The 72089-nt window shown below is 45.5% G+C and overlaps 1 long non-coding RNA gene across 1 annotated transcript; it reads right to left on the bottom strand.

The window, feature by feature from the left end:
• Positions 1 to 29517: 29517 nt before the first annotated feature.
• On the bottom strand, positions 29518 to 57236 carry LOC132689676 (uncharacterized). Its single transcript, XR_013552984.2, has 3 exons — positions 56967 to 57236; positions 53338 to 53427; positions 29518 to 29645 (listed from the first exon to the last, which is right to left on the bottom strand). It is a non-coding gene; the product is annotated as an uncharacterized LOC132689676 (long non-coding RNA).
• Between the last annotated feature and the right edge of the window lie 14853 nt (positions 57237 to 72089).

The following is a 72089-nucleotide window of genomic DNA, read 5'->3' as shown; positions in this document are numbered from 1 at the left end:
AAGAAGAGTTAACACCTAAGCTTTCCCAAAAAATAGAAATGGAGGACAAGCTACCAAACTCATTCTCTGAGGCCAGCATTACCTTGATTCCAAAACCAGACAAAGACCCCACTTAAAAGAACTACAGACCAATTTCCCTGATTAACATGGATGCAAAAATTATCAACAAGATACTAGCCAAGCAGATCCAACAATACATTAAAAGAATTATTCACAACGACAAAGTGGGATTTATGCCTGGGATGCAAGGCTGGTTCAATATCTGCAAATCAACCTATATGATACATAACATTAATAAAAGAAAGAAAAAGAACCACTTGATCCTCTCAATAGATGCAGAGAATGAATCTGACAAAATACAGCATCCTCTCTTGATAAAAACCCTCAAGAAAGGAGGCATAGAAGGATCATACCTCAAGATCATAAAAGCTAGATACAAAAGACCCACTTCTAATATCACACTCAATGCGGAAAAACTGAGACCTTTCCCCTTAAGGTCAGGAACCTGACAAGGATGTCCATGCTCACCACTCTTATTCAGCGTAGTGTTGGAAATCCTAGCCTCAGCAATCAGACAACACAAAGAAATAAAAGGCAGCCAAATCGACGAGGAGGAAGTCAAAATTTCAGTCTTTGCAGTTGATAAGATATTCTTTGTGGAAAATCCAAAAGATTCCACCAAAAACACTGCTAGAACTGATCCATGAATTCAGCAAAGTCGCAGAATATAAAATCAATGCACAGAAATCAGTTGCATTCCTATACACCAATAAAGAAGCAGCAGAAAGAGAATCAAGAAATTGATTCCGTTTACAATTGCACCAAAAACCATAAAATATCTAGGGATAAACCTAACCACAGGGGTGAAAAATCCATACACTGAAAACTATAGAAAGCTTATGAAAGAAATTGGAGAAGACACCAAAAAATGGAAAAATATTCCATGCTCATGGATTGGAAGAACAAATATTGTTAAAGTGTTGACACTACCCAAAGAAATCTACATATTCAATGTGATCCCTATCAAAATAACTCCAGCATTCTTCATAGAGCTACAACAAAATCCCTAAAATTTATATGGAACCAGAAAAGACCCCAAATAGCTGAAGCAATCCTGACAAAGAAAGGAGAATGGAGGTACCACAAGTCCGGACCTAAGGATGTATCACAAAGCTGTAATCATCAACACAGTATGGTACTGGCACAAAAGCAGATACATAGATCAACGGAAACAAATAGAGAACCCAGAAACGGACACACAAACGTATGGCCAACTAGTCTTTGACAAAGCAGGAAAGAAGATCCAATGGAAAAAAGTCTCTCCAGCAAATGGTGCTGGGAAAACTGGAGAGTGACATGCAAAGGATGAAACTGGACCACTTCCTTACACCATACACAAAAGCAAACTCAGAACGGATGGAAGACCTAAACGTAACGCAGGAAGCCATCACAATCCTAGAGGAGAAAGCTGGCAAAAACCTCTTTGACCTTGGCCACAGCAACTACTAACTTGACATGTCTCTGGAGGCAAGGGAAATAAAAGCAAAAATGAACTATTGGGACCTCAACAAGATAAAGAGCTTAACCGACTGAGCCACCCAGATGCCCCTCCACTGAACAATTTTAACGGCTTTTCCTAAGCCTGAAGGTTGAAAGAAAGTTCAGTCTTATACCAAAAAAGCCTCATGAATCTGTTCACGATTATCACCTTTGACTCTAAATTGTCTTTAATTAACTCTGCTCCTCCTTTAGATCTATGTTTGTTAATGTGCTAGTCTGGGACTTTTCCCTTTTAGTTAAAAGGACCAAGAATGGAATGGGAAACTATGTCCACTCTAGGTTTAATTAACGTGGAAAATCACTTTGCTCAGAGCCTAGATGAGTCATCTAGTGGAAAGACTGTTAAATTTTCAATGCTCAACTCCAGCAAATAAAGGCCACCTGAAACTAGAAGTCTAGTTCCTGCTGTGACCGCAAGAACTAGGACATTGAAAAAAGATGGTTATAAATTTAAGAGCTTCAAGGCCCTGAAGCCCTCTTTCCAACCTTTTCAATGTCCTCCCAATTCCCAAAGATGGGATTCCAAGGAACCACGGAGCCCTTCCCAAGCCTCCGTCTTAATCTCTTTGGAGAAACTACTCTCCCGATTGGGAATGAATGTATCTCTGTCTTTACTGAAGCTGCAACTAACCCGAGTGCTATAAAGCAGCCTTAGCCTCGGGGTACAAAAACAGCTCAATTAGGGGGGATCTATTAGATTTCAACACGTTCCTACCTCTGATCCTATTCCCTTTGATCAAGGCCCTTTGAGAGATATACACCCTATTCTCCTTAGTTCTTCGACCCGTATTGATTACCTGGACTGAGATTTCTTAGAAAAATACCATGCTGGAATTTCTTTTGCCCAAAAGGGAAAATAATTCTAGAATTTGACAACAGTAACCAAAATAGCAAAAAGGGATAACAGGATCCTTTGGCACCTTTTCTGTGCCGTGTCTGTGCCGTGCCAGCTGAGTCTGGAGGTACTGATCATTTATTCCTATTGGATCAGCTCCCATCCTCGTTATGGGCAAAATCTTCAACTGATCTTGGCAGAATCCACCGTGTACCCCCGTCGAGATTCAAATCGATCCTGCAAAACTTCTCCCTAGAATTAATCAATATCCTATAATTTAAGAAGGCCTTCAATGCATCAACACCATAATAGAATGTTACAAGGCTCATGGCCTCATAATCCCCTGCAGTAGTCCATATAACACCTCTATCATACCTGTGAGAAAACCCAAATGCTGAGGATATTATTTTGTCCAAGACCTCCGAGAAATAAATAGCACTGTAATCCCTCGACATCCCCTTCTTCCCAAACTTCACACTCTACCTACATGGACTCCCATTGAAAGCAAAGTTTTCAATGCACTTGACCTATGTGGTGTAGTTTTTAGCATTCCAGTTTATAAGGATAGCCGGTATCTTTTTGCCTTCACTTGCAGGGAATGAATGACAGTACATCTGGACTGCAACCTCCCTGGGTTTCACAGAGTGCTTCATGTTTCCCACAAACCTTAAAGGCTGATTTGGATGATGGAAAGTGTTCTGCAGGCTCTACTTTGTTACAATGTGTAGATGATTTGTTTCTCTGCTTCCCTACTCATGCCTCTTCACAGAAGACAGCACCCCCCTGGGAAAACTTTTTGTTTTACAACTTAAGCCTACAAAGTCTCCAAAGAAAAACTGCAGTTTGCTCAAACTCAGGTTAGGTATTTAGCTCACCTGTTCTCAGAACAAGGCCCACATCTGGACCCAGGCAGACTGAAGGCATCCACAATCTCTCACAACCTAAAACTAAGAGCCAATTACAAGGCTTTCTTGGATGGCTGTCTACTCTCAAAACTGAATTCTAAACTTCTCTCTTAAGGCTCAACACCTAAATGCTCTACTGAAAAAATGAGAATGCTAATCCTACTATTCGGAAAGAGGGGGATGACACAGCCTCGTAAACGTTATACCTTTAATTTATGTTCTGTGGGCCATTATGTATATAAGACAGCCTGGTCCTTACCCACGACCGCTTTGCATGTCCTACCCTATGGACCATCCTTCATCACCAGTCATGAGCTATGACCCCACCCCCCCACCTCCTCCATTTGGTAAGATGACCTGAAGTGGATGAGGGACTTGTAAAGCATATTCATCTTTTTCGGGAAAGACTTGGTGGGAATGTCGTAGAGATGGTTGTGAGGGCTTGGCAATTCAATTGCAAACCTGTCTGAGGACAGTGTAACATATCTCAAGCTTCTCAGGATGTATGTACAATGTGCTGTGTCATTTCCATGTAATGAGGTCAGCTATAGGTTTCTCTTGTCAAAAAGAAAGAGGATTTTTACACAAAGGCAGATGTATCGTGAGTAGTTGTGCACACTTTACAGACACAATGTTTTGAGTTCTGTGAGGATGAAATGCACCCCTAAGTGCAGGTGCCTCAGGTGTCCTGTGTGAAATGGGGCACATGCATTATATGACACAGACCTTGTGTTCACCACAATGGAAGCACCAGTGAAGGAATGGGGGAAACTTGAATCACACAGGAATAGAAGGGAAGTTGAGGACAGTAAGCAGAGTTTGAGGAGGTGAAGAGGAGAGTGTCCTGGGGTCAGTGAGATGCAGTTGCAGGCCATTCCTGACCACAGCCTGAGCAGGGAGCATGAGTTCCACAGGGAGCTGCTATGTGGGATCACTCTCAGTGCACAGTGCAGGGTTCATCTCTGAAGTGTCATTTTTGTCAAAGTGCACCTAGGTGATCATCTAAAAAGGTTGTTGTCTCCCTGCATTGTCTGAAGGTTCTGGATATTTATGGGTGAGAAAGTGCCCTGGATATATAGGAAATTTAGCTTGGTCTCAAGGAAATCCTTGTCTGCCTAAGTTCACATCCCTCAGTGAGACTAAAAGTGAAGACAGGATCTAGATCAGCTGAGAGCCTGCATTAGCCTTCAGCCTCAGTCAACCTACAATTCAGGGCTGGCCAGATGCCACCCCTGCTGGACCCCTGACATCACCCTAACTACAGCTTTGCATCTATCTCCTTAAACTTTTCTCACAATATCCCGAGGATTTACCTGTGTTTCTGCTGTCTCAGCCAGAATACCAATTCTCAGTGGGACCTACACAGAGCCTGAGCTGTGTTATCTGTGAAACAGAGGTAATATTTGTTTCTAAGGGCATAATAAAAAGAAGACATTGAACACAGAATGCATCTGCAAAATGTCTGTGAAATGTCCACTCACCCTTCTCACAGTTTCAATTAAGATATCTCCACACAAATGATCATCAAAAACAGATGGTCACAGTCATACTCCTAGGCTTTTTGGACTTGGGTGGTCGCGTTTTGTGCACTATCCGACTGAAAGAGTGCCGGCACCACTAGGATGAAGCTCGTAAGATTTTGAAATTGAGTCATGAAACCGTAACCATTGAATTAAAGAATGGAACACAGGTCCATGGAACAATCACAGATGTAGATGTCAGCCTGAATACACATCTTAAAGCAGTGAAAATTACTTTGAAGGATAGAGAACCAGTGTAACTGGAAACACTGAGTATTCGAGGAAATAACATTCGATATTTTATACTGCCAGACAGCTTACCTCTGGATACACTACTTGTGGATGTTGAACTGAAGGTGAAATCTAAGAAAAGGGAGGCTGTTGCAGGAAGAGGCCGAGGCCGAGGAAGAGGAAGAGGACGTGGTCGGGGTAGAGGAAGAGGGGGTCCTAGGTGATAATGTCTCTCAAGATTACTATTTCAAAGTGATACGTGATTTGGAATATTTTTTGTACAGGCTTTGTTTGTTTATGTCAGTTTTTAATAAACATGAATGTAGGACACAGTTGTCTACTGACTGTCAAATTTTAATAGTTCATATAGATTCATGATATTTACATAGTAGGAGCTAAGCATTTCTACTAGGCAATCACAGACTGATTTCGTTTTAGATCAGACTTAATTTTTGAACTAAAGTTTTTGTATGAATGTATGTAGAATATGTACCTATTTCACATGCACTGAATATGCATTTTATTGTTTTACTTTGACTCCATTCTGTAGAACCTGCCTACAAGTGAAATAATAAGTTCATTTTGGTACTTCAGGGAAAAAAAACAGATGGTCACGGAAGTTCATTAAACTAAGACTGTTAACACCTCAGCCAAGGGATTGGGAATCGCCATTTTAAACAATAAGACAAAGACATGCTTTTTCTATTAAAATTCAGGCCCTACCAGGCAAAGAAAGAAAACGATAATTATGAGAATGTGTATATCAGAGTTCTACATCTGAGATCTGAAGACAATCATATTCCATTACATATAGACTCGCAGATGCATCCACACACTAAAGTGTTCATCTGAGGCCACAGATTAACTATCGAAGAGGGAATGCAGGTAGGAAAACATAACACCATAGGGAAATAACCCCAAGTCTCATAAATCTCACTGCCTTACATGACAACTATTTTGAAATTTGAAGAGGACTGTGTGAGCTGACAGAGTATGGTGATTATATATCTTAAAAATGTGTCAGATCTGCCTGCATGCTTTCTCTGCCCACATGGTGCTCTCCACTTTGTTTTTCTTAGTATCCCCTAGTACTACTTTCACTGTTCTCTCTCTGTTTCAGTGTTTGCTTCTAGGAGGACCTACTCTCACTCCCCATCGAATACACACAGTACGGTTCCTATACACACAGGTAACAAACCAGCAGAAATTGAGGTGATGGAGGATAGTAGCAAGATCACCCTTTGTGCAGAGGAGCCCGAGAGAGTTTTCTGGGGTGATGGTAATTTCCTATATCTAGATGCATGGGGTCCTTGTGCTCATTTATTTTAGAAATACTCACTGACTCCTGGTGCTTCGGGTCAGATAGACAGGTTCCTGACCCTAGAATATGGCTGATTTGTAATGGTGGGTAAGGATCAGGGACCAGCAGTGACTGTGGGAGATGAGTGAGGAGGCTACACATAGAGATCCTTACCCAGGATGCCATGTCTCCACAGACAGCAACCTTGTGCAGGAGGGCTCTGAGGATCATATATTTCTTGATCAGTCCTGTGAACTCCATAATCCTACTCCAGATTTCTCACTGGGGGATGGACAGGGCAGAGGCCAGCAGCTGGATGACACCCTGATTATGGCTGGAGTGGAGCAGTGGTCCTGGGAGATTGAGTCAGAGAAAGGGAAAGGCAGAAGGTAGTGAAGAGGAGTTTGAGAGATAAAGGGAAGAGGAGAGAAGGCAGTGTTTTCTACTGACTTCACTTACATTTCTGTGTGAACAAAAGGAGATTCTTGTCTTCAAGGGAAGGGAAGAGCGCTGGCAAAAAGACAGAGTGACATTCTCAGCTCAAGTGCTCAGGATATCTGGCTTGCTCTTGAATACCTAACACAGGAAGCCTTCACTTTGTCATAAGTGGAACTGCAGCTCATACCATTTAGTGAAAATTAAAGTGATGATGAAGGCCTCATCATTAAAGTGGTGCAACAAAAGTATGTGAACATACAGAGAGATACAATAGAAGCAAAAGTCCAAAGGTAGACCGACTGCAATACTTATGGGAATATAGACTATTGGAAAAGGAGGTACCCCAATGCAGGCTTTGAGACACCTGGGCAATATCTGAAAAAAAAAAAAAAAAGTAGTCCTTACTTCAAAAGCAACATTAGCGTTAGACACAAAGGGATTGTGATGGAAGGTTTAGGGAGAAACCATATGATTTCATGGTGCTGTACCCATGGTCCTGTACCCTCATGTCTCACCAAATTATACCCTTTAACTTGAGGCTATTTGTTATATGTAAATTATCCTTCATTAAAGAGAGTTTCAAAACATAAAATACTAGAAGCACATGTTGGAAAGTTCCTTTCAAATCCTGAAGTGCATGGGTGATATGAATCTGCCCGCCCATGTCTCAAAAATACAAAATAATAAGATATTTAAAAACTTAATAATAGCAGAGTAAGAGGACCCTGAGCTCACCCTGTGCCATGTGTTCAACTACATAACATCCACATCCAAGTCCATGAACCAGAGAGCGATCCAAAGACTGGCAGAACAAATTCCACACCTAAATAGAGAGAAGCTGCATCAGAAAGGTAGGAAGGCCAGAAAGGTGGAGGCTGGCTGCCTGCAGAGAGGGCAGAGAAAGTGAGCCCTCACACCCAGGAGCTCACACAGAGAAGACTAATCTCCATAACATTTGGCATTAAAACCCAGAGCAGCTGAATTTCCTTGAGTTTAGATCCAGGAGCTTTGGAGGTGAGCTGACCCAGCACTGGGTGATCCAGGAGGATGAGTGCTAGCCAGGTCCCTGCCTGTGTAGAGAGGCAATGTAAACGTGGCAGTTTACACAATGCCGAGGCAACAGGAGACAGATGTATTCATGCTGATTCCTGAGTGTGTTGGAGGACTTCAACAGTGATGGAGCTCACAGGCACCATTCTTCTCCCCCAGCCTCCCAGAATAAGCATAGAAGCACCCACCAGAGGCTAAGGCTGCACAGACACTTGCTACCTAACTCGTTAGCAGTGCGCCAGTCCCAGGGGTTCACTGGGGGACTCACCACACCAAGCCTCCTGATCTCAGGGCAAACATTCTTAAAACCACAATGGCACCCTGTCCGACAAGCATGCATAGCTGCCACAGTACGCTGTGCACATCTGCACCTCACCCAGCTGTGCACATCCAGGCACCCTCATCTGTCTCACCCAGACACATGTCTCCAGGCACAGACATGCTCTGTGCATATCCTCAAGCCCCTAGCTTCCACCGCTGGTCCACAGCCCCCAGCCACCAAAGGATATTGGGAAATCTGGCATAGGACTAGTAGCCTTGTGCAATTTTGCTAACACTCCTGCCCTGCTCCCAAGTTACCCAGTGGGCATACACCCCCACCGCTGGCCTGCCTGGGTCCCACTAATACCACTGAGAGCAAGCACAACCCCAAACAGGCATACAATCAGTGCAGACACCTGCACTGAAAGGAAAAGTAACCCAGACACAACAGCAGGGAGTGAGCAATACCCATATGATATCCTCCTGAAGGTCCAGGTCCTATAAATGGAGACGTGCACAAGTGAGGACTCCAGGACCTCTTCTTCATACAGTCATTAATTTCAAGATCAGAAGGCACTGCTGACTTTCTTAACACAGAGAAATAGAGTCAGAGAGAAGACATACTGGACACACTGAGATGTTTATCCACAATGAAAGACCTAGTCAAAGCCACAGCCAGAGATTTAAGCCAAAGAGATACAAGTAATATACCTGATACAGAATTTAAAGCAATGATCATAAGGATACTCATTGGAGTTGCGAAATGAGTAGAAGAGTGAGACCCCTGACACAGAGATAAGATATAACACAGTAGACACTGAGGACACAATAAAGGAGAAACATGCTTACTGGAACGAACAGAGGGATGGAAGAAGCAGAGGAACAAACCAGTGACCTCGAAGACTGAGTAATGGAAATTAATCACACTGAACCAAAGAGAGAGAACAGAATTCTGCAACGTGAGATGAGACTAAGGGAACTCAGTGACTACAGCAAACATAATAATATTCATATTGGAGGAGTCCCAGAAGGAAGAGAGAATGGGGCAGAAAATTTATTTGAGGAAATAATAGGTGAAAACTTCCCTAATTGGGGGAGGTAAACAAACATCCACATCCCAGAGACTAGAGAACTCCCATCAAAATCAACAAAATGAGGCCAACACCTAGACATATTGTAAGCAAACTTGCAAATTACAATGACAATAAAGAAAAATTCTTAAGAGGAGCAAGACAAAAGAGACCTTAACTTAGAAGGCAAGACCCATAAGGCTAGCTACAGATTTGTGAACAGAAACTTGGCAAGCCAGAAGCTAGTGACATCACATATTCAAAGTGCTGAATGGAAAAATCAGGAGCCAACAATATTCTATCCAGCAAGGCTATCCTTCAGAATGGAAGGAGACGCAGACTTTCCCAAACAAAGACTAAAGGAGTTTGTACCACTAAACCAGTCCTGCAAGAAATATTAAGAGGGACTCTTTGAGTGGAAAGGAGAGATCAAAAGTGACAGTATAAAGGTAAAAGACACAAATCAAGTAAAACATGAATATTTCTGTAAAAAAATCAGTTAAGGAACTCAGAGAAATGGATTTGAAATATAATAACATCTACCAAAAGCCTAGGGAGGAGAAAATAATGGGTTCAAAGGTAAATGACCATCAACTTAATACAAACTGCTAAATGCAGAAGAGGTTATATAAGCACCTAACAGTAACCATATACTAAAACCAGTCATAAATATGCTAAGAGTAAAGATAAAGAAATCAAATATATCACCAAAGAAAATAAGCAAAACATGAAAGACAGACAAGAAAGGATCGGAGAAAATCATTAGAAACCACAAGAAAGCAGGTAATAAAATGGCAATACATAGATACATATCAACCATTTCTTTGAAGGTAAATGGAATGAATGCTCCAATCTAGAGACGTAGGGTGTAAGAATGGATGAAAAAACAAAAGCTGGAGTAGCAATACTTGTATCAGAAAAAATACACTTAAAAAAAAGTACATAACAAGAGACAGAGGAGGACACTATATAACAGTAAAGGGTACAATCCAAAAAGAAGATATAACAACCGTAAATATATCCCACAATTAAATGGGATTTATTCCCAAGGTGCAAGGGTGGTTCAATATTCGCAAACAATCAGTGCGATACAATACATCAACAGGAGAAGGGATAAGAACCATACGATCTGGGTACCTGGGTGGCTCAATCTTTTAACAGTCCGACATCAGCTCAGGTCATGACCTCATGATTTGTGAGTTCAAGTCCCGCATCGGACTCCGTGCTGAAAGCTCAGAGCCAAGAGCCTCCATCGAATTCTGTGTCTCCCACTCTCTTTCTGCCCCTCCCCTCCTCACGCTCTGTCTCTCTCAAAATTAATAAATGTTTAAAGAAAAGAACAATACGGTCATTTCAATACATGCAGAAAAAAGTATTTGACACACTACAACATCCATTCATGATTACAACCCCCTAATATAGGTTTACAGGGAACATACATCAATGTAATAACAGGTATCTATGAAAACCCTGCAGTGAAAATCAACCTTAATGGGGAAAATCTGAGAGCTTTTCCTGTAAGGTCAGGAAGAAGAGAAGGATGTTTACTCTTACCATTTTTAATAAACATAGTACTGGAAGTCCAAGCCACAGCCAGCAGATAAATGAAATGAAACGAAACGAGACGAAAGAAACAAAACAAAATAAAGTAAAATAAAATAAAATAAAAACAAATCCAAATCTGGAAGAAGTGAAACTTTCACACTTTGCAAAGTACATGACACTATATATAAAAACAGTCCACCCAATAACTGCTAGAACTGATAAATGAATTCAGCAATGTCACAGGATACAAAATTATTGTACAGAAATCTGTTGCATTTCTAAACAACAATAATGAAGCAGTAGAAAGAGAAATTAAGAAAACAGTCCCATTTACAGCTGTACACCAAATAATAAGATATCTATGAATAAATCTAACCAGACTGGTGAGCGACCTATACTCTGAAAACTATAAAACAGTGGTGAAAGAAATTCAAGATGACACAAAGAAATGGATACTCATGGATCAGAGGTACAAATATCATGAAAATGTCTATACTTCCCAAAGCAATTGACACAATTAATGCAATTTCCACCAAAATACCAACAACATTTTTCACAGAACTAGAACAGTCCTAAAATTTGTATGGAACCACAAAAGACCCCAGGCTTAAGAGTAAACAACCTTTATGTGAAGTGATAATTATGGATGGCATTATGCCTCTGGATCTTCTGCTCCACAACACGGTAACTCTGACCTAAGCATTTGAACAAACGGTAGACATATCCCAACCAGGGATCATTCTACAAAATACATTCTACAGATGTACCCTCAAAACTTTGCAGGTTATAAAAAATATGGAAAAATCTAAACATCGTCATGGTCAAGTGGAGCCTAAGGAGACAGGATGACTGTAATGTGCCAGCTGGGATGAGTCTGAGCCTAAGGAGACAGGATGACTGTAATGTGCCAGCTGGGATGAGTCTGGGACAGAAGAGGTTAAAACTGAAGCAATCTGAATACAAATATAAACTTTAGTTAATACTACCATATCTCTTCGGGATACTGATTGTGATCATGTACCAATTCATATGACATCAATAGTGAGGAGACAGTCTGATGTATGTGGAGACTCAATAATATCTTCCCAATTTTTTTGGAAACTAGAAACCCATCACGAATGAACAGATTATTAGTAATCATGGTTTTATGTTTTCAACACATAATATATGACTAGTTCTAGTATTAGTTACTAGTGATGGGCATGTACCTATTCTTTTTGTTCTTACTATTGTTTAATTTAAATAATAGCATTCATGTTACAGAAAACTGAATACTGATATACGATTCATAGAAACATCTACTTTACATATTTTAAGATAATAATGCATGTATATACCACTGTATTATGTGGTATGTAAATTAAGTGTTTTTCTGACCTTGAACGAGCATGTCATTGAATGGCTTTCCATAAACGTGGTTATCCTAGATAATGAATGATACTCAGATTTTACAGGATGTACTTCACATCATGCCTGAACACTGTCAAAAAAAAAATGTACACACGGCCAGATGGATAACTGTGACTGGCTCAATTATTGTAAATAATCCTTGCTTTAATATTTTCACGCATATTTTTAGCAGCAGTATAAGAGAATAAAATTATTCCAAATCAAAGAGATATTCAAAGACTGGAAAAATGATACGGAGTTCAAGGGGTTTCAGAAGGAAAAGATGTGACCATGAAGTGGCAGTCACAGGCAAGCAGTTTTCTCTGGTCCACTTTGACAGGTTTGCATGAGGGGATATCCATCACAGCATATGATCTGCAAAAGGGTAAGACCCAGAAGTACAAGAGGGAAAGAACGCTTTAGGGGCAGGTGACTTGGAAAGGATGCTTCTGTGCCTAAGTGATGGCTCAGCAACCTGCTGGGGGTCCCTGGGTCAAAGACTTCAAAAGACCAGCAGTAACCTAGATCACAAAGATCTTAGTAACATAGATCAAAGAAACTTAGAGCCACAAAGAGCTTAGAGCCCAGAGTTGATTTTCATCTATGATTAGGAGATGGTCACAGTTTTACAGGATATGATCATCGGGCCGGCAGTAGATGGCTAAAATATTATTTAGGGCTATACTTAAATTTTTTTTTAACGTTTATTTTTGAGACAGAGAGAGACAGAGCATGAACGGGGGATGGTCAGAGAGAGAGGGAGACACAGAATCTGAAACAGCCTCCAGGCTCTGAGCCATCAGCACAGAGCCCGAAGTGGGGCTGGAACTCACGGACTGTGAGATCATGACTTGAGCCGAAGTCGGATGCTCAACCGACTGAGCCACCTGAGCGCCCCTTAGGGCTATATTTTAATAAAAAAATGGATGTGTAAACATTTGGGTTTGGAATGTTAAGAAAAATCACAGGCCCACCATGGAGTTACTTATGTTAAGGCCCCATGTCACTAAACCTAATTTCATTCCTTGCAGGAATGTAACCTTTAACCAGTCAGCAAAGAATTTCCTAGTCAGTGCTGGAAATTTAACTGATAGACCCCTGCCATTCCCCTCAGGGAGGAAATCCTGCCTAAATAAGGTATTCCATGCCACTAAATTTGTTTTAAGTTTATTTATTTTGAGAGAGGCAGAAAGAGAGCACATGCAAGGGAGGGGCAGGAATAGAGGGAGAGAGAGAATTCCACGACAACGAGGTCATGATCTGGGCCAGGACCAAGAGTCAGACACTTAACCAAGTCATCCAGGCACCCCGAGAATGTGGCATTTCAAAATTTAGCAGGCTTGGCTGGGATACCGCCATGAGTTCACTGGCCTACTCCTTGAGAGAAGGCAGCAAACTACTTGCAGGCAGATGGCATGGAAACAGTGGTCTGTACATTGCCTGGTGGACACAGTGGGGAGATTATACACTGATCATGGAGAGCATCCCTGAGAGGCAATGTTCACAACTAGGGGACAAAGGAGCTATGACAGAGGAGCTTGGTGGGACCATTTTCCTCCTCTTCCCCACAGCATAAACACAGAGCCATCTGCTGGAAACAATGTCATCCCCACACTGGCTGCCTAAGATGCTTACACCAACCCCACATTCCTGTGCTCTGGTGAGACTGGCCTTCTAGGTCAATCAGGCTTGCCTCAGTCCCAATGGAGGTGTCCCCTTTCCCAGAAGACCAGCGGAAGCCCGTGACCACACCACCTCTCTTGACCAGACAGTTCTGCAGGGCTTCACTTTGAGTGGCAGTCGTTTCAAGTCTCATTTAACGAGCAGATTGGAGCAGACCTAGATAAAACTCAGCACATTCTGGCCAAGGACCATACATTGCCCATACAACTGGCCTGAAGAATAGTGCAGCAAGAACACAAAACCGTGCATGCAACACACACCACAGACACTCCCTGATGTGCCAGGGCCTGGACACTAGATGACCTCCTCTTCATAAAGCCATTCATCTCACAGGAAGGTAACATAATGAGCTTTTGTAACACAGAGAAGCAAATACTCAGCCAAAATTCCAAGACAAGAGGAATGCGTCGCAAATGAAAGAACAAGATAAGGTCATGGCCAGAGAAATGGAAGGAACACTTCCAAACTCATTCTATGAGGCCAGCACGGCCTTGAGTCCAAACTGGACAAAGACCCCACCAAAAAGGAAAACTACAGACCAATTTCCCTGATGAACCTGAATGTAAAAATTCTCAACAAAAATTAGCAAACCGGATCCAACAATACATACAAATAATTATTCACCACAATGAATTGGATTTATTCCTGGGATGCACAACCGATTCAATATCTGCAAATCAACTGATGTGATACATCACATTGATAAAAGAAAGGATAACAACCACATGATCCTCTCAATAGATGCAGAAAAACCATTTGACAAAATGCAGCATCCTTTCTTGATGAAAAAAAGCACTCATGAAAGGAGGGATAGAAAGATCTTGCCTCAATATCAGTATGTCCAGATATGAAAGTCCCACAGCTAATACCATCTTCAATGAGGAAAAAGTGAGAGCCTTCCCCCTGAGGTCAGGAACACGACTGGGATGTCCACTCTCACCACTGTTATTCAACATACTGTTGGAAGTCCTAGCCTCAGCAATCAGACAACAAAAAGAAATACAAGGTGTCCAAATTGGCAAGTAGGAGTCAAAACTTCCTTATTCACAGGCATGATACATTCCATGGAAAATCCAAAAGACTCCACCAAAAAACTGCTAGGACTGATACAGGAATTCAGGAAAGTCTCAGATTATAAAATCAATATACAGAAGTTGGTTTCATTTCTATACACTAATAATGAATCAGCAGAAAGAGAAATCAAGGAACTGGTCTCATTTAAAACTGCTTTAAAGCCATAAAATACCCAGGGATAAACCTAACCAAAGAGGTAAAAGATCAGTACTCTTAAAACAATAGAGCGGCGCCTAGGTGGCTCAGTTGGTTAAACACTGACTTCAGGTCAGGTCATGATCCCGCATTTGTGGGTTCGAGTCCCGTGACAGGCTCTGTGCTGACAGCTTGGAGCCTGGAGCCTGCTTCAGAGTCTGTGTCTCCCTCTCTCTCTCTCTGCCCCTCGCCTGCTCATGTGGTCTCTCTTTCTCTCTCTCAAAAATAAACAAACATTAAAAAAAAATAAAGGAATAAACCATACAACGTCTATGAGAGAAATTGAAGAAACACAAAGAAAGGGAAAAACTTTCCATGCTCATGGATTAGAAGAACAAATATTGTTAAAATGTCAGTACTACCCAAAGCAATCGACACATTCAATGCAATCCCTATCAAAATAACAACAACATTCTTCACAGAGCTAGAACAAACAACCCTAAAATTTGTAAGGAGCCAGAAAAGACCCCAAATAGCCAAAGTCATGTTGAAAAAGAAAACAAAGCTGGAGACATTACAATTCTGGACTTTATGGTGTTTTAGAAAGCCACAATCATCGATACAGTATGGTACGTGCACAAAAACGGACACAGACATCAATGGACTGGAATAGGGAACACAGAAATGGACCCTCAAACATAGGGCCGAGTAATCTTTGATAACGCAGGAAAGAATATCCAATGGAAAAAAAATAGTCTCTTCAGCAAATGGTATTGGGAAAACTGGACAGTGAGAAGAATGAACTTGGACTATGTTCATAAACTACACACACACACACACACACACACGCACACACCCCTCAAAATGGATGAAAGATCTAAATGTAAGAAAGGAACCATCAAAATCCTAGAGGAGGAGAAAAGAGGCAATCTACCTCCTTGATCCTGGCCACAGCAACTTCTTGCTTGTCATGTCTCCGAAGCAAGGGCAATAATAACCAAAATGAACTATTGGGACCTCAAGATAAAAAGCTTCTGCACAGCAGAGGACACTATCAGCAAAACTAAAAGACAACTGAATGAGATGGGAGAAGATATTTGCAGGTGACATATCAGATAAAGGGTTAGTATCCAAAATCTAAAAAGAACTTATCACACTCAACACCCAAAAACCAAATAACCCATTGAAGAAATGGGCAAAAGACATGAAGAGACACATTAACAAAGATGACATCCAGAATGGTCACACATGAAAAGATGCTCAATCTCACTCGTCATCACTGAAATACAAATCAAAACCATAATGAGATATCCCCTCACACCTATCAGAATGGCTAAAATTAACATCTCAGGAAACGACAGATGTTGGCAAGGATGCAGAGAAAGGGAACGGTTTTGCAATGCTGGTGGGAATGCAAAGTGGTGTAGCCACTCTGGGAAATAGTATGGAGATTCGTCAAAAACTAAAAATAGAACTACACTAAGACCCAGCAATTGCACTACTAGGTATTTATCCAAAGGATACACTAACGCTGACTCGAAGTGGCACATGCACTCCAATGTTTATAGTAGTATTATCAACAATAGCTAAATTATGCAAAGAGCCCAAATGACCATTGACAGATGAATGGATAAAGAAGATGTGGTATATTCATACAATGGACTATTACTCGGCGATCAAAAACAATGAAATCTTGCTATTTGCAACAACGTGGATGGAATCGGACTTTATTATGCCAAGCAAAATATATCAGAGAAAGACACATATCATATGATTTCTCTCATCTGTGGAATTTAATACAACTGATGAACCTAGTGAAAGGAAAGCAAAAATAAGATACAAACAGAGAGGGATTCAAACGATCTAAGAGACTCTTAAATACAGAGAAGAAACTCAGGGTTCCTTGAAGGTAACTGAATAGGGGTATGGGCTAAATGGGTGATGGGCATTTAGGGGGGTTACTTGAGATGAGTACTGGGTGTATTTTGTACTTGATGGATCACTAAATTCTACTCCTGAGACTGTATTCCACTATAACGTAACTAACTTGGGCTTAAATTTAAAAAAGAAGAAATATTAAAAATAAGAAATGTACTACCAGTGAAAAGCAAAGAATATTTAAATCGGACTGTTTGGGGCACCTGGGTGGCTCAGTTGGTTGAGAGACCGACTTCGGCTCAGGTCATGATCTCATGGTTTGTGAGTTCGAACCCCGCATCGGGCACTGTGCTGACACCTCAGAGCCTGGAGCCTGCTTCTGATTTTGAGCCACCCTCTCACTCCACCCCTCCCCCACTTGTGCTCTGTCTCTGTCTCAGAAATAAACATTAAAAAATTTTTTGAAATCAGACTCTTTGAGTGGAAATGAAAGACCGAAAGTGTTACAGACAAGAAAGGATCACAGAAAATATCAAGAAACAATGGCAAAACAATTAGTAGAATGGCACTAAATACATACCTATCAATAATTACTCTGAATGTAAATCAACTACATGCTCCAATCAAAAGACATTGGATAGGGTGTCAGAATGGACAAAAGAAAAACAAACAAACAAACAAACAAACAACAAACAAGACCTATCTAGATGCTGCCTACAAAGCCTTATTTGGACTTAAGTCACCTGCAGATTTAAAGCAAGGGAATGAAGAAACATTGATCATGCCAATAATGTCAAAAGAAAGCCAGTAGCAATACTTATATCAGGCAAAATAAACTTTAAAACCAAGACTCTATTTTGGTACCATTTGGGTAAATACCTATTAGTGAAATTGCATGACCCAATATTTATAGCAGCATTATCAACAGTAGCCAAACTATGGAGAAAGCCCAAGTATCCAAAAACTGATGAAAGTATAAAGAAGTTGTGTGTTGTGTGTGTGTGTTGTGTGTGTATAAGTATGTATACGCATATGTACATATATACATATGTGTATGTTCATACATACATACATACATACATGTGTATATACAATGAAATATAACCAGCTTCAAAAAGAATAAAATCCTGCCATTTGCAACGATGTGGATGGAGCTAGAATGTGTTATTTTAAGTGAAATATGTCAATCAGAGAAAGACAAATATATGATTTCACTCATGTGGAATGTAAGAAACAAAATAGATGAAAACATGGGAAGGGGGCAGGAAAAGAGAAGAGTGGTAACAAACTACATGAGTCTCTTAATGTTAGAGGAAAAAACTGAAGGTTGATGGAGGGAGATGGGTCGGCGCTGGGCTAGATGGGGGACGAGTATTAAGGGGAGCACTTGTTGTGATGAGCACTGGGTGTTGTATGTAAGGGATGAATCACTGAATTCTATTCCCGAATCCAAGAATGCACTGTATGTCAAACTAAGACTTAAAATAAAAAAATAAATAAAGCTGTAACAAGAGATGAAGACGGACACGATCTCATACTAAAAGGGACAACCAAACAAGAAGATCCAATGTTTGTATATTTTGATGCACCCAACATTCAATTACCAAGTATATAAAACATTTAACAACAACCATAAGGGAACTCATTTATAATAATATAACGATTGTAGAGGACTTTAACACATCACTCACATCAATGGACAGAACCTGTAAACAGAAAATCAACAAGGAAACAATGGCTTTGAATGACACACTGGACCAGATGGCTTTAACAGATATATTCAGAACACTCCATACTAAAATGGCAGAGTACACATTCTTTTCAAGTGCACATGGGGCATTCTCCAGAATTGATCACATTCTAGGTCACAAATCAGGCTTCAAGAGGTACCCAAAGACAGAGATCAGACCAAGCATCATTTCTGACTGCAAAGCTAGCAAACCTTCAAAACCTGTGGTTTTTGAAGTCAACCACAAAAAGAAGGTGGGGGGGAGGCCACAAATAAAGGGAGGTTAAATAACATACTACTAAATGAATGGGCTAAACAGGAAATCAATGAGAAACTACACTGAAACAAATAAAAATGAAAATACACTGGTAAAACCCTTTGGAATGTGGCAAAAGTAGTCTACGATGGAGGTATATAGCAATTCAAGCCTACCTTAAAGAGCAAGAAAAACCTCAAACAATCCTAACTTACAACTAAAGGAACGAGAAAAAGAACAGCAGAAGGAAGGAAATAATAGAGATTAATACAGAAATAAGGAATATAGAAACCAAAAAGACACTAGACCAAATCAATGAAACCAGGGGTTGGGTTTTTGAAAACAGCAATCAACATGAAAACCACCTAGGAAGACTTTTCACAAAGAAGAGAGAAAGGACTCAAATAAAATCACAAATAAGAAAGGAGAAATTACAGTCAACACCACAAAAATACAGTTAGAAGATAATATTATGAAAAAGTATATGCAACAAATTGGACACTCTGAGAAAAAAGGACAAATTTCTAGAAACACACAAACTACCAAAATTGAAACAGGAAGATACATAAAATCTGAAAACAAAGTAATCAAAACAGTAGCAAAAAACCCTCTCCCTCCAAGGGAACAAGAGTTCAGGGCCAGATGGCTTCAATGATGAATTCTACCAAACATTTAAGGAAGAGGTAATATCTATTTTTCTCAAATTATTAAAAAAATAAAAAAAGAAGGAAAACTTACAAATTGATCTTATGGGGCCATCATTACCCTGATACCAGAACGAGAGAAAACATCCACTAAAACCAAAAACCGTAGTGGTGCCTGCGTGGCTCAGTTGGTTTACTGTCCCAACTCTTAATTTCGGATTAATTATCATGCGGTGTGTGGGTTCGAATCCTATGTTGGACCCTGCGCTGACAGTGTGGAGCATGGCCAGGATTCTCTCTCTCCCGGTCTCTCTGCCCCTCCCTCACTTTTATGTATTCTATCTCTCCAAGTAAATAAATAAACATTTTAAATATGCTAAATTTTTTTCAATAAAACTTCAGACCAATAGCCTGATGAGTATGTATGCACAAATTCTCATTAAAATACCTTCAAATTAAAGTCAACAATACATTAATAGAATCATTTACAATAATCAAGTGGGATATATTCCTGGGCTGCAAGGGTGGTTCCACATTCACACATCAATCAACATGATGCACCACAGTAGAAGAAAGGGTAAGAAAAATATGATGCTTTCAACAGATGCAGGAAAACCATTTCACAAAATTTCACATCCATTAATGATAAAACCCCTCAACAAAGTACATTGAGACTCAACCTACCTGCACATAATAAAGGTCATCTAGGAAAAACCCACAGCTAATCTCATCCTCAATGGGGAAAAATTGAAAGTTTTTCCTCCAAGGTCAGGGACAAGACAAGGGTGATCCCTCTCACCACTGTTATTCCACATAGTACTAGAAGTCCTAGCCACAGCCATCAGACAACAAAAAGAAATAAGAGGCATCCAAATCAGCAAGGAAGAAGTAGCACTTTCGCTATTTGGAACTGGCATGATGCTCTCTATAAGAAACATGAAAGACTACCATAAAAATTGCTAGAATTGATATATGAATTTGACAAATCACAATATACAGAAATCAATTTACATAAATCTACTGCATTTCTATAGATGAATAATGAATTAACAGAAAGAGAAAAGGGATCAATCCCATTGACAGGTGCACCAAATACCCCAAGATACCTGGAATAAACCTAACCAAGGAAGTGAAATACCTGTATTCTAAAGGCTATGAAACACTGATGAAAGAAATGGAAGAGGACACAAAGAAAAGGAAATACATTTCATGTTCACGGATATGAGGAACAAAATACTGTTAAAAGGTCTACACTCCACAAAACAATCTACACATGTAATGAAATCCCTATCACACAAACAAAACATTTGTCACAGAACTGGAACAAATAATCCCAAAATTTGTATGGAATGACAAAGACCCCAAACAGCCAAAATAAATTGAAGACCAAAACTAAAGCTGGAGTCATCACACTTCTAGACTTTAGGTTATATTACAAAGCTGTACTGAACAGAACAGTATGATACTGGCAACCAACAACAACAACAAAAACACAGACGCAGAGATCAATAGAATGGAAACCCAGACATGAACTCACACATATATGGTCAATTAATTCTCAACAAAGCAGGAAAGGATATACAATGGGAAAAAAAAGATACTCTTGGGACACATGTGTGGCTCCAAAGCGTGTGATTGTGGATTCAGCTCAGATCATGATCTCAGGGCAGTGCAGAGCATGCATGGGATTCTCTCTCTCCATTTCTCTTTGCCCCTCTTCTGCATATTCTCTCTCTCTCTCTCAAAAATAAATACATGAAGTTAAAAAAAAGTCTCCTCAACATATGGTTTTGGAAAAACTAGACAGCAACCTGCAAAACAAAACAAAAACACAAACAGACCACTTTCTTACAACATACACAAAAATAAATCCAACATGAATAAAGAACTATGTGTGAAACCTGAAACCATAAAAATCCCAGAGGATACCTAACACAGGCAGTATCTTCTTTGACATTGGCCGTACAAACATCTTTGTAGATATATCTCCTGAGGTAAGGGAAACACAAACAAAAATAATGGGACTTCATAAAAATAAAAAGCTTCTGTCACAAAGGAAATAATCAACAAAACTAAAACACCTACAGAATAATATTTGTAAACAACATATGATAAAGGTTTACTGTCCAAAATATATAAAGTTATACAGCACCCAAAAAATAAGAAATCCAATTAAAAATGGGCAGATGACATGAATGGACATTTTCCCAAGATGACATAAACATAGCCAAGAGACACATGAAAAGATGCTCAGCATTACTCATCTTCAGGGAAATACAATTCAAAAGTACAATGAGATAACACGTCACATATGTGAGAATGACTAAAATCAATGAATGATGAAACAGCAGGTGTTGGCAAGGATGTGGGGAAAGAGAAACCCTCTTGCATTGTGGGAAGGAATGCAAACTGGTGCAGCCACTCTGCAAAACATCATGGAGATTCGTCAAAAAAAAAAAAAAAAAAAAAAAAAAGGAAATAGAACTATGTTACGATCCAGCAATTTCACTACGAGGTATTTACACAAAGAATACAAAAATAATTCTTCAAAGGGATACATGCACCCTGATGTGTGCAGCAGCGTTTTCTACAACAGCCAAATTACAGAAACTGACCAAGAATCCATCAACTGATGAATAAGCTGAGATGTAGTGTATGGAATGTAATATTATTTAGCTGTAAAAACAGGAAATCTTGTCATTGGCCACGAGGTGGATGGAGCGAGAGAACGTTATACTGGGTGAAATAAGCCTGTCAGAGAAAGACAAATACCAGATGATTTCACTAACACATGGAAATAAAACAAAACAAAGGGGGTGGGTGAAGGACACAGTGACAGACTCTTAACTAGGAAACAAACTGAGGGCTTCCACAGTGAGGTGAGGGAATGGGTGAAACAGCTGCTGGGGATTAAGAAGTGCACCTGGGATGAGCACCAGGTGACATGTGGAAGTGTTGCTCTATATTGTACACCTGAAACTAATATTACACTGTGTCTTCACTCACTGGAATTTAAATTAAAAGATAACATAAGGTTAATGACACCTACCTACCAGGTTTTCTGTAGTTTTCAATCGCTTCATTAGGTTGGAAAAATAACCATAATTTTTATTAAAAAGCATGTATGATGTGGGGGACAGTTTGTGCCCTTACCTTGGTCTCTGGTTCCAGCAGGACTCGGAAAGTGGGTCCCAGCTCATTCTTCTAGAAGGTCCTGAGATGAACATTTCATGTATTCAAGTCCTAATGGAATGCAGCTCCCGTTCTTCTGAATTTGTCAGGATTTCTTCCCGGAAACAAGCCTGAACCCAGAACAAACCATCGACTGCATCTATGAGGTGATGTCGTGGGACCCCGCAATCCACTAGTCCTTTCGTAAAATACGTCTCGTTCAAATACTGTCCAGGCAGTGGAGGAATGAAACACGGGAACAACCCAGGAAATGCAAGGGCCTGTGCTGCTTAGCAACCAGCTTGCCCAGGGAGGCCACCCAGCGCCCCCTCCTCAGCACTCAGTACAACAAGGCAGCTTCTCTCTGGCGACTCAGGAGATGCCAAGTTGCTGCAAACCTCCCAAGGTCTCCCCTGGGGCTTGTGGCAGAACCTGCTGGAAACGCAGCTCTGATCTGTGTCCTGAGACAGCGGTAGAGGCCCTGTGTCCTCTGGGAGCAACAGCAGCCCTTCCTGATCTGAAGTGCCCTGGGTCAGAAAAGCCGATGGTGCGCCCTCTGCTGGCCATCACTGCCTAGGCAGAGGAACCCGCCCCTCTGGGTCTGTGGTCCTTGAGCTCTCTCTGCTGGCTACCATGGGAATTCCTGCAATGTTGAAGGCCCTGGGGGCTCAGCTGAGGGACAAAAGGTGCTCTGGGCAACCCAGCCTGTTCTCCACATTGGGAAGGGTCTTAGTGACAGGGCCTGGGACACAAAGAAATCTTTTTCTTCTCCCTTCTTTTGAGTGAAGAATGAAACAGAATTTATTAACATAATGGCATCATTTGTAATGTTTTAAGCAATGTCCACAGAAAAATAGACCGCCAATTTACACATGCTGAGCAAGTAATTGTGTTTACCACCAGAGTGTTTAGGTTAGATGAAGAATTGACACCTTTGAGAGAGAGATAACTCCTTCCAGCTATGGAATGAATGAGTCCTAGGGATACAAGAGACAGCCAATTGAATAGTGTCAATCCTGTAATAATATTGTTGCATGCTTTCACAGGATAGCTACACTTGTGCTTAAGTACAACATAATTTATAGGCATATGGAATGACTACAATGTATGCCTAAAACTAATACAACAAATGTGTGAAGAATATTTCAGTGAAAAGTCGACATCCTTTATGCTATCTTTATTATTTATTTTTTTTTTTTGCCAATAAACTATCATTCCTGGGGTGCTTGGGTGGCTTAGTCAGTTAAGCGTCCGACTTCCCCTCAGGTCATGATCTTGCAGTCCATGAGATTGAGCTCTGTGTCAGGTTCTGTCCTGACAGCTCAGAGCCTGGAGCTTGCCCCAGATTCGGTGTCTCCTGCTCTCTCCCCCCTCCCTTCCTCAGGCTCTCTCCAAAAAAGAAAAACAGAAACATTTTAAATTAAAAAAAATCATTCCTAATTTAGGACCTGTGAAATTACATTTATACTAGGTTCTCTAACATCACCATCTTGATGTTGAGAGTTTATCTGAATAGTCACTAATAATATCTTTGATGACACATATGTGGCAGGGTCAGAATGCAACTTATAGGGAGCTACGCATCTGTTATGAATTTACTGTATGTATCCTTGGCTAATATTTCCAATGAAATGTGCTTTAGGGATACAGATGTATGAAATAATGTCCATCAGTCATATAGGTCAAATTCCTATAGGACCATTCGTTATGCCTTCAATTACTAATTGCCATCTCTTCAGAATTAAAGCTGGGACAAGAAAATGTCTTTGAATTTGATGTAAGAGAAGACTATGGTGTTTTAAAGGGTTCGCTTACCATCTGGCATCCTCAGTTTGGCAGTGGACAGGAGGATAGAAACCCACGATCTTGATGCACACCGCTAGCTCCAGAGGGAGAATATGGACCTTCTTGTCAAATACTTCTTATCACTATCAGCAGTTCAACTCTGCCAGGTCCAGACTGCCGGACCTGGGGGCAACACAATGCCTGATGCCTGGGTTCAGAACATGAGGAAGGGCAGCTGGTAGGGAGCGGCGGGGAAATCCAACAGGGCCTGGGGCAGTGAGGGAGATGGGTCCGGGTCCCCTCCCCACAGGATGGGCTCTGGAGTTTACCTGCCAAAGAGCAGCACACTCTCCCTCAAGACATCCCTCTCCATGACAGAACATGAGGCTGTGCCCCCACAATTCCAGGAGAAATGAGGGATACCCATCTTTTCAAATGCAATAGCCTCTGCAAAGCTTGGCCCCAGGGATGTTGGAGTCTGGAGTCACGGAACGCTGATGCCCATGATACCTGCCATTTCTGCCCCAGCACTCAGAGACACTTCATACATCCCCTCCCCCTGGCCCACCCCACCCCATCCACATTCCTGGACCAGGTCTCTACTTTCTCCTTGTACTTCCTCTTTGTCTCTGTTTCTCTCTAACCACATCTCTCTCTATTTCTTCCTTTCACTCTCTAGGACTTGCCCAATTTTCCTATCACAAATTCAATGTCTCTCTCCCTGCCTGCCTCTTTCTCCACCTCTCCCCAGGCTTCAGGATATCTGCTCTGTGTATGCAGCCCTGTCCAGGAGCACAGGGCCCTCCTGTCTCTCCCTCTCTCATGTCTTGTTTTGTCCCAGGCCCTGATCACAATGGAGGAGAATCCCCTGTACAGCAGCTGCTCATGTTGACATTTGCTAGAGCAATACTGGCAGCATGTGGACAGCTAGACATTTACCCTTGGTGGCCCTGCCATGACCAAAAGCTGCTGGAAGGCTGGCTGCTTCCCTAAGCTGGGAGGAAAAAGGGGCTCACAGGGTTCAGTGTCCCTGGGGCAAAGTGGATTGGCTTGGCCTATGTAGAAGGAGCGATATGCTTACACCCAACTCTCCTGGGTGGTGTCCAAGGAACCTATCTCAGACCATAGAGCTCTGCCCTCCCCATCCCTCAGTAAGGCAACACGGGAAGCTTTGTGGGACATCATGTGACTCACCACAAAAGCTGCACCATTTGCCCCCTTGGAGGCCACCTAGATTGGTGCTATTGGGGGAAGCTGGTAAGGTGTACAAGGGCACAAGAGCTGAGTTAATGCAGGGCCTCCCCACTGGTCTCCTGAATCCATTCCTCAGCATCGGAAGAGACCCTTTCCTGGAGACAGATACCTGCCCTCCTCATCAGCACAAACCCCATCAACTAGCACGCACGCCGTGTGCTCATGAGTATCTATCTACAGATATAACAACCACCACCAGGTCTCCCTAAAGGATGTATCCAACTCCTCAGATGGAACTATAGGTCTCTTCCAGGCATTACAACCCCAAAGAATGATCTGTCTTCTTCCACCAATCCTGTACATACTATGTGTTGGCTAACTGCATATACAGGAACCCCAAAGTGTGTGCTTGATGGGGAATGAGTGTCGATTTTCCTGGAAGCAGATGCTGACACAGAAACACACCTGTGACAAGTGTATTAGGGGAAATTAGGAAGAACAAAGTGGAGGGACAGGGTGGTCAGGGAAAGCATTCAGACCAAGGGACAGATTAGACACCATCTCTAAATAAATAATAACCATAGCTGGTTTGTAATGGTTCAGTGTCCTCTTCAAATTTCAAACGGATTGTCCTCTATGTCAAAGTAATTTTGACTTATTGCAAAGGGATCTTCTGTTCTTCTCCATGCATTTTGTCTTCTATAATACATCTGTGGCCTTGGATGAGCACATATTTGTATGGCTGCACTTGTGTGTCTACCTCAGATCTTAGATGTAGATGCCTGAATATACACATTCTCATATTTATCTTTTCCTTCTTTGTAAAGTACGACCTGAATTTTAATAGAAAAAAAAAAACACAGGTGTTTTTGTTGTATCTTTTGAAACAGGAATTGCCAGTCTCCCAACCTCAGGCATTATACCCTTAATTTCATGAAACTGAATGAACATCTGTTGATGATCTGTGTGCAGATACATTCATTTCCACCCTGAGAAGAGTGAATGCCCACTCATCACATACATTTTACAAATTCTTTATGTGCTTAACCACCTCCTCATCGCACTGACCTCAGAGACCAACATTGTTCCTCCTTCTCAGATTACAATGCTGAGGCTCTGAGTTGGCCTCACTGAGAGCTGGAATTAGGGCTGAGACAGCAGGATCACAGGCAGTGCCTCTGGAAATTGTGAGGGAAGTTTCAGAGATGTACACCTTCATGCAGCATCATGAAAGTAGGTTCAGGGGTGTGGTGACAAGATTCCAGCAGGGGCATTTCCTGGTCAACCCTGACTTCCCTGCTAAGAGTCTGATTCAGGCTGAAGGCCAAGGAAGCCACACAGCTAATCTACAACCTTTAATCACATTTAGTCTCACAGACTTAGGCACACAAACTTAGGCAGACAAGCATCCCATAAGAACAAAGGTAAAATACAAATCTCCAGGGCATTCTTTCACAAGGATCCAGAACCTTCAGGAGAACCTCCAAGAGAAACAACAGTCTTTATTTAGATAATGAACTAGGTGCACTTTGGCCACAATGACATTTCAGAGATGATACCTGCATGAACTATCCTTGAACCCATACAGCAGCTCTGTGTGGATGTCACCTTGCGCTCACTCTCCCTGCCCAGGTTGTGGGCCCTGCCACAAATGGTCTCCAACTCCATCTCACTGAGTCCAACATCCTCCCCTCTGTACCATCTCAGCTCTCCCTTCTCATGCACAGTCTCCAATTCATTCCCATGAGATTCATGTCTCCGTCTCTTGTACTTAAGGACCCATTACTAGAGCTGCCATTATTGTAGACCAGAAGCTCCATGTAATTTAACGCATGGGACTCTCTCCCCATTAGGACAGTTGAAGCCCCTGGTGGTAAGGGTTTGCCTCATCTCTCACAGAGCCAGGGACATGGACTATGTACAAGGCACATCTGCAGAACTGATATGCCTGCTTTTCTATTAAAAGACTCTTTCCTTCTCCACAAAGGGTATATGCAGCCAGCTCAGTAATGGAAATGACACAGCCCAACATATGTATGTCCTGAGAAACTTGAGGAATCTTAACAGTGTCCTTTTCCAGCAGCACCCTTGCATCACAAAGCGTGTGAGGCCATCTCTACGTCTTCTCAAAGACTCAACAACATAGAAGCTGAACATGCTGAACATGTCAACTCATAGAGCTCAGTTCATCTCACAAATAGTCGAGGTGGAGGTGGTGGGTCCTGTACCTGAGAACATCAAGGAGCTGGAGGTAGCCCATAGAACCCATGAACAGTGATAAAGGGTATCTGTGGGGGATGGACCTGGGAAAGAAGGAGATCCTCTTGCATCCATAGGGACCTACAGAAGTGACAGGTGTGTTGGTATGACAGACAGAAGCAGAACGCCCACAAGAGCTGAAACACAATGAAGTAGGTGTCAGCACCTGGCCCCTTGTTCATTCATGGGTCGTAGTAGAACAGAGCATCAGTGTCAGAAAACTCTACCCTTCCATGAGGTCCCACCTATAGCCTGAAAGTACCAGATGCCACAAGGAAAAACTACTGTCGCCACACGTCACTGCCAATGTTTACAAATGCAGAAAGGCAAGGAGTCCTATTCTAGAAGATTGATGGCAGTAATGCCAGTATAATAAAGGAACGTATTCCAGAAAGGCAGCCATCTATGTCCAGGACCCCTCTGGTGTCCTCTTCCACCAGATATGAAGACTTTTTATTAGCACATTGAGAACAGACAGAACAAGAGGAATGAAAGAAATGACCAGAACCACACAGAGACCCAGGGCCACCCCAAGGTCAAACCTCTACCTGCCATCCCATGCCTGTCCTCACTCTGCTTCCCTCCCTGACAAAGACATCTTCTGTGCAAGGCCACAGAGACCTCTGAGGAGATGGGGGTTCCTGGAGTCCAGAATTGGGTCCTGGATATGTGTTTGCTGAAGGAAACACATTACCTGTGCATATTCTTTGGTCTCAAGTATGTTTATCTTAATTCACAGGTAATTCAGCTTTTAAATACAATATGAGTTGCAGAGCTATTTTGTGCCATTGTAAAAGAGAGGTAGAAATTCTACATAAAAGAATGAACAGAAACATGTCTTAATTTCAGTTGCAAAACTCCCATAAGGTATCATGAGACAAAGTACCAATTACAACTGCTCCCAGGACACAAGAGCACCTACTCCTATAAACACAACTGAAGAACTCTGTGAGGAATTGGCCCTGCAGGTAATCACTGATTCTCTCCCTTCACGACTGCAGTTCCACGTACATTTTTTATTACACGTGCCACTTCTGAAAATTCAGAGTATTTCCACCTAGGGGACAACTGGAGAAATTCTCTATCATACATTTACCAACACAGAAGGACTAGTAATGAATTCTGAAATTTTTCTAAGAACCCTCAGCACTGCACAAACACACAATATAATGTTGGAAAGAATTTTTATCTATTCCAGTCATGAGGCTCATAGCAGACATTCTGAACAAATTCATGGCCTACACTGAAATAGGAAAAAATGAAAATAATCAGGATAATCCCGTGTAAAGAAGGTGCTGAAGGCATCAGGTGCTCCAGAAGACTTGAGGGTGCAAAGTGTCATCCTCCTCAAGTTATTTCCACAAACACTAAGTGAGAGCCACGTGGTCCTCAGCCTCCATGCACTTGTGGTGTCCAGAGGCACTAGCTAACATGTTGATGTTACATTGGAGAAGCCTGGAGGCTTGTGAGGATGTAAATCAAACAGTAGAGACAACAGTAGACAAAACAAAACAAAACAAAACAAACAAACAAACAAACAAAACAGACAAGGCCAGATAAAATTTTCCAGACAGCATTGCAACTGAAACTGGCAACAGAATTTACCTTGTCTTTTTCTGCATCCTTGGTAGAGACACAACTGATATTTCCCATTGGAGCTGCATCATGTCTTAGGTTTCATAAAGGATGGAGGTGGATGGAGGTGGATGGAGGTTGATTCTGACTTGCATAGACTGTGTGGAAGAAAAACAAACCATCCTGAACATGTTTCATTATATTCAACTCATTCACACTCTCGGGTTCCTTACCAGGGACAGAGTGTTTTTCATGTGCCTCGGGTGACCCTTGAGGACAAGAGGGAGTTCTGATCCTGTCTCTTGAGGAAGGTTTACAGGGCCCTGGTTCAGGTATTTTTATAGCTAATCAAGCAGCTGTGAACAGCTCAGGTCTCAACTCGCTAGAAAGTATGTTAGGGGTGTGTTTCATCCCTCAGAGAGCCCAGCACATGATCTCTGTACAAGCTACATCCTAGGGAGTGCTATGTCTGTCAGCACGTATAAGGCGTCTTTCCTTCTCTATCAGAGACACGTGTTGCCCAGCTCACTATGTGGAAATGACTGCCGATTTCATGCATGTCCTGAGAAACTTGAAGAACATTACAACATCCTCACTCAGGCTGACCTGAAAGCCCTGTGGTGCCCTCACTGCATCTTCTTCAACACATAACAAGTAAAAGACAAAACGTGTTTTAGAAGTCAGCTCATACTGGTCATATCATCTTTCCACATGGTGGAGGAGGAAGGTGAGGTCCCAGAGGACCCCAGTTTGGAGAAGATGGGGGTGGTCCAAAGCCCATGGGTTGTGATTAAAGTCAGCCCACGGGGTATGACATGGAGGGCACTTCTGGGAAAGGAGGAAATATCCTGGAAACCACATGGATGGACCTGAAGGACAGAAATTAAACTTTTGAGATTTGGTAGGGTAAAAGGTGAAAAATCCAACCCCAGCACCAACACTAACATACCTGAACCCCTATGAAGCCGGAATGGTACCTGTCTCCTTCCCCTCCACCTGGTTTCAACAGGGCAGGATCAGTGCCACTAAAATCCATGGTTCCCATTTTGTCCCACCTAGAACTTCTAGGAGTTGGAGGAGACAAAGCAGTGCCTTGCTGGCAGCATGGTACTAGCTGTGTCTGCAAATGTGGGGAAGGAAGTGGCTAGTCTTAAAGGATCAGAGGGATAATTCCAGCCTACTAAAGAAAGTCTATTCCACACACACAGTCTTTTATTTCCAGGACTACTCTCCACCCAGCCCTTCACCATCTCAACAGCTCCGTCTTGGCATAGTAAGAGCTGAAACGATGGGGAAGAATTTTGTTTCCATACTATTCATTTACATCTTTAATCCATTTCAAGTTAATTCTTGGAGTGGTATAACATAAGGTGCTAAGCTTTATTCTTATACACGTGTATATCCAATTTTCCCAGCCCCAGTTATTCAGGAGACTACCCTTGTCCACTGTGTATTCTTGACTCCCTTGTCAAATACTAGTTGACTGTGCATGCAAGGGTTTAGTTTGGGCTCTCAATTTCTGTTCCATTGTCTTGTGTGTGTGCTTATGCCAGTGACATAACTGATTTCTTTGTGTTAGAATGCAGCTTGAAATTGAGAAGTGTGATGCCTCCTGTTTTGTTCTTTCTTGGCATTGGCTACTTGGGTTTTTTTTTTTTTTTTTTTTTTTTTTTTTTTTTTTTTTTTTTTTTGTGGTTCCAAATACATTTGAGGATATGTGTTTCTAATTGCATAAAAATTGCATCGGAGTCTTGATAAAGATTGCACTGAATCTCTAGATGGCTTTGGGTAATATGGACATTGTATCTATATTAATTCCTGCAAAAGATGGACGTGGGATGGCTTTTCACTGACTTGTGTGTTCTCCTGTTTCTTTCATACAAATTGAATTTCTTCCATTTCAGTATGCGGGTGTTATAGTTTTCTGTAGAGAGATCTTTCACTTCCTTGGCTAAATTTATTCCTATACAGTTTATTGTTTTTGATGCTATTGTAAATGGATTGTTTTCTTTTCTTCTTAGATAATTTGGTTACTGTATAGGAAAGCTACAGAATTTGATATGGTGACTTTCTAGTTTGGAACTTTAATGCATTTCTTGATTAGATATTAACAAGTTCTTTTACACTGAATTATTTCATTCTTTTACCTTATTAAAAAATCATGAGGGGCGCCTGGGTGGCGCAGTCGGTTAAGCGTCCGACTTCAGCCAGGTCACAATCTCGCGGTCCGTGAGTTCGAGCCCCGCGTCAGGCTCTGGGCTGATGGCTCGGAGCCTGGAGCCTGTTTCCGATTCTGTGTCTCCCCCTCTCTCTGCCCCTCCCCCGTTCATGCTCTGTCTCTCTCTGTCCCAAAAATAAATAAAAAACGTTGAAAAAAATTTTAAAAAAATCATGTTATTTGGGAATAGCTGATACAGTATGTTACATTAGTTTCAGATGAACAACATAGTGATTGGACAAGTGTATACATTCTGATAAGCTAACACAGGTGTAGCTACAATCTGTCACCATGCATCACTATTCTAGTACCATTCTCAATGTTCCCTATGCTATATCCTCTATCTGTAATTTATTATTCCATAACCAGAAGCCTGCATCAACCAATCCCCTACACATACCTAGGGCATCCTTGTCTTGTTCCTTATCTTAGAGGACAATCTTTCACAATTTCACTATAGAGTATGATGTTAGATATGGGCTTCACATACATGGCCTTTCTTATGTTGAGATATGTTCCCTCTACAGGGAATTTTTAAAGAGTATTTTAGCACAAATGGATACCAAATTTTCTCAGAACTTTTTTTGTGTGTCTATTGACATCGTCACAGGGGTTTTCTTTTTAATTTTGAAAATGTATGGGGCGCCTGGGTGGCTCAGTTGGTTGAGCGTCCAACTTTGATTCACATCATGATCTCATGGTCTATGGGTTCGAGCCCCGCATCAGGCTCTGTGCTGACAGCTCAGAGCCTGGAGCCTGCTTCGGATTCTGTGTCTCACTCTCTCTCTGCCCGCCCCTGATCATTCTCTCTCTCTCTCTCTCTCTCTCTCTCTCACTGTCAAAAATAAATAAACATTAAGAAAAATTTAAAAAATGTGTTTATTTTGTTTAGTTTAAATTTATTTATGTATTTCTTTAGTATTTATTTTTTCAAGTTTTTATTTAAATTCCAGTTGGTTAACATACAGTGTAATGTTAGTTTCAGGTATACAATGTAGTCATCCATCACTTACATACAACACCCAGTGTTCCTCACTTCTAGCGCCCTCCTTAGCCCATGACCCATTTAACCCATCCCCCTGCCCACCTCCCTTCTAGTAATCCTGCGTTTGCTATTTATAGTTAAGATTCTGGTTTCTGGTTGATTTTTCTTTCATTCAAGGATGTGAGGAGTCACATTTATTGATTTGTATTTCTGAAACATACTTCCTTTACAGGGAAAAAAACCCTACATCACCGTCAATGATCCTTTTTATGTGATGCTGAATTTGGTTTGCCTGTATATCACTGGTATTATTCATCTATATTCATCATGGTAATACTGGCCTATAGTTTTCTGTTCAGGTAGTATCCTTTTCTGGTTTCCTGCCAGGGTAATTCCAGTCTCATGAAATGAGTTTATGGTGTTCATTCCTTTTGAATCAGTGAGAGGACTGCTGTTATTTCTTCTACAAACGTTTGGTCACATTCACCAGTGAATCTACCTGGTCCTTTTCTTCCCTGAGAGAATTTCAATTACTGTTTCAATTTACTTACTTTGGTTATCTTCTTGTATTGATGCAGTCTTCTTTAATGGGTCAGTGCAAACCTTCTATTTCTTCCTGATACAATCTTGGTAGGTTGTGTGTTTCTAAGAACCTATCCATTTCTTCTAGTTAGGCGATTTGCTGGCATCTAATTTGGCCATGGTCGCCTCTTTGTCTCCTTTATGTTTCTTTGGTATCAGGTGTAATGTCTTCTCTTTTATTTATAATTATTTTGAGTTGGGTCATCTCTCTGTCTTAGCATAGTCTATGTATAATCTTGAAAATTTTGTTTCACTCTTCAGAAAACCCACTTTTGGTCTTCTTCATATTTTCTATTGTTTTCATGGTCTCAGTTTCATTGGTTTCCACTCTCATATGAATTACTTCCTCCCTTTTGAGAACATTGGACACTGGTAGATTGTTTTTTTTTTTTTTTTTCTAGTTCTTTTAAGTTAAAGGTAGGTTGTTCATTTGAGTCCCAAAGCTATCCTCCATGGATGCAAAACCAGTGACTCATCAGAGAACCTTCAATAGGTCTCTCCTGCCCTATTTCTCATTCTCCAAACTCTGAGAAATGGAACCAGAAAATTTATTTGAAGACACAATAGATGAAAACTTCCTTAATGCGGGGAATGAAACAGATCCAGAAGCAGGAGGCAAAGATCCCCCAAAATATTCAACAGAAGCAGATCCACATCAAGTCATCTAGTAATTAAAATGCAAAATGCTGTGATAAAGAAAAAAATTTAACAGCAGGAAAACAAAAGATGACAATTACCTACAAGAGAAACCCCATAAGGTTATCACTGGATATTTTTCAGAAGAAACTTTGAAACTGTAAGTGAGCAGCACGGTATGGTAAAGGTGCTGAATGGATAGCATCTGCAGCCAAAGAGAGTCTATCCACAACACTATCATTCAGATGGAAGGAGAGATCAAGAGGTTCCCAAATAAATACTCAGGGAGTTCACAACCAACAAACCACCCCTGCAAGAAATGTTAAAGCGGACTCTTTAAGTGGAAAAGAAACACCTAAAGTGACAGTATTAAAGTGCGAAACGCAAAGGCAATAAAAATGAGTATATCTGTAAAACATCAGCCAAAGTATTCGCGATATGAAAGGTTTTGAAATATGACACTACATATCTACAACACGGGGAGGAGAGGAGTAAAGAACTGGTTCAAACTTAAACAACTATCAACTATAGACTTCTATATGCACAAGTGGTTAGGTACAAATCTAATAATAACCACAAATCAAACACCACCAATACATATGCAGACTATAAAGACAAGGAATTTCAACTGTGGTACTAAAGAAACCCAGCAAACCATAAAAAAGAGAAAGAGGAGAAAGGATCAGAAAGGTTCAGAAACAACAATCATCAAGTAATAAAAGGACAAGTATATGCCTATCATTACTTTGAAGGAAACAGAATAAATGCTCAAATCAAAGGCACAGGGTGACAGATAGGGGCCCCTGGATGGCTCAATCACTTGAGATTTCGACTCTTGATTTTGGATCAGGCTATGATGCCAGGATCATCTGATTAAGCCCCAATTGGGCTCTGCACTCAGCATGGAACTTGCTTAAGATTCATCCTCACTCTCATTCTCTCTTTTTGTCTCTATCTTCCCCCATTCCCCCCACCCCGCCCTCCCATCCCTGAGCTCTCTCTCCTCATAATAAAAGGCACTGGGTGAGAGAATGAATGAAATATAGGACCTATCTATCCTCTACCTATAAGAGAGTAATTATAGAAGTAAATTATCAAAAGAAAACAGCAGTAGCCATACCTATATCAGACAATAGATTTAAAAATAAAACACTAACAAGAGAGAAAGAAGGACACTATAATGATAAAAGGTATAATCCAATGAAAGATACAACAAGTGTAAACATATATGTGCTCAAACTGAGAGCATCCAATACACAAAACACTGAAAACCTAAAGAATTGATACTCATACAATCATAGAAGGGCACTTTAACACCGCAAAGACATCAAGGGAGATATCATTCCATCAGAAAATATACATTTGTATATTTTCTAATAACAGCATACACATGGGTTCCAGAATTGATGAAGAAATTCTCGACACGGAACGTGGAATATTACTATGTCATTTACAAAGCTCGACGGCAGCGGCATGAGAGGATACCTGAAGCCTACTCTAAGGGTGGCAATTACATTTGTCTAGCCTTGGAACACATAGAATAATCCTGACCAGCACACAAACTTGTGACTCCACTCAGCCCTTTGGGAAGACACCTGCTCTGCTCTGGGGTAACTACCTGGAGCATCCAGGGACCTAACCCTAAACCAAATGGTTACCCTAACCAGAATACTCACCCTACACCTAACCCTATATATCATAGTGGCACTACAACAGATGCACATCGGAGCATGTGCCCACATTTCAGCCTTACATGGAATTCAAAACACTGATGTCGCTTTGATCCTGGCGACTTCCCTGGACTGAACCATAAACCTCTCACAACACCACGTGACTGGGGTCCAGAGGTGGTAAAGGGTCACTCGGAATGGAACCTGGAACCTCACCATGTCACTTCCCAGGCCCGGCTGCAGCTGCCCAAAAGGATTCCTGAGGCTTACCCTACCATGGGGCCATAGATTTGTGTGAAATTGGAAGCCAGAGAGTGATGTTGACCGACACCCCCCAGTGCCCTCAACTGAGACCTTCGGGGAGACCACTACACTGATGTGGGTTCAGCGCCTGGAACCTCCTGGGACCTAACCCTAATCCTAACCCAACCCCTAATTGGAATCCTCCACCGAAGTCTAAGCCAACATCGAACCCTAACCCTATACTTGAGCCCCACCGTTGCATACGCCCTCACTTCAGACCTCGAGGGAGATCATGAGTCTCGGATCGAGTGGTCCTGGCCACGTCCCTGGACCGAACACTAACCCTAGCTAAACATGGAGACCCAATACCCCAGTCTGACAACACCACGTGCCAGGGGTCCAGAAGCGATGCAGGCTCACTCGGCATGGAACCTGAAACCTCAACATGTCATTTCCCAACCTGGCTACAGCTGCCTGAGAGGATTCCTGAGGCCTCCCAGAATAGGGGACCAGAGAGGTTGTGGTCTTGGAAGCCAAAGATGATCCTGAACGGCACCCTCCCATGTGCCCTAAACACAGACCTCCGGGGAGTACACTGCACTGCTGAGGGGTCACCACCACATCCTCCTAGGAACAAACCCTAACCCTATCCCTTCCCGTAACTGGAACACTCCACCAAAACCGAAGCTGACCATGAAACGAAACCCTAGACTTGAGCCGCACCATCGCATGGGCCTTCACTTCGGCCCTTGAGGAAGATCACAAGACTAGAGTCGCTTCTGCCCTGGCGACGTCCTTGGAAAGCTCTCTCCCCATGGGGACATAATAACAAAGTCTGACGATACCACGCGCCTGGGTTCCAGAAGCGGTGCACGGTCACTCGGCATGGAATCTGGAAGGTCACCATGTCGTTTCCCAGGCCCGGCAGCCGGTGCCCGAGAGGACTCTTAAGCCTCCCCTACCAGAGGCCCATAGAGTTGTGTGGCCTTGGAAGCCAGACACTGATCCTGAACAGCACCCTCAATGTGCCCTCAACTCAGCCCTTCAGGCACACCACTGCACTGCTGGGGGTTTGGCGCCTGGAGCCTCCTGGGACCTAACCCTAACCCTAAGCCTAACCCTAACCGCAACCCTCCACCGAAACTTAAGCCGACCTCAAAACCTAACCTTACACTTGAGCCGCACCATCGCATGGGCCCTCACTTCAGCCCTCGAGGGAGATCATGAGACTGGAGTAGCTTCGTCCCTGGCGACGTACCTGGACAGAATCATAACCCTAGCTAAGACTCTCTCCCCATGGGTCCCAACCCAATATCTGAAAACACCACGTGCCTGGGGTCCATAAGCGGTGCAGGCTCACTTGGCATGGAACCTGGAAGCTCACCATGTCGATTCCTAGGCCGGGACCACCTGCCTGAGAGATTCCTGAGGCCTCCCCGACCAGGGGCCCAAAGAGTTGTGTGGCCTTGGAAGCCAGAGACTGATGCTGACTGGCACACTCCCTTGTGCCATCAACTCAGCCCTTTGGGTAGAACACTGCACTGCTGTGGGTTCAGCGACTGGAGCCTCCTGGAACCTGACCCTAACCCTAACCCTACTCCTCAACGAAACTCTCCACCAAAACCTAAGCCACCCTCGAAACGTCCCCCTACACTTGAATGCACCAAGGCGTGAGCCCTCACTTAAGCCCTCGAGGGAGATCATGAAACTGGAATCGCTTCTTCCCTGGACACGACCCTGGACTGATCCCTAACCCTATCTTAGGCTCTCTTCCCATGGGGACCCAAAACCAAAATTTGAAACCACGTGCCTGGGGTCCAGAAGCGGGGCATGGTCACTCGACATGGAACCTGGAAGCTCACTTTGTTGTTTCCCAGCCGCGACAGAAGGTGCCCGAGAGGATTCCTGAGGCCTCCTCGACGAGGGACCCATCGACCTGTGTAGCCCTGTGTGGTCCCCATGGGGACCCAATTCCAACGTCTGACAACACCACACGACTGGGGTCCAGAAGCAGTGCAGGCTGACTCGGCATGGAACCTGGAATCTCACCATGTCTTATCCTAGGCCCTGGTCAGCTGCCCGAGAAGATTCCTGAGGCCTCCCCGACCAGGGGCCCAATGACGTGTGTGGCCTTGGCAAAGACTGATGCTGACAGGCACCCTCCATTGTGCCGACAACTCAGCCCTTCGGGGAGTCCTCTGCCCTGCTGTGGGTTCGGTGCCTGGAGCCTCCTGGGACCTAACCCAAACCCTAACCGTACCACAGACTGGACCCTTCTACCGAAACCTAAGACAGCCTGGAAACCTACCCCTACAGTTGAGCCACAACATTGCATGGGCCCTCACTTCAGCCCTGGATGGAGATCATGAGACCAGAGTCTCTTCGGCTCTGACGTTGTCCCTGGACCGAACCCTAACCCTAGCTAAGGCTGTCTCCCCATGGAGAACCAATAACAAAGTCTGACAACACCATGCGCCTGGGGTCCAGAAGCAGTGCAGGCTCACTCCGCATGAACCTGGAGCTCACCATGTCGTTTACCAGGCCCGACTGCAGATGCCCGAGAGGAATCCTGAGGCCTTGCTGACCAGGGGCCCATCGACATGTGTGGCCTTGGCAGCCAAAGACTGATCCTGACTGGCACCCTCATGTGTGCCCTCAAATCAGCCCTTTGGGGAGACCACTGCCCTGCTGTGGGTTCGGCGCATGGAACTCCTGGGAACTACCCCTAACCCTAAACCTACACTGAATAGGAAACCTCCACTGAAACCTGAGCCAGCCTCGAACGGTAACCCTACATTTCAGCCGCCACATCGCATGGGCCCTAACTTCAGCCCTCGAGGGAGATCACGAAAATGGAGTCGTTTCGGCCGTGGCGAGGTCCCTGGACCAAACCCTAACCATAGCTAAGGCTCTCTCCCCATGGGGAACCGACACCTAAGTCTGACAACACCACACGCCTGGGGTCCTGAAGCAGTGCAGGCTCACATGGCATGGAACCTGGAAGCTCATAATGTCGTTTCCCAGGCCCGACTGCAGCTGTCTGAGAGGATTCCTGAGGCCTCCCCAACCAGGGGCCCATCGACATGTGTGGCCTTGGCAGTCAAAGAATGATCCTGACCAGCACTTTACCTTGTGCTCTCAACTCTGCCATTTGGGAAGAACACTGCACTGCTCTGGTTTCATCACCTGGAGCCTCCTGGGATCTAACCCTAACCCTAACCCTACCCTGAACCGGAATCCTCCACTGAAATCTAAGCCGGCCTAGAACCTAACCCTACACTTGAGCCACCCCGTCACATGGGCCCTCACTTCAGCCCTCGAGGGACATCATGAGACAGGAGTTGCTTTGGCTCTGGTGACGTCCCTGGACTGAACCCTAACCCTAGCTAAGACTCTCTCCCCATTGAGACCCAACCAAAGTGTGACAACATCACGCGCCTGGGGTCAGGGAGCGGTGCAGCCTCACTCAGCATGGAACTTAGTAGCTCACGATGTTGTTTTCCAGGCCAGGCTGAAGCTGCCCGAGAGAATTCCTGAGGCCTCACCGAGCTGGGGTCCATCGACTTGTGTGGCCTTGGCAGCCAACGACTGATCCGGACCAGCACCCTCCCTTGTGCCCTCAACAGAGCCCTTCGGGGAAACCACTGCCCTGCTGTGGGTTCAGCACAAGGAACCTACTGGGCTGTAACCCTATCCCTACCCCAAACCGGACCCCACCCCTGAAACCTAAGCCGGCCTCGAACCCTAACCCCACACTTGAGCCACCACGTCACATCGGCCCTCACTTCCGCCCTCGAGGGATACCACAAGACTGGAGTCGCTTCGGCCCTGGCAACGTCCCTGGACCGATCCCTAAATCTAGCTAAGGCTCTCTCCCCATGGGGACCATTTACCAAAGTCTGACAACACCACGCGCCTGGTGTCCAGAAGCAGTGCAGGCTCACTCAGCATGGAACCTGGCAGCTCACCATTTCGTTTCCCAGGCCCGACTGAGCATCTGCCCGAGAGGATTCCTGAGGCCTCCCCGATCAGGGGCCCATCGACGTGTGTGGCTTTGGCAGCCAAAGACTGATCCTGACCAGCACCCTCCCTTGTGCCCTCAAATCAGCCCTTCGGGGAGACCATTGCCCTGCTGAGGGTTCGGCGCCTGGAGACTCCTGGGACCTAACCCTAACCATAACCCTGCCCTGAAACGGAGCCTCCACTGAAACCTAAGCCGGCCTTGACCCCTAACCCTACACTTGAGCTGCCCCATTGCCTGGGCCCTCCTTTCAGCCCTCGAGGGAGATTGAGAGCCTGGAGCCGCTTCAGGCTTGGTGACGTCCTTGGACCAAACCCTAACCCTAGCTAAGGCTCTTACCCCATGGGTACCCAATACCAAAGTCTGACAACACCACTGCCCGGGATCCAGAAGCGGTGCAAGTTCACTCGGCATGGAAGCTGGAAGCTCAGCATGTCAATTCCCAGGCCCGGCTGCAGCTGCCTGAGAGTTTTCCTGAGTCCATCCCGACCAGGGGCCAATCGAGTTGTTTGACCTTGGGAGACAAAGACTGATACTGACCGGCACCCTCCCATGTGCCCTCAACTCAGCCCTTAAGGGAGACCACTGCTCTGCTGTGAGTTCAGTGCCTGGAGCCTCCTGGGACCTAACCCTAACCCTACCCTGAACTGAAACCGTCTTCCAAAACCTAAGCCTGCCTCGATCCCTAACCCTACACTTGAGCCGCCCCGTCTCATGGGCCCTCCTTTCAGCCCTTGAGGGAGATCGAGAGCCTGGAGTCGCTTCGGGCTTGGCGACGACCCTGGACCGAACCCATACCCTACCTAATGCTCTCTCACCATGGGGACCCAATACCATATTCTGACAACACCACGCACCAGGGGTCCAGAAGCAGTGCAGCCTCACTCGGCGTGGAACCTGGGAGCTCACCATGTCGTTTCCCAGTCCCGGCTCTACCTACGCGAGAGGATTCCCAAGGCCTCCCTGACCAGGGGCCCATCGACCTGTGTGGCCTTGGCAGCCAAAGACTGATCCTGACCGGCACCCACCCTTGTGCCCACAACTCAGCCCTATGGGGAGACCATTGCCCTGCTGTGAGTTCAGAGCCTGGAGCCTCCTGGGACTTAACACTAACCCTAACCCTTCCCCAAAACGGAGCTGCAAACGAAACCTAAGCCGGCCTCCAACACTAACCCTACATTTGAGCTGCCCTGTCGCATGGGCCCTCACTTCAGATCTCGAGGGAGAACCCGAGACTGGAATCGCTTAGGCCCTGGTGACATCCCTTGACCGAAACATAACCCTAGCTCAGGCTCTCTCCCCATGGGGACCCAATACCAAAGTCTGACAACACCATACACCTGGGGTTTAGAAGTGGTACAGGCTCATTTGGCATGGAATATGGAAACTCACCATGTCATTTCTCAGGCCTGCCTGCAGCTTCCCGAGAGGATTCAGGAGAACTCCCCACCCAGGGGCCCATCGAGTTGTGTGGCCTTGATAGACAAAGACTGTTCCTGACCGGCACCCTCCCTTGTGCCCTCAAATAAGCCCCTTGGGGAGACCTCTGCCCTGCTGTGGTTTCAGCGCCTTGAGTCTCCTGGGACCTAAACATAACTCTAACCCCACCCTGAACCAGAACCCTCCACCAAAACTTAAGCTGGCCTGGAACCCTAATCCTACACTTGAGTCACCTGGGCCCTCACTTCAGCCCTCGAGGGAGATCACAAGACAGGAGTCGCTTCGGCCCTGGCGACTTCCCTGGACCGAGCTCTAAACCTTCCTAAGGGTTTCTGCCCATAGGAACCCAAAACCAAAGTGACAACACCTCGTGCCTGGGGTCCAGAAACGGTGCAAGGTCACTCGGCATGGAACCTGAAGCTCACTATGTAATTTCCCAGGCCTGGTTGCAGCTGTCCGAGATGATTCCTGAGGCCTCCCCGACAATGGGCCAAGAGATTTATGTGGCCGTGGAAGCCAGAGACTGATGCTGACCGGCACCCTCCCTTGTGCCCTGAACTCCGACCTTCAGGGAGCCCACTGCACTGCTGCCAGTTTGGCGCCTGTAGCCTCCTGGGACCTAACTATTCTCCTAAATGGAACCCTCTACCGAAACCTAAGCTGGCCTCGAACCCTAACCCTACACGTGACCGCACCATCGCATGGGCCCTCACTTAAGCCCTCCAGGGAAATCACAAGACCGGAGTCGCTTCGGCCCTGGCGACGTCCCTTGAGAGATCCCTAACCCTAGCTAAGGCTGTATCCCCATGGGGACCCAATACCAAAGTCTGAAACACCACGCGACTGTGATCCAGAAGCAGTGCTGGGTCATTAGGCATGGAACCTGGTAGCTCACCATGTCGCTTCCCTGGCCCGGATGCTGTTGCCCCAGAAGACTCTTGAGGCCTCCCCGACCAGGGGCCCAGAAAGCTGTGTGGCCTCTGAAGCCAGAGACTGATGCTGACCGGCACCCTCCCTTGTGTCCCCAATCAGCCCATTGTGGAGACCACTGCACCCCTGTGGGTAAGGCGCCTGGAGTTTCCTAGGACCTAACCCTAACCCTAACAATACCCCTAACCACAACCCTCCACCGAAACCTAAGCCGTCCTCGAACCCTAACCCTACACTTGAGCTGCACCGTCGCATGGGCCCTCACTTCAGCCCTCGAGGGAGATCACGAGACTGGAGTGGCTTCGGCCCTGGTGACGTCCCTGGACATAACACTAACCCTAGCTAAGGCTCTCTCCCCAAGAGGACCCAATACCAGAGTCTGACAACACCACGCGCCTGGTGTCCAGTAGCGATGCAAGGTCACTCGGCATGGAACCTCGATGCTCACCATGTCATTTCAGAGGCCCAGATGCAGCTGCCCGAGAGGATTCCTGAGACATCCTCGTCCAGGGGCTCAGTGAGTTGTGTGGTCATGGAAAGCAGACTGATGCAGATGGGCACCCTCCCTTGTGCCCTTAACTCAGCCCATCGTGGAGACCACTGCACCCCTGCAGGTTAGGTGCCTGGAACCTCCTGGGACCTAACCCTAAAACTAACCTTACCACTAACACCAACCCTCCACCGAAACCTAAGCCGGCCTTGAACATAAACCCTACACTTGAGCTGCACCGACGCATGGGTCCTCACTTCAGCTCTCGAGGGAATCACAAGACTAGAGTCACTTCAGCCCTGGAGATGCCCCTGGACCAAACCCTAACCCTAGATAAGTCTCTCTCCCAATGGGGACCCAATACCAATATCTGACAACACCACATGCCTGGGGACCAGAAATGGTGCAGGGTCACTCAGCATGGAACCTAGAAGCTCACCATGTCCTTTCCCATGCCCGCCTGCAGATGCCCGAGAGGATTCCTGACGCCTCCACGACCAGGGGCCCATAGAGTTTGGTGGCCTTGGATTCCAGAGACTGATGCTGACCGGCACCCTCCAGTGTGCCCTCAACTCATCCCTTCGGGGAGACCACTAAACCACTGTGGGTTGGGCGCCTGGAGACTGCTGGGACCTAACCCTAACCATAACCATAACCCTCCACCGACACCTAAGCTGGCCTCGAACTCTAACTCTACACTTGAGATGCACCATCGCATGGATCCTCAGTTCAGTCCTAGAGGGAGATCACAAGACTGGAGTCGCTTCATCCCTGGCGACGTCCCTGGATGGAACCATATCCCTAGCTAAGTTATCTCCCCATGCGGACGCAATTCCAAACTCTGACAACACCACGCGCCTGGAGTCCAGAAGCGGTGCAGGGTCACTCGGCATGGAACCTGAAAAAGCTCACCATGTCGTTTCCCAGGACTGGCTGAAATTGCCCGGGAGAATTCCTGAGGCCTCCCCGACCAGGGGCGCATAGAGTTGTGTGGCCTTGGAAGGCAGAGACTCATGCTGAACTGCACCCTCCCTTGTGCGCTAAACTCAGCCCTTCGGGGAGACCACTGCACTGCTGTGATTTCGGCAACTGGAGCCTCCTGGGACCTAACCCTAACCCTAACCCTACCCCTAATCGGATCCCTCCACTGAAACCTATGCTGGACTCGAAACCTAATTGTACTCTTGAGCCACACCATCGTATGGGCCCTCACTTCAGGCCTCAAAGTAGATAACGAGACTGGAGTCACTTCGTCCCTAGCGACAGCACTGGACCGAACCCTAACTCTAGCTAAGGCTCTCTCCCGATGGGGACCCAATGCCAAAGTCTGACAACACCACGCGCCTGGGGTTGAGAAGCGGTGCAGGGTCACTAGGCATGGAACTGAAAACTCACCATGTCGTTTCCCATGCTCGGCTGCAGATGCCCCAGAGGATTCCTGAGGCCTCCCCTACCAGGGGCCCATAGATTTTTGTGGCCTTGAAGCCAGATACTGATCCTGACAGGCACCCTCACTTGTGCCCTCAACTGAGCCCTTCAGGCAGACCATGGCACTGCTGTGCCTTCGGAGGCTGAAGCTTCATGGGACTTAAACCTAAACCTAATCCTAATCGGAAACCTCCACTGAAACCTAAGCCAGCCTCGAACCCTAAACCTACACTTGAGCTGCACCGTCACATGGGCCCTCACTTCAGCCCTCAATGGAGATCACGAGACTGGAGCGATTCGGCCCTGGCGACGTCCCTGGACTGATCCCTAACCCTAGCTAAGGCTCTCTCCCCATGGGGACCAAATACCAAAGTCTGACAACACCACGCGCCTGGGGTCCAGAAATGGTACAGGGTCACACCCGACCTTGTGTGGCCTCCCCGACCAGGGGCCCATAGATTCCAGGGCCTTGGAAGCCAGAAACTGATACTGGCCTGCTCCCTCCCTTGTGCCCTCATCTCAGCTCTTCGGGGAGACCACTTCACTGTTTTGGTTTCGGTGCCTGGAGCCTCCTGGGATCTAACCCTAACCCTAACCCTACCCCTAACCGGAACCCTCCACTGAAACCTACACTGGCATCGAACCCTAACCCTACACTTGAGCTGCCCAGTCGCATGGTCCCACACTTCAGCCCTCGAAGGAGATCACGAGACTGGAGTCGCTTCGGCCCTGGCAATTCCCTGGACCGAACCCTAACCATAGCTAAGGCCCCCCCCCCCCCGGATTGGGACCCAATACCAAAGTCTGACAACACCACGTGCCTGGGGTCCAGAATCGGTGCGGGGCACTCGGCATGGAATCTGGAAGCTCACCATGTCATTTCCCAGTTCCGGCTGCAGCTGCCCGAGGGGATTCCTGAGGCCTCCCTGACCAGGGGCTCAACGAGTTGTGTGCCCTGGAAGCCAGAGACTGATGCTGACTGGCACCTTCCCTTGTGTCTTCAACTCAGCCCTTCGGGGAGAACACTGCACACCTGTGGGTTCGACGCCTGTAGCCCCCTGGGACCTAACCCTATCCCTAACCCTTCCCCTAACCAGAACCCTCCACCGAAACCTAAGCTGGCTTCGATCCCTAACTCTACACTTTAGCCGCACCATCACATGGGTCCTCACTTCAGCCCTCAAGGGAGATCATGAGACTGCAGTCGCTTCAGCCCTGGCGACGTCCGTTACAGCCCTAACCCTAGCGAAGTCTCTCTCCCCATGGGGCCCAAACCAAAATCGGACAACACCATGTGCCTGTGGTTCAGAATCATTGCGGGGTCACTCAGCATGAAACCTGGGAGCACCCATGTCGTTTCACGGCCCAGCTGCAGCTGAGAGAATTCCTGAGCCCTCCCCGACCAGGGGCCCAGGGAGTTGTGTGGCCTTTGAAGCCAAACACTGATCCTGACCCGCACCCTCCCTTGGGCCCTCAACTTAGCCCTTCGAGGAGTCCACTGCACTGCTGTGGGTTCAGCTCCTGGAGCCTCCTGGACCTAACTCTAAATCTAACCCTACCCCTAACCGGGATCCTCCACTGAAACCTAAGCCAGCCTGGAACAGTACTCCTACACTTGAGTCGCACTATCTTATGGGACCTCACGTCAGCCCACGAAGGAGATCACGAAACTGGAGTCCCTTTGGCCATGGCGAAGTCCCTGGCCCAAACCTTAACTCTAGCTAAGGCTCTCTCCCTATGGGGCGCGAATACCAACGTCTGAGAACAACACGCACCTTAGGTCCAGAAGCGTTGCAGGGTCACTCTGCTTGGAACCTGGAATTTCACCATGTCGTTTCACAGGCCCGGCTGCAGCTGCTCCAGAGAATTCCTGAGTCCTTCCCGACCTGTGGTCCATAGAATTTGTGGCCTTTGAATCCAAATTCTATTCTGACCGGCACCCTCCTTTGTGCCCTCCACTCAGCCCTTCGGGGATACAACTGCAGTGCTCTGGCTTCAGCACTTGGAGCCTCCTGGGTCCTTACCCTAACCGTAAATCTAACCACAATGGTCAGTGGAAACCTAACCCTTTCTGAGAGATTATCCTACACTTGACCCTCCCCGTCGCTTGGGCCCTCACTTCAACTCTTGAGGGATATAACGAGTTTGGATTTACTTTCCCCCTGGGACGACCCTGGACTGAACTTCAAACCTAGCTAATACTCTCTCCCAATGGGGATCCAATACCAGAATCTGACAACACCACGTGCCTTGTCTCAGAAGAGATGAGGGATCATTGGACTAGATCCTGGTACATTAGCATGTCGTTTCCAAGGCCTGGCTGCAGCTGCCTGAGAGTTTTCCTGATGCCTACCCAACTAGTGGCCCATACAGCTGACTGGTCTTGGAAACCAAAGACTAATATTGACCAGCACCTTCCATTTTGCTTTCAACTCAGGTCTTTGGGGAGACAACTGCACTGCTGTGGTTTTAGCCCCTTGAGTCTCCTGGGAAATAAACCTAACCCTAACTCTAAGCTTATTCCTCAACCAAACCCTATTGTATAAACGAAGGTCATGAGACTGGAGTTGCTTCAGCCTTGGTGAAGTGCCTGGATCGAATCCTTAGCAATATTAAGGCTCTCTCCCAATCGGGACCCAATTCCAATGTCTGACAACAGCACGTACATGGGTTCGAGTATCAGTACAGAAATACTCGGCATGGAACGTGGAACATCACCATGTCATTTCAAAAGTGCACCTGCAGCTGCACGAGATGATACCTGAGGCCTCCCTGAAGGGTTGACCATATTTTGTCTGGTCTTGGAACCCACGCCTATTCCTAACTCGCACCCTCCCTGTGTACTCCACTCAGCCCTTCGGGCAGAAAATTGCTCTCCTGTGGGGTCAGTGCCTGGAGCCTCCTCGGACATAACCCTAACCCTAACCTTAACCCTTACCATAAACCTCAACCTACACCTAACCCTATCTGTCACAGTAACTCTACAGCAGACCCGCATATGCCCTCACTTCAGCCCTCCATGTAATTCACGACACTTGTGTCATTTCAGCCATGGTGATGTCCCAGGTCGAAATCTAACCCTAGCTACGGCTGTCTCCCCATGGGAACCCAATTTCACAGTCTGACAACAGCACACACACGGGTTCCTAAATCGGTGCAGAAATACTCAGCATGGAACCTGAAATATCACCATGCCATTTCCAAACCACGACTGCATCTACAAGAAAGTATTTCTGAGGCCTACTCAAAAGGTGTGCCTTAGAGTTGGCTGGTCTTGGTACCCAAAGATTAATCCTGACTGGACTCTCCATTGTGTACTCCACTCAGCCCTTCAGGGACGCAAGTGCACTGTTGGGGTTTCAGTGCCTGAAACCTTCTGGGACCTAACCCCAATCCTAACCCTTACCCTAACCATAACCATCAACCTACCCCTAAACCTATCTCATTAAAAAGAACAACAACAGAATCATAGCGTCCCAATGATAAAGAGAGAGAAAAGGGGTAGAAGTGTTAAGTTAGCAAATCATAGCAGATAATTTTTCTTACCTGGGAAAAGGCACAGACATTAAAATCCAGGAAGCACAGAAGTCTCTCATTAGATTCAAGAAAAACCCACAAGTAAAAGAAATATTACATTCCAAGTCAGAGAATACTCAGGCAAGGAAAGAATCATGAAAGCAGCAAGGGAAAAAAGTCCTCAACAAACAGTGGAAGACAGATCAGATTAGCAGCACACCTATTAACGGAGACTTGGCAGGGCAGAAAAGAGTGGCAAGGTATACTCAGTGTGCTGAATCAGAAAACTATGCAGCTAAGAATTCCTTATCCAGCAAATCTGTCATTCAATATAGAAGGACAGATTAAAAGTTTCCCAGAAAAACAAAACTTAAAGGAGTTCGCGACCACTAAACAAGTCCTCAAGGAATTTTCAGGGGGACTCTCTGAGGAATAAGAGATGTAAAAAAGAAAAAAAACACAAAAAGTACCAAAGACTGGATAGCACAAAAACACCACCACAAAATCCAACTCTACAAGACACATAATGACAAAAATCTCATATCTTTGAGTACTCACTCTAAACGTCAGTGGAATAAATGCTCCAATCAAAAGACATAGGGTAACAGAGTGGGGAAAAAAAGAAGATCCATCTATATGCTGTTTACAAGATACCCACATGAGACCTAAAGACACCTTCAGATTGAAAGTAAGGGTATGGAGAACTATCTATCATGCTAATGGTAGCCAAAGAAAGCCAGAGCAACCATACTCATATGAGACAATCTAGACTTTAAAAAAAAGACTGATACAAGAGATGAAGAAGGATGTTGCATCATAATTGAGGGGGCCTATCCACCAACAAGACTTAACAATTGTAAACATTTATGCTCCCAATGTGAGAGCACCCAAAAATATAAATCAATTAATCACAAATATAAAGAAGATCATTGATAGTAAAACCATAATAGTATGGGACTTCAACACCCCACTATAACAACAGAAAGATCATTTAAACAGAAAATCAACAGACAATGGATTTGAGTGAGACACTGGACCAGATGGACTTAACAGATATTCAGAACATTTCTTCCTAAAGCAGCAGAATATACATTCTTCTCCAGGGCACATGGAACGTCTGCAGAATAGATATCATACTGGAAACAAATCAGCCCTCAAGAAGTTCAAAAAGTTCGAGATCATGCCATGTGTATTATCAGACCACAATGCTATGAAACTCAAAATCAACCACAAGAAAAAATTTGGAAAGAAAACAAATACTTGGAGACTAAAGAACATACTACTAAAGAATGAATGGTGGAATGCAAGCTGGTGCAGCCACTCTGTAAAAACAGTATGGAGGTTCCTCAAAAAACTAAAAACAGAACTACTCTACGACCCAACAATTGCACTGTTAGGCATTTATCCAAGGGATACAGGTGTGGTGATTCAAAGGGACACATGCACCACCCCCATGAGTATAGCAGCACTATCAAAAGTAGCTAAAGTATGGAAAGAGCCTAAATGTCCATCAATGGATAAATGGATAAAGAAGAAGTGGTACATATATACAAAGGTGTGTTACTCGGCAATCAAAAAGACTGAAATCTTGCCATTTGCAACTATATGGATCGAACTGTAGTGTATTATGTTAAGTGTAATTAGTCAGTCAGAGAAAGACAGAAACCATATGTCTTCACTCACATGAGGACTTTAAGAGACAAAACATATAAACATAAGGGAAGGGAAACAAAAATAAAATAAAAACAGTGAGGGGTCAAAACAGAATTAACTCATAACTATGTAGAACAGACAGAGGGTTACTGTACGGGATGTGGGAGGGGGTTGGGCTCAATGGGTAAGGGGCATTAAGGAATCTACTCATGAAATCATTGTTGCACTATATGCTAACTAATTTGGATGTAAAATTTAAAAAATAAAAAATAAAATTAAAAAAAAAAAGGAATGAATGGGTGAACCAAGAAGTTAAAGAGAAAATTTAAAAGTACATGGAAGGCAATGAAACTGATAACACCACACCCCAAAACCTCTGGGATTCAGCAAAGGTAGTCATAAGAGGAAGTTTATAGCAATCCAGGCCTTCGAAAAGAAGTAAGAAGGTCTCAGATACACAACCTAACCTTATACCTTAAAGAGCTGGAAAAAGAACAACAACAACAACAACAACAACAACAACAACAACAACAACAAAAACCAGCAGAAGGCAAGAAATGATAAAGATTACATCAAAAATCAATGCTATCAAAACTGAAAACAAAACAAAAACACACACAGAAAAAACAACAACATATAACCCCACACAAAACAAACTAACAAACAGTAGAACAGATCAATGAAACCAGAAGCTGTTTCTTTGAAATAATTAATAAAATTGATAAACCCTTAGCCAGTTGGATCAAAAAGAAAAAGGAAAGGACCCAAATAAATAAAATCAAGAATGAAAGAGGAGAGATCACAATCAACACAGCAGAAATACGAACAATGATAAGAGAATATTATCAGCAAATATATGCCAATAAAATCAGCAATCTGGAAGAAACGGACAAGTTTCTACAAATATATAAACTACCAAAACTGAAAAAGGAATAAATAGAAAACTTGAACAGACCCATAACCAGCAAAGACATTGAATTAGTAATCAAACATATCCCAAAAAACAAGAGCCCAGGTCCAGATGGCTTTCCAGGGGTATTCTACCAAACATTTAAGGAAGAGTTAACACCTATGCTCTTGAAGCTGTCCCCAAAAAAGAAATGGAAGGAAAACTTCCCAACATTTTCTCTGAACCTAGTATTACCTTGATTCCAAAACCAGAAAAGGACTCACTAAAAAGGAGAAGTATAGACAAATTTTCATGATGAACATGGACACAAAAATCTCCCACAAGATATGAACCAACCAGATCCAACAATACATTTAAACGTTATTCACCAAGACCAAAAGGGATTCATACCTGGAATTTAAAGCTGGTTCAATATCCGCAAAACAATGTGACTTATCACATCAATAAAGGAAAGGACAAGAACCACATGATCCTCTCAATAGATGCAGAGAAATCATTTGACAAAATACAGCATCCTTTCTTGATAAAAAGCCTCAAGAAAGTAGGGATAGAAGGATCATACCTCGAGATCATAAAAGGCATATGTGAAAGACCCAACTCTAAGATCATCCTCAATGGAGCAAAACTGAGAGCTTCCCTACTAAGGTCAGGAACAAGACAAGGATGTCCACTCTCATCACTGGTATTCAACATAATATGGGAAGTCTTAGCCTCAGCAATCAGACAACACAAAGAAATAAAAGGCATCCAAATGGTTCAGGAGGATGTCGATCTTTCACTCTTCGTAGATGGCATGAAATTCTATGTGGAAATATAAAATAGTGCACCAAAAAACTGCTAGAAATAATACATGAATTCAGCAAAGTGGCAGGATATAACATCAATGCACAGAAATCAGTTGCATTCCTATGCACTAACAATGAAGCAACAGAAAGAGAAAACAGAGAATCGATCCCATTAACAATTGCACCAAAAACCATAAAATACCTAGGAATATATCTAACCAAAGAGGTGAAAAATCTATACACTGAAAACTACAGAAAGCTTATGAAAGAAACTGCCAATGACAAACACACAAAAAGGAAAAATATTGCATGCTCCTGGATAGGAAGAACAATTATTGTTAAAATGTCAATAGTACCCAGAGCAATGTATATACTCAACACAATACCTATCAAAATAACACCAGCATTCTTCACAGAGCTACAACAAAGAATCCTACAATATGTATGGAACCAGAAAAGACCCTGAATAGCCAAAGCTATCTTGAAAAGGAAAACCAAAGTAGGAGGCATCAGAATCCTGGACTTCAAGCTGTATTACAAAGTTGTAATCACCAAGACAGTATGGTCCTGGCACAAGAACAGACACTCAGATCAATGGAAGAGAATATAAACACAGAAATGGACCCACAGACGTGTGGCCAACTAATCTTTGACAAGGAAGGAAAGAATATCCAATGGGATAAAGACAGTTTCCTCAGAAAGAGTGCTGAGAAAACTGTACAGCGACATGAGAAGAATGAGTATGGACCACTTTCTCACACTCAAAATGGATGAAAGATACTCAAATGGATGAAAGACCTAAATGTAACATAGGAAACTGTCAAAACCCCTGAAGAGAAAGCTGACAGAAACCTCTTTGATGTTTGCTTCCACAATTTCTTAGTCAACGAGTCTCTGGAGGCAAGGGAAACGAAAGCAAAAATGAACTATTAGGTCCTCATTAAAATAAAACGCTTCGGAACAGAGAAGGAAACAATCGGCATAACTAAAAGGCAACTAACAGAAAGGGAGAAAATATTTGCAAACAACATATGAGATAAAGGATTAGTATTCAAAATCTATAAAGAACATATCGAACTCAACACCCAAAAAACAAGTAATCCAGTGAAGAAATGGGCAAAGACATGAGAAAACACTTCTCCAAGGATGACATCCAGATGGCCAAATGAGACATGAAAAAATGCTCAACATCACTCATTATCAGGGAAATACAAATCAAAACCACAATGAGATCACACCTCACTCCTGTGAGAATGGCTAACATTAACAACTCAGGCAACAACAGATGTTGGCAGCGAAGCGGTGAAAGAGGAACTCTTGCACTGCTGGCGGGAATGCAAAATGGTGAAGCCACTCTGGAAAACAGTAGGTAGGTTCCTCACAAAATGAAAAAGAGGACTATCCTAACCCAGCAGTAGCACTACTAGGTATTGATCCAAGAGATGCATATATGCTATTTCGAAGGGACAAGTGAACCCCAAAGTTTATAGCAGCACTATCAACAACAGCTAAAGTATGGAAAAAGCCCAAATGTCCATTGATGGATGAATGGATAAAAAGATGTGGTATATATATGTATGTATATATACATACACAATGGAGTATTAGCAACCCAAAGAATAATTGTACAACTCTCATGAAGGCAAATATACTTTTTAAAACAAAGCTCATTATGAAATAGACAATCTATGCAGAAAAATCCTAAGTTCTATTTCCAACAACCAGCTGCACCCAAAGAAAGAACAAGACTCTCTTAAATATAAATAACTGACTTTCAAAGTCTACTACGGTTTTCACCAATACAGCTCAGTCATGTTACCAAGAACACATGGTAAACTCTTACAACAAAGGCAATGACCTTTTCCTCTATATTGTAGGAAAAAATAACAGCTATTATCTTGACATTATGAATTCATTGTATAATTCAGACCTGTTACAAAAGAAACAAACTCAGTATTCTTGCTGGCTAAATTTTGCAAAGGGACAAATGCATTTATATAATCAATAAGGATAACAGAAATTGCAGCAGTAAAAAATAAAAGGATGTGATATTGTAATTCAACCTGAGGGTATAATTACTCAGATACTAAACTTAATCCCATTTCCTGGAATGTGACAGCAGCTTTACATGTACTGTTGCTTATAATATACCAGGCTGAAGTATGGCCTTTCCCCGTTCATCTTGGGGACAGTGTGGTAGATGAAAGAAAGTGGGCTTTGGAGCCCATGAGAACATAGTTATCCAAAGGACATCACTTACCAGTACTGTGATCTCAGAAACATGACGTACTCTTTCTTGAGCTTCAGATTGTGGATTTTCAAAATGAAAATAATCATACTTACCTCACCTAGATGTTGTGATGCCCATGTTAAGGATGTAATTCCAGTGCCAGCCAGGAACTTGGAGTATAGAGGTAGAGGGAAGATGCAAGCCTATACAAATAAATAAACAGAGTTATAACTTAGGCTAAGGGCAAACTGGGATTAGCACTGTGTGAGCAAATAATGGGAAAAAGGGCATAGAGAAAAAAAAACATGTAGGTAGTGACTAGGTACAACAGACAGAAAACTGTTATGGAATGCTTTTGCCCCCTAAGTCCATATATTGAAGTCCTAACTACCCATGGGACTGTACTTGGATACCATATCTTGAAAGGTAAAGTGGAGGTCGAATGAGCTCAATTGCTGGGAGGGACCCTAATCTGATAACTGGTGTCCTATAGGAAGAGAGTGGGCACCTACACACATAGAAGGAAGACCACGTGAAGACAGTGGGAAGGAGGTCGTCCACCAGTCATGAACACAGGACACCCACCCTGGCCACACCTTGATCTAAAGTGTGAGAAAATTGGGGGCGCCTGGGTCGCTCAGTCGGTTAAGCGTCCGACTTTGGCTCATGATCTCGCGGTTCATGAGTCCAAACCCCGTGTCGGGCTCTGTGATGACAGCTCAGAGCCTGGAGCCTGTTTCAGATTCTGTGTCTCCATCTCTCTCTCTGACCCTCCCCCATTCATGCTCTGTCTCTGTCTCAAAAATAAATAAACGTTAAGAAAAATAAAGTGTGAGAAAATAAATAAATCAATTTCTGTTGCTTAAGCCACCCAGTGTGGTACTTTGTGATCGTGGACCCAGCAAAGTAATATGAAATCCCAATATTACTTGCTCAGCAAATGGTGTTTGAGCCTTTGAAGGAGTTAGACACTGATCTAGGGCCCTACGGAAACAGCCCTAAACAAGCTAGTTTGGTCTTTGCACCCCATGGAGCCGACATTCTGGCAGGGACTGCAGTAGGTGACATCCAGCAAGCAAGAAAGAAAAACAGATGGTGCCAAGGGCCGGGAAGAAAAGAAAGCTAGGAAGGGATACCGGGTGTTCAGGTTGGAGAAGGAGCAGCTTTCGGTTTTAGATAGAGAGCTAGCAGAGACTCCACTGTGCAGGTGATGTCAGAGCAAAGATATGACGGAAATGATGGAGTATGCCATGTTGGTCTGTGGGAGAACATTCCTGACAGAGAGAGGAAAAGTGAGTGCAAAGACCTGAAGCAGGAATATGTGCCTGACATGCTCAGGGGGCAGGGAGGGGGCAGGTGTGGCCGCAGCCTAGTAAACAAGGGGAGGGGAATAGGAGAAGCCTTCAGGGAGGAAGCAGAGTCTGGGGAGGGTAGCACCTTTGTGGTATACTTTGGAGTCAGTAGTCTGGAGACATGAAGAGCTGGGGGCAGGGCATAAAGACTTGGAGGCCCCAGCTGCTGGTAGATAGAAGCCTGAGGCTGGCTGCAATGACACCAGAGTAAGGGTGGACTGAAAGCAGATGGGGGAGGGTGTGGGAAAAAGATGAGTACCAACCAACACAGACACTGGTGAGCAGCGGCCCGGATGGTGGGAGGAGGACGGAAGTAATTTTTAAAGAAAGGGGGTAATCAAGTGAGTCTGTAAAATGGTGCCACGTCGTCCACATACTGGGGGTTGAGACTTCACTGTGAGCTTTAGCGATGTATGTCATTCATTAAAGAGATGAGAACTAGGGACGAGTGGGAGAGGAAGCCCATTCAGACTCAGCTGACAGAGACAAGGGAAGGTCTGCAGGCACCGGCACATGCAATGCTAGGCATAGGAAGACCAAACAGGTGGTGCTGGATGGGAAGTGATTGCTCCCCATGGGCTGGGAGAAATAGCTGGAGGTGCACAGAATGGCCGGGTCCTGAGAAAACTCGCGGTGTGCAGGAGAGAGAGAAGCGGTATGGGAAGCATGTTAGCAAGACATGGATTCCTCCCTTAGGAATACGACCCAAATGTGTCAACGGGACACCAGCCAGAGCCAAGGGGATAGATGTAGCAAGGTGGGCGGCTGTGAGGTTGTTGGGAATGTGTGTGATTGGGAAACACGATAAAGATGCCCTACGTTCTCTCTGCCTGTAGAATGGGATCATGGCCAGCATTTCAATACTGATGCACACGAGAAACAGAGCATCAAGCCCTCCATAGGGACTCCCAAGTTGTCCTCTTACAGCAGACATTCCCACCTCCTTCCTGCACCCATCAACTTTGTGATGCCTGGCAATCCCTGATCTGCTAACCATTTTTATGATTGTGTCACATCGAGAGGATTATACAAATTGAATTGAAAAGCATGTGATCTTTTTAGGATTCGCTTTTCCACTCTGGGCATAATTCTCCAGAGATTCGGTCCTGCTGCAGTGTCTGTCAGCAGTGCGTGCCCTGGCACTGCTCACAGGTGTGCGCCCACCACACGGGGATAGCATGGTTTGGCTGTCTCCCTATGGAAGGACACGTTGTACTAGGCTGTTCAATGGCATTCAAAGAAAGCAAGTCCCAATAGCTGGAATCTAACTCCCATCGATGGGATCTAGTTAAGGATCTTGAGTCCTGGGTTGCCTAAGTGAGCCCTAGATGGAATGACGAGCATTCTTAGACAGGTGAAGGGAGACTTGACAAATAGGAGGCACTGTATCCATGAAAACAGTCTGGGGTGATGTGGTCACAAGCCAAGGGAGGTTGGTGGCCACCAGGAGCTACTAGACGGAAGGGGTACACTGTCCCCTGGAACCCTGGAGTCTCCACCGGGAGTAGAGCCCTGGTGACACCTTAGTCTCAGTAAAGGGATTTTGGGTTCCTGGCCTCCAGAACTCTGAGAGAACATGATTTTGTTCTCATAAGCCATCAAGATTGTGGTAAAAGAGCAGGTGTGTGCACAACAGGCCCCCCTTCCCATCTCCCTTGGACTTTGGAGTCTTCCTTCCCTGAGAAAGTCAGGGAAGTTCTGGCATTTCAACTTAGTTGACTGCAGGCAGCCATTGAGTCATTATTATGACTATTCCCCGTTCTCCAGGCAACATATTAAATTACATTTCCTGCAGGAAGAACCGTGTATCCATGTCTGGCCTATCTTATGTCACCCTCTTTGGTGTAATACTCTTCGAACCCACTCCCATACTTGTCCCCCATCTACTACCAGTGCGAAATGGTAATATCCTGCAACTCCCCTGCATGGACACCTGATCATGCGTGGACCTGATCCCACACCTCCGTTTGGAGTACACTGGAATCCCTCTATTTTCCAGGAAGTAAACACAGATGGTAGACGTGGAACATGAAGATCACTGTTCTCGGTCATGACAGTATTGTCTTAGATGAAGCCATTGAAACCTTTTCTCTAGGGGTCCTGGGGTGGGATAGGACTATTTTCCTCAGACAGGGGAGTTGCTTCTCTTGGCAACAAACACAAGATACTCACCTTATGAAGTCATACGTTTTCTGGTGTTTTTCCCTTGCTTTCAACCTCTCCTATTTCCTGCGTATACACCAGACACCCAAAACTGACCCCAGACAGGCTCTGTAACTGCCCCCCATGGCCACAGTGACAACTCCACCCGTGATCCTCCAGTGTGCTGTCCTCCATCACTCCACACCAGCACTAGTGGTAATGTGAGCAAATGTGAAATCACCTCTTACCACCAATGTCCAGTATCCACTTCTGCCATCAAGGAAGCTACTTGTATGTCTTCTACTGGAAGATCAGTCCAGTCCCAGAATTCCAGTTCTAACCTGTTTCCTGTGGCCACTCGTGGTACAAATTACCACTGGTACAGGACTGCGACAGAGGCAGACAGCACATCCAAAAGCAGTGAGTGAAGAGCAGTGCAAAGGTAAGAGAACCTCCAGGAGATGGTGGAGAGGCCAAAGCAGCCATGCTAAGCAAAGACAAGATGTTTCCACCAAGAAGAAACTGCAAAGAAAAGTGGTTCCTGATCCTGTAATATTTATCCGGAGAGGAGAGACTTGTGGGGAGGTGTAATGCAGAGGAACATGACTACAGAATCTCCCTGTTATCCATGGGGATATGTCCGGAGACCCCAGGTGGGTCCCGGAAACCATGACAGTACAAACACTGTAGTGGCCATGAAGGGGTGCTGGCGCCACAACCCTACGTAAACCATGAAGGGGCACAGGTGGTTCTCCCCTACATCGCCCAGGAAGGGACACAGGCGTGACATATATACAAGGCCAATGAAGGGGCACAGATGGGCTGCAAGTATCAGACCCCTGTATTGCCGATGTAGGGGTATCAAGACTGTCCTTGAAGGTCAAAATATATGATTCACACGCTGTAGGCAGCTGTTAGAGATACGGCCATGAGCATTCGTAGTAGATCTCAGGCACTGGTATATGATCTTAAGATCTGAGTATCAAAAATAGACAACCAACTCCTAAGTTAACACTGGGTGTATTTCATAATAGAAACAATATTGGTAGTATGTGCAACAAGAAATATTTGTACTTGCCTAAGCTCTATCAGGGCGGATAACCATGGATAGTTAACCATAAGATAAAAATAACCTAACTGTAAAGTCAATATCAAACCAACTGTTGATGCAACACAGATAGGCCATTAAGGAAAGATGAAAAGAAGTAAAAGGAACTCAGCAAACACAAACCCCATCTGTTTACCAGTAAAGTCACCTCTAGCATTTCTAGTTTTAGAGGCCCTGCCTGCCCAGAGACATTCGTGAAATGGCCATAGTATCCTGACCATGCAAAGTAGCATAATCACTTGTTCCCTAAATAGTGACTCATATGAATGGCCACACGAGGGTTTTACTGTCTCTTCCAATCGGTGAAATGGACCTTCCTGTGAAGAGGCGGGAATAGGGCAAGAAGACAAGTAGAACGATGGATCTGCCTTCAAATGTTTTTAGCTTCATGTTTTTGGAGAGAGAGAGAGAGAGAGAGAGAGAGAGAGAGAGATACAGAACACACGTGGGGAAGGGGCAGACAGAGAGTGAGACACAGTATTTGAAGCAGGCTCCATGGTCAGAGCCATCAGCACAGAAGTGAAGCCAGGGTTTGAACCCACAAACCGTGAGACCATGACCTGAACGAAAGTGGGACACTTAATCCAATGAATGGCTGAGGCAGGGCAAATACGTGTGACCTAAAAGGAACATGAACGCTACAATGCCGATGAAGGGATGCAGAAGGGACACATGCATGATCCCCTCCATGCTGAGGTGGGGGAGAGCACATGAGTGACACCCCTCCATTCCAGAGACAATGGCGCAATGGTGACCCCCCACCCTTGATGTGGTAGGGTGCATGTTTCAACCCCTGTCTGTCCAAAGGCGGGGGAGTGCTAATGCTTGAAAACCTTCCATACCCAGGGTGGAGGAAGTATGACCTAAGACTTACCCTCCCCTTATGTCAGTGCCAACCCTAACCCTTACCTTAAGAGATGCACGTTTCTTCAGCTGTGAAAGTGAAAGAACCATTCGTGAAACATCACGTTTAATAGTGACATCACTACTCTCTCCCTGAAGGATGGCACTGTGCATGCGTGGCCATCTCATACACCAACCAGGGACAAGGCAGAATTCTGAACCACCTCTGGTGTCAAGTGGGGTGGGGCACATGTTTGAACACCCTCCATCACTGAGGAGGCTTCTGTGCATGTGTGAACACCCTTCCCGACGAGGTGAGTTGGGCCAAGCGTGAATGCTCTCCCTTGCTGAGAGAGGGTTGTGTGCCTGTACAAATGGTCTACCTCACAGAGAGGGGGTTGTGGGCATATATGAACCCCCTTCGGACAGGAGGGGGGGCTTTGCATATGCGTGATCACCATTCTGGCAAGGGGAGCGGGGAGCATATGTCAACGGCCTCCCTGGCCACAGAGTTGCATGGCACATGCACGAAAGCACCACTTCCTCATAGAGAGGGGCTTGTTCGTATGCGTGAACACCCTGCCATGTCAAGGGGGCATGGTGCGTATGAGAACCTTCTCCCCGTGGAGAGGGCTGGGCGCATGCATGAACCCCATTCCACAATGAGAGTGTTTGTGCACATGTGTGAGTACCCTTTTGTCCCTATGTGTGGCAGTGCACGTGCGTGAATAGCCTCCCGCAATAAGGGGGTGGGACGCATATGTCAAAACCCTGCTGTGCCAAAGTGGGGTTGGGCTCATGGGTGAACACGCTCCCATGCCAAAGGGGGACACGCTAATGCTTGGAAATCCATGCCCAGGGGGAGGAAGCTTGATCAAACCCTTACCCTACCACTGATGGTAATGTTAACCCTAAACATAACCTTAAGAGATACGTTTTCTTCAGCTGTGAAAGTGAAAAGAACCATTCATGAAACATCACATTCAATAGTGACATCAGTACTTCCTCCCTGAGGGGTGGCACTGTGCATGGGTGACCGACTCACATGCTGACAGGGGGCCAGGCGGAAGCCTGAACAACCTCCTGTGCTAAGTGGGGCAGGGCGCATGCGCCAACGACCTCCCTGGCTGAGGTGGTGGTTGTGCGCATGTCTGAATACCCTTCTTTGCTCAAGGGAGGGGGAAGCATGTTCAAATGCCTTCCCTCATTAAGGGGGGCTGTGTGCATGCGTGAACACCCACCGGTAAGGGGGGGGTGCTGTGCGCATGCCTGTAGAGCCTACTGCAGTAGCGGGTAAGGAGCATGCATGAATGCCCTCCTTCGCTAACGGGGGTTGTGCTAATGTGGAAACGCCCTATATCTTTGAGCGGGACTTTTGTGTATGTGTGAACACACTTCCGCCAGTAGGGAGAGCTGTGCACATGTGTGAACAGCCCCCCATGGTATGGGGTGGGGCCCATGTGCGAATAGCATCCCTCCCCTAGCCGGGGTTGTTTACAAACGTGAACACACTTCCGCCATGACAGGGGCTGGTCACATCTATGAACAACCTCCAGTGCTGAGGGGACGAGGTGCATAGGTCAACACCCTCCGTGCCAAAGTGGGTATGGGGCGCATGCTTAAACCATTCCCTTGCTGAGGGATGCATGGTGCATGTGTGAACACCCTCCCTCATGGAGAGGTTGTTGTGCGCATGCATGAATACCGTCCCTCAATGACTGTGGGCTGTGCCCATGCATGAACACAACCTCCCCTCCCGGGCGGAAGAGGGTGGGGCAGATGCGTGAATATTCTCCCATGGTGATGTATCAAGTCACATAGGTCAACACCTTCTCATGCCAAATGGGGGATGGTGCACATGGGTGAATGCCCTTACGCCAGGAGGGAGGGGGCCTTACACACATGAGAACAAACTCCCGCGCTAGTGGGGCAGGATGCATGCGCAAACGCCCTCCGTTGCAAAGGGGGGTTGTGCTTGAGAACATCCTTCTACCCCGAGGGAGGGCTGTGCGCATCCGTGAACATGTGCCAAGTGGGGCAGGGAGCATGAGTGAAACACCTCTCGTGCAGAGAGGGGGAGTAAGCATGACCTAACCCTTACCCTAAACCCTAGATGTAATGCTAACCCTAACCCTTACCTTAAGTGATGCGTGCTTCTTCAGCTGTGAAAGGAAAAGAATCATTGATGAAAAGTCACATTTAATAGTGACAACACTACTCCCTCTCCGAGGGGTGGCACTGTTAATGGGTGACACCCTCCCTCGCCAAGAGGTGAGGAGCATTCGTGAACCACCTCCCATGTGGATGGAGACAGGGCACATGTGTCAACACCCTCACTCACCTTAGGGGGGATGTGCAAATGTGCGAATACGTGAACGCACTACCAAGTGGAAGGGGATGGGGCACATGTGTGAACACCCTACCATGCTGAAAGGGGTGGGGCACATGCATTAATATTCTCCTGCACTGAAGGGCGGTGCTATTGCGTGAATATACTCTGGTGACGAGGGGTGTGGAAGCATGACCTAACCCTTACCCTAACCGTTAATGGTAATGCTAACCCTAACCCTTACCTTAAGGGTTGTCTGCTAGTTCAGCTGTGAAAGTGAAAAGAAACATTCATGAAACATCACATTTAATAGTGGCATCACTATTCCCTCATTGATGGGTGGCGCTCTGCATGGGTGACCTCTCCCACACCAAGGTGGGGCTGTGCACATGTGTAAAAACGCTCCCATGCTGAGGTGGGCAAGACACATGCATGCACCATCTCCCATGCATAGGTGGGGTGTGCCATGAGTGAACACCCTCCCACACCGAGAGGTGGTGGTACACATGTATGAACAATCTGTCCCGAAGTGGGGACCTACGCAGCAGAGGTGGAGTGAAGCACATGCTTCAATATTTTACCACTCTCAGGGGGTGGGGTGAAAGGGTGAACACTCTCCTTTGCTCAGGATAGCAGGGTAATGCATGAAACATTCCCATGCTGAGGGGGGAGAGCAAGATTAAACTAACAGTTATCTTAACCCCTAACTGTAATGCTAACCCTACCCTTGACCTTAAGAGATGTATGCTTCTTCAGCTGTGAAAGTGAAAACAGCCGTCCATGAAAAATGAGATTTAATAGTGGCATCACTACTCCCTTATTGACTAGTGGTGCTGTGCACAAGTGACCCTCTCCAGCGCCTCAGGGGGGCAGGGCACATGCGTGAACCCCTCCCACACCTAGAGGCCTGTGCGTGCACATAACTGAACACCCTCCCAAGCCAATGGGGGACTGTGCACATGCGTGAACACCCTCCTGAGCCAAAGAGGGCAGGGTGCAGGGGCAAATGGCCTCCCTCGCCTAGGGTTGTGGTGCCCATGCGTGAACACCCTCGCACACGAGAGGGGTGCAGGCACATACATCAACACGCTCCCCCGCGGAAGGGGGCTGAGTCCTATTGGTGAACACCCTCTCCAGATGAGAGGGGGCGTGGAGCATGTGTGAATGCCCTCCCACTCCAAGGGAGGGTGCAGGCATGGTCTAACCATGAACGGCAATCCTAACCATAACCCTTACCTTAAGAAATGCCTGCTTCTTCAGCTGTGAAAATGAAAAGAGCCATTCATAAAACAACACATTAAATAGTGGCATCACTACTCCTTTGTGGAGGGGAGGCAGGGTGCATGCCTGAACACCCTTTGGCACCAAGGGTGGTGGGGGTCAGGTGTGACCGTCCTCCCTTGCCAAATGGGGGGGTGCAAGCATGACCTAACTCTTACCCTATCCCTCAGGGTAATCCAAACTCTAACCCTCATCATAAGAGACGCTGCTTCTTCAGCCATGAAAGTGAAAAGACCCATTCATGAAACATCAGATTTAATAGTGGCATCACTACTCCCTCGCCAAGGGGTGCTGGCACATGGATGACACCCTCCCATGCTGAGGGGTGGCAAGGTGCATGAGTGCCTCCCTCCCACACCTAAGGGGGGGGGTGTAAGTGTGACCTAATCTTTATCCTAACCCCTAACTCTAACTCTAATCCTAACCCTAACCCTAACTGTAACATAAGACTGCTTCTTCAGCTCTGACTGTGATGAAAACTATTCAAGAAATGTTAGATTTAGTGGTGGTATCACTACTCCCTTGCCGATGGGGGAGTGCTAGCATGACACCCGTCCAAGACCGATAAGGGATTTGAGCATTACACCCCTGCATCACCAAGTACGTGTATCAGGCTGACCTAGAAGGGCAAAAGATATAATTTGCGTACTGTAGGCGGTTGTTAGGTCTGTGGTGATGAGCGTTCATAGTATGGCTCAGGCACTTGTATATGATCTTAAGATCTGAATACAAAAAAAAAAAGACAACCAACCCCTAAGTTATGACCAGGTTAATTTCACAATAGAAGCAATAAGGCTAGTATGTGCAACAAGAAATATTTGTCCTTGGATAAGCATCTATCAGAGCAGATAAGCATGGATAAACATAAGATAAAAATAACCTAACTGTAAAGTCAATATCAAACCAATTGTTGACCCAACACAGATAGGCAATCAAGGAAAAATGAAAAGAAATAAAAAGAACTCAGTGAACACAAACCCCACCTGTTTACCAATAAAATAACCTGTAGCATTTGTAGTTTTAGAGGCCCTGCCTGCCCAGGGACATTCGTGAAATGACCGTGCAAAGGTAGCATAATCATTTGTTCCCTAAATAGTGACTCATATGAATGGCCACACGAGGGTTGTATTGTCTCTTCCAATCAGTGAAATGGAACTTCCCATGAAGAGGCGGGAATAGGACAAGACCCTATGGAGCTTTAATTCACTGGCCTGCAGAGACAACATCAATACAACCAATAGGGACAACACATCTCCCATGGGCCAACAATTTAAGTTGGGGTGACCTCAGAGAATATCCTCTCCGAGGGATTTAGATGTACACTTACCAGTCAAAAGTACAACCTCACTTATTGATCCAAAATACATGACCAACACCTTAGGTTCCATACATGTACCCTGCTGGAGTTTCATTTTGGGGGTGGGTGGTTGTTGTCTCCACATTTGGTGCAGGGTTATGAAACGGTGGTGGTGGGTGTTTTCTCCTCTTCCATAAAGAGTTCCAAGGCGACCATTTGTGGGAGAAAAGTGGTAGCTGGTCTGCTCCTGAATCCCTCTCTGCTTAGGGTTCCCTGTTGGGCGTCGTAGCAGTGGCCTAGTGGAAACATGAGAGAAGATGTCAGAAGACACTCAGGTAACCAAAGATGCGAATGAAGAACCTCCTCAAACACCATCAGAAGACTATGGGACAGTGGTACCATCCATAGTTACAGTCCAGTAGCCGGGAGCATGTGGGATGCGCTAGAGGAATGCAGTGTTACAGTGGACAAGAGGTGTCCGGCTCGTAGAAGAAATGTTGTGCACCCCCGATGCTGGTTGGGGAAATGTCCTATATGTCGTCAGCTATGTCAAAGATAACAAAAGAACAATGGACAAGACAGACACCCTGCTTCTTCAGGAATGAAAGTGAAAGGTGCCATCCAGGAAATATCAGATTGAAAATGATTTTAGGTACATTAATTTTTGAAAGAGACAAAGAACACAAGTGGGGCATAGGCAGAGAGAGAGAGAGACAGACGGTATCTGAAGCAGGCTCCAGATTCAGAACCATCAGCACAGAATCCACCCAGGGCTCAAAACCAGACCGAGAGACCATGACCCAAGACGAAGTGGGACGATTAACCAAATGAGACACCCAGGTGCCAAAGAAAACATCTGAAATAAAAGGAATATCACTGCTACATTGCGGATAAAGGGGAGCAGATGGGACACATTCGAGAAGCCCTCCTACACCAAGGGGGATTGCGATCATGACCTAAACCTTACACTGACATCTAATATTAATGCTAACCATAAACCTTACCTTATGAAACGCCTGCTTTTTCAGCTGTAAAAGTGAAAAGAGATATTCAAGATTTAATACTGACATCAGTATCAGATTTAATACTGGCATCAGTAATCCCAATCTAAGGAGTGGTGAGGCTCATGGGTGATACCATCGCATGCAGAGGGTGTGGAGGGTCACATATGTGAACACAACCCATGCACCAAAAAAGGAATGGGAGATATGTGAAACCCTACCATACTGAGACAGGGCGGGATGACAGTGTGAAACACTCCAGAGCAAAGCTGGAATGGGGCGAGGGGAGAACAACCTGCAATGCAGAGAGACTGGGGTGATAGCATGAACACAATCCCTCAAAGATGGAGGGTGGTGTCCACGCATGAACACCTTCCCTCTCAAAGTGGGGGTGCAAGCATGACCTACTCTTTGCCCAACTCCTAACCCTATCACTAAACGAAATCCCACCAACTAAAGCTAACACCTAACCATAACCATAACCCTAATGCTAAATCCTGCCTCTACCCTTCCCCTAACCCTACCCCTAACTCTAACTAACCATTAACGTAAACATAACCTGAACTAACCCTAACCTTAAACTTAACCGTCTAACACTAACCCTCTAACTCTAACCCTAAAACCCTAACCTTAATGCTCTAACTCTACCCGCTAACCATAAAACTATAAACCTAAGGCCCACCCTCACGGGAATCCATATCGAAAGACTGACAACAGCATACACATGGGGACCATAAACAGTTCATGAACACTCGGCATGGAAAGTAGAAAACACCATGTATTTCCAAGTGTGGCTGCAGCTGCACAAGAGGATTCCTGACGCCTAACCGATGGGTGACCCATACAGTTGTCTGGCCTTGGAACCCAAAGAATAATCCTGACCAGCACCCTCCCTTGTATACTCCACTCAGCCCTTTGGGAAGACAACTGCTCTGCTGTGGGTTCAGTGCCTGGAGCCTCCTGGGACCTAACCCTAACCCTAACCAGAACTGTACGCTAACCCTCAACCTCAACCTAACCCTATCTCTCACAATGCACACACATATCTACACCAGACCGGATACAGTTGTCTATCCTTGGAACCGAAAGACTAATCCTGACAAGCAGCCTCCATTGTGCACTCCACTCAGTCATTCCGGGAGGCAACTGCACTGTTGTGGATTCAGTGCTTGGAGCCTAGGGACCGATGTGAACCCTAACCATACCCCTATACATAACCCTCAATCTAATCGTAACCCTGTTTCTAACCCTAACCCTACACTTGAGCCGCACCTTCGCATGGTATCTCAGGTCAGCCCTCAAGGGAAATCACGAGACTGGAGTTGTTTCGGCACTGGTGACTTCCCTGCACCGAACCCTAACCCTGGATAAGGCTCCTTCCCCATGGGACCCAATTCAAAGTCTGACATCAGCACGCACATGGTGTCGAGAAGCAGTGCAGGAATACTCGGTGTGGAATGTGGAACATCATCATGTCATTTCAAAAGCCTGGCTGCTACTGCACTCGAGGATTCAACAGGCCTACCCGAAGAGTGCCCGAAACATTTATCTGGACTTGGAAACAAAAGACAAATCCGGACTGGCAGCCTCCATTGTGCACTCTGCTCAGCCCTTTGGGGAGACAAGTGCACTGCTGTGGGTCCAGCGCCTGGAGACTCCTGGGACCTAACTCTAAACCTAACCGTAACCCTAACTATAACCTTCAACCTAAACCTAACCCTATCTCTCACACTAACTCTATACCAGACAAGGGTTCTCACTTCAGCCCTCCATGAAATTCATGAGACTGGAGTCCCTTGGCCTGGTGATGTCCTGGCACTGAATCCTAACCCTAGCTATGTCTCCTCCCTCATGGGGACCCAATTCCAATAACAGACAACAGCACACGCATGGTGTAGAGAAGCGGTGCAGGATTACTCAGCGTGGAACCTGGAACATCACCATGTCATTTCCAAAGCCCAGAGGGAGCTTCACAAAGGCGCTGCTGAGGCCCAACTAAGGAGTGTCCTACACCCAAGGATGGCCTTGACACCCTAAGACTAAGAAGGAATGGCACCATCCCTTGCGCCCTCCACTCAGCCCTCTAGGAGACCTCTGCACTACTTAGGTTTCTGTACTTATGCACCTTCTGGAACCTACCCCTAACCCTCACCATGACCCTAGCCATTTTCCTCAACCTAAACCTCACCCCAACCCTAACACTAACCCTACCCCTGACCTGCTACCACGCATGGCCCTCACTCAGACTCAATGGAGATAAATGGAATGTTGTTGCTTCAGCTTTGTTTATGCCCCTGGATCAAACTGTAACCCTAGCTGTTTCTCTATCCAGATGGGGATCCAATTCCTAACTCAGAGAATATCACGCACATGGGGTCCAGAAGCGGTGCAGGATTACGCCACATGGAACGTGGAGCACCACCACGTCATGTCCAAATACCAGAGGGAGGTGCAAAAGTGCTTGCTGAGGCCCAAATGAAGAGTGGCCCACATGCAAGGCTGGCACTGGTAACCAAAGACTAAGCCTGACCAGCACCTTCCCATGCGCCCTCCACTGAGCCCTCCCAGGAGACCACTGAACTACATGGGGTTCATCACCTGGGGACTCCTTGGAGCTATCCCTCACCCTAATCATGACCCAAACCATACTCCTCAATCGGAACCTCACCCCAAGTCTAACGCTAACAAGAGGCTGGTCTTGGCACTCAAAGTCTCAGCATGACCGGCACCGTCCCATGCGCCCTCCTCTGAGTCCCCCAGGGAAACAACTGCACTGCCTTGGATTCAGCACCTTGGGCCTCCTGGAACCTAGCCCTAACCACAACCTGGCTCTCCCCGTACTCCTCAACCTCTACCTCACCTCAACGCTAATGCTAACCCTACACCTGACCCTCACCAACTCATTGGCCCTCATACAGGCCCTCATGGAGATAACGGGACCGGTGTCTCTTCAGCCCTGCTTATGTCCCTGAACAGAACCTCACCCTATCCGTGGTTCTCTCCCAATGGGTATCCAGGTCCTAATTCTGAAACACCACACGTATAGGACAAAACCCCTGCAGTATTATTTAGTATGGAATTGGAACATCATCATTTCGTTTCCACTGCCGGGATGGAGCTGCCCCAGGAGGTTACTGAGACCCAAATGAAGTGTGGCACACACGGAGGCTGGCCTTGAAACACAAAGAATAAGTCTGAACTGAAGGCTCCCATGCAGCCACCACTCAGCCTTCCGTGGAGGCCACTGTGATGCTAGGGGTTCACCGCCTGGAATTTCTTGGGCCCTAACCCTAACACTAACCGTGACCCTCACCATACCCTGAACCTCAAATCATTCCAACACTAACTCTAACCCTACAACTGACCCTCACCTGCACACTGGACATCATTTTTCACCCCATAGAGGTAAGTGGAATGGGGTAGCTTCAGCCCTGCTTATGGCCCTTGTCTGAAACCCAACTCTACCTAAAGCTCTCTCCAGATGGTGACCCGATTCTTAAGTCTAAGCATACCTCACACATGGGGTCCAGAAGAAGGGGCGGATTACTCGGCATGGAATATGGAATATCACCATGAAATATCCAATGCCCGGATGTTGTTTCAGAAGCAGCTCCTGAGGCTCAACCAAAGTGTGGCCCACAAAGGAGTCTCGCCCTGGGTCTCAAAGACTAAGCATGACCCACACATTCCCACGTGCTCACCAATGAGCCCTCCGGGAAGACCACTGCACTGCTGGTGCTTCAGCCCCTGGAGCCACTTGGGACAAAACCTAACCATTATATTTACCGGAGCCATACACATCATCCTCAACCTCACCCCAACCCTAAAGGTAACCCTACACCTGACCTGCACCCCTGCATGGGCGCTCATTCAGCCCTCCATGTAGATAATGGGACTGGTGTCCCTTTGGCCCTGCTTATGTCCCTGGTCCAAATCCTGACCCTAGCTATGGCTCTCCCCCAATGGGGATACAGTTCCTAACTCTGAGAACACCATGCACATAGGGCCCAAACCCCTTCAGTATTCTTCAAGATGGAATTGGAATATCAGCATTTCATTTGCACTGCTGGGAAGGAGCTGCACAAGAAGGTTGCTGAGGCCCAACTGAAGAGTGTCACACATAGGATGCTGCCCTGGCACGCAAAGACTAAGTCTGAACTTTAGGCTGCCATGCAGCTTCCACTCAGCCCTCCGTGGAGACCACTGCACTGCTAGGAGTTTACCTCCTGGAACCCCCTGGGACCTAACCCTAACAGTAATGATGACCCTCACCATACCCCTCAACCTAAAGTTCACACCAACTCTAACCATAATCCTAAACATTCTTGCATTAGTGCATTGGCCCTCACTTCAGCCTTCCTGGGTGATCACGGGACTCCTATCCCTTCAGCCCTATCTATGTCTCTGGGCCAAACCCTAACACTAGCTAAGACTCTCGCCCGATGAGGACCAAATTCATAAGTCTGATATGACCACACACACGTGGGCCCAGAAGCGGTGCAGCGTTACTTTCCACGGAAAGTGGAACATCACCAGGTAATTTCTAAAGTCCAGAGGGAGGTGCACAGGGGGTTCCTGAGGCCCAACTGAAGAGTGGCCCACAACTGAGGCTGGCCCTGCCAACCAAAGACTAAGTTGAACGGCATCCTCCCATGCACCCTCCACTCTGCCCTTCAGGGAGATCACTGCACAGCTAGGGGTTCAGCATCTGGGGAATCCTGGAACATAACTCTAAACACAACCAGGATCCTCGTTGTCCTCCTCAACCTCAACCTCACCCCAACACTAATGCTAACCCTACACCTGAACCGCACCCTTGCATGGGCCCTCATTCAGCCCCCATGGAGACAACGGGACTGGTGTAGCTTCAGCCATGCTTATGGTCCTGGACCAAACCCTAACTCTAACTAAGGCTCTCTCCCAATGTGGATCCAGTTCCTAACTCTGAGAAAACCATGAACATAGGCCCCAAACCCCTACAGTATTATTCAGGATGGTATTGGAGCATTATCATGTCATTTCTACTGCCGGAATGGAGCTGCAAAAGGAGGTTGCTGAGGCCCAACTGTAGAGTGGTACACATGGAAGGCTGGCCCTGACACACAAAGCATAAGTCTGAACTGAAGACTACCATGCAGCTTCCACGCAGCTGTCCTTACAGACCACTGCACTGCCTGCGTTTCAGAATCTGGGGCCTCCTTGGCCCTACCCCTAACCTTAACTGTGATCCTCACCATACTCCTCAACCTAACCTCACCCCAATTCTAAAAATAACCCTACACCTGACTAGCATTCACGCATGGGCCTCCATTTCAGCCCTGAAGGGCAAACAGGGGACTAGTGTCACCTCGGCCCTATCAATGTTCCTGGCATGAACCCTCAACCTAGTTATGGCTCACTGCCGATAGTGATCCAATTCTGAAATCTGAGAGACCACACACGTGGGGTTCAGAAGAGCCGGATTCCTTAGCATGGTAATGGAAAATGACCAGGTAATTTCCAAAGCCCAGAGGGAGCTGCACAAGGGGGTTGCAGAGACCACACACGTGGGGTTCAGAAGAGCCGGATTCCTTAGCATGGAACGTGGAAAATGACCAGGTAATTTCCAAAGCCCAGAGGGAGCTGCACAAGGGGGTTGCTGAGGCCCAACCAAAATGTGGCCTATATCCGAGGCTGGCACTAGCCCCTAAAGATTAAGCCTGGATGACACCCTCCCATGCGCCCTCCACTGAGCTCTCTAGGGAGACTGCTGCACTGCTTGGGTTTCAGCACCTAGGGCCTCCTGGAACCTAACCCTAACCCTAAGCATGACCCATGCCATAATCCTCAACCTAAACTTCACCCTAACTCTAATGCTAAACCTATACCTGACACGATCCGTGCATGGGCCTTAATTCAGGCCTGCATGGAGATAACACAACTGATATAGTTTCAGCCCTGCTTATGTCACTATACCGAGCCATATCTCCACCTAAGGCTCTCTCCGATGATGACCCAATTTTTAAGTTTGAGGATACCATACACATGGGGGCCAGAAGAGGAGCAGGATTACTCAGCAGGATTATATCACCATGTAATATCCAAAGCCCAGATGTCATTGCAGAAGGGGTTGCTGAGGCTAAACCAAAGAGTGGTCCACAAAGGAGGCTCGCCCTGGCACGCAAACACTAAGCACGACCCATACTCTCCCATGTGCCCTCTACTGAGCCCTCTGGGAGGACCACTGCACTGCTGATGGCTCAGTGCATGAGACCACCTGGGACGTAAACCCAACCCTAATACTTACCAGAACCTTACACATCATCCTCAACTCACTCTAAGTCTAACGCTAACCCTACACATGACGCGCACCCTGTGCATGGTCCCTCATTTAGACCTAAATGGAGATAATGGGACTAGTGTCGCTTTGGCCACACATATGTCCCTGGCTCAAAACCCATCCCTAGCTATGGTACACTCACGATGGAGATCCAATTCCTAACTCTGAGAAGACCACACACCTGGGGCCCAAAGCAGTGCAGGATTATTCAGCATGGAATGTGAAGCGTAATCATATCATTCCCAATTCCCTCATGGAGCTGCACAAGGGGGTTGCTGAGGTCCAACTGAAGAGTGGCCCAAACCAGAGGCTTGCCCTCGCCTTCCCAGACAAATCCTGACCAGCACGATCCATGGGGCTTTCACTCAGCCCTTCTGGGAGACCACATCCATGCTGGAGCCTCCTGGACCTAACCCTATCCGGGACCTTAAACGTACCCCTCAACATAAAAATCACCCCTACTCTAAACATAATCATATAATTGACCCACATCCTCGCATGGGCCCTCATTGCACCACTCCAGGGAGATCACAGGACAGCTGTCACTTCAGTCCAGCTCATGCATCTTGATTGAACCCTAACTCTAGATAAAGCTCTCTCCCAATGGTCACACAATTCTTCAGTATGAGGACACCACACACATGGGGCGTCCAGAAGAGGAGCAGGATTAATGGATATCAGACATGGATTATCACCATGTAATATGCAAATCCCAGATGTAGTTGCAGAAGCAGTTGCTGAGGCTCAACCAAAGAGTGGCCCACAATGGAGGCTCGCCATGGCACTCAAAGACTAAGCATGACCGACACCCTCCCATGTGCACTCCACTGAGCCCTCTGGAGAGACCACTGCACTGCTGAGTGTTCAGCACCAGGAGCTACCTTGGATGTAACCCCAACCCTTAAAGTCACCAGAGCCATTCACATAAACCTCAACCTCACCCCAACTCTAAAGCTAACCATACACCTGACAGGAACCCTTGCATGTGCCCTCATTCAACCCTCCATGGACATAAAGAGACTGGTGTTGCTTCAGCCCTGCTTATGTCCCTTGTCCAAACCCTCACCCTAGCTATGGCTCTCTCCCAATGGGGATCCAGTTCGTAAATCTGAGAACACCACGTACACAGGGCCCAAATTCCCTGCAGTATTATTCGGTATGGAATTTGCACATCATCATGTCATTTCCACTGC

The sequence above is a fragment of the Panthera onca genome, chromosome E3, assembly GCF_046562875.1.
Source record: "Panthera onca isolate mPanOnc1 chromosome E3, mPanOnc1 haplotype 2, whole genome shotgun sequence".
Taxonomy (NCBI): Eukaryota; Metazoa; Chordata; class Mammalia; order Carnivora; family Felidae; genus Panthera; species Panthera onca.
The sequence above is the reverse complement of the archived record's forward strand: the minus strand, read 5'-3'. Positions and strand labels throughout refer to the sequence as shown.